Source organism: Salmo salar, chromosome ssa25, assembly GCF_905237065.1.
Source record: "Salmo salar chromosome ssa25, Ssal_v3.1, whole genome shotgun sequence".
Taxonomy (NCBI): Eukaryota; Metazoa; Chordata; class Actinopteri; order Salmoniformes; family Salmonidae; genus Salmo; species Salmo salar.
In genome coordinates, this window is record NC_059466.1 from 48,128,965 (window position 1) to 48,180,216 (window position 51,252).

General features: G+C 40.5%; 2 protein-coding genes across 3 annotated transcripts; one reads left to right on the top strand and one right to left on the bottom strand.

The window, feature by feature from the left end:
• Nucleotides 1–1,515: 1,515 nt before the first annotated feature.
• Nucleotides 1,516–11,413, bottom strand: LOC106586888 (interferon-induced GTP-binding protein Mx-like). Its single transcript, XM_014174615.2, has 12 exons — nt 11,233–11,413; nt 10,695–10,832; nt 9,095–9,249; nt 8,591–8,729; nt 8,309–8,507; nt 8,050–8,128; nt 7,817–7,939; nt 7,099–7,231; nt 6,760–6,918; nt 3,839–3,915; nt 3,294–3,491; nt 1,516–2,423 (listed from the first exon to the last, which is right to left on the bottom strand). The coding sequence occupies exons 1-12, from the start codon at nt 11,411–11,413 to the stop codon at nt 2,202–2,204; spliced, it is 1,803 nt and encodes a 600-aa protein (XP_014030090.2). The 3' UTR covers nt 1,516–2,201.
• Nucleotides 11,414–28,372: 16,959 nt separating this feature from the next.
• Nucleotides 28,373–47,450, top strand: LOC106586891 (interferon-induced GTP-binding protein Mx). Of its 2 annotated transcripts, XM_045707737.1 has the most exons (15): nt 28,445–28,514; nt 30,775–30,816; nt 38,594–38,628; nt 39,020–39,201; nt 39,764–39,898; nt 41,376–41,530; nt 41,896–42,034; nt 42,118–42,316; nt 42,774–42,852; nt 42,963–43,085; nt 43,671–43,803; nt 43,985–44,143; nt 45,312–45,388; nt 45,734–45,931; nt 46,739–47,450. In XM_045707737.1, exons 3-15 carry the CDS (start codon nt 38,606–38,608, stop codon nt 46,958–46,960), a joined length of 1,824 nt encoding a protein of 607 aa, XP_045563693.1. In that variant the 5' UTR covers nt 28,445–28,514; nt 30,775–30,816; nt 38,594–38,605; the 3' UTR covers nt 46,961–47,450. The 2 variants fall into 2 exon arrangements, with proteins under 2 accessions (XP_014030093.2, XP_045563693.1); XM_014174618.2 differs by lacking the exon at nt 30,775–30,816 and having other exon boundaries at nt 28,373–28,514.
• The last annotated feature ends 3,802 nt before the right edge of the window (nt 47,451–51,252 follow it).

Here is a 51,252-nt window from a genome sequence, read left to right on the forward strand (position 1 = left end):
AGTATGTCTGTGTATGTGTGTTCTGGGTGTTGTATTTCTATGTGGGTCTGTGTGGCTCCCGATCAGGGACAGCTGGTTATCGTTGTTCCTGATTGGGAGTCATATAATTAGGAGTATGTTTGTCACTTGGGGTTGTGGGTGGTTGAGTTAACACTGCTATTCATTTTGTCCGTAAGTAGCCTGTCGTGAGTGTTTATTGTTTTCTGTGTATACTTTACTTAATTATATTAAAAGATGAGTATCCACATTCCGCATGGAGTTTGGTCTCTTCAACATGGCTTCAACAATTATGACACTAATATGCTGTGTGTTTGTAGATGGACTGAGGTGAATGAACCTACAGCAGCCAAGGCAATAATGGCTGGGGTCATTTTTAATTGTTTTTGCTGTTCTACAAATAGCATTTGAATGTGTTTTTATTGAATAGAAAGGCAGTAAAACAATGTCCTTCCAGACCTCAGTAAAACTCAAACCCGGTTTACATCCCTGGTGAAATATAAGGTTTTCCATCTCTGCAGGTGATCTATCTGGTCAAGATCATGGATACAGGTCCCCATCCCTCTGGTAATAGCTATAGAGACAGCTGGATTCAAATTAAGCCTTTATAAGAATGGCCCCAGAATACACACCATACAGCTCAGTGTAGATTTACAGCATATCTGGATTGCAGTTTTCTCTGGTATTATATCATTAGCAGACTTTTACAGTGCATTCAGAAAGTATTGAGACACTCTTGACTTTGTTACGTTACAGCCTTACTCTAAAATGGATTAAATTGTTTTTTTCCCCCTCATCAATCTTCACACAATACCCCATGATGACAAAGCAAAACTGTTTTTTAGAAACTTTTGCAAATGTGTTAATTAAAAACACAAATATCCCATTTACATTAGTATTCAGACACTTTACTCAGTACTTCGTTGAAGCACGTTTGGAAGCGATTACAGCCTCAAGTCTTCTTGGGTATGATGCTACAAGCTTGGCACACCTCTATTCTCCCAATCTTCTCTGCAGATCTCCTCTGTCAGGTTGGATTGGGAGCGTTGCAGCACAGCTATTTTCAGGTCTCTCCAGAGATGTTAGATTGGGAACAATCTTAAAATGATCTACTTCGGTTTACAGATAAGCATCATGAAACCTCGAACACAATACATTAATTTGACTTCATTAAAAACATGTTTGGGGACAAATGTACACACTTTCACTCCAATGTCACAATGAAGACGTTGGGCAGTGTAGTGTAAGGGGCTGCTACGGTCTTCTCTGATTAATATATCTTTTGATGAGGTCTTGATCTCATTAATTTAATAAAAGTACTAAACAAATCACCTTAAACATCATGTATAACTAATCATTCCAGTTTTAAAGAGGAACCTGACATCACCACACATTGTGCCTTCAAAACAAATCACTAAGCTAAGGACCATGGAACTAAATACCTCCTTCTGCAACTTGGATCCTGGACATCCTGAAGGGCCGTCCCCAGGTGGTAAGGGTAGGTAACAACACATCCTCGACGCTGATCCTCAGCACGTTTAATAAAACAGGCATCACGTTTTTATAATGCCATTGTAAAATTATTCTCTACATTGATGCACTCTGACCAATCAGAAAATGGGTACAACCTTCATTTCATTTGTCACTTTCAGTAATATTATCAACCATCTTCACATATTTCCTCAGAACATTTTGAGATGAAAACATAACACACCACATTGCAGATATGTGATGATACAACAATCACATTTTATTTGAATCCCAATTTTGACTAAATGTAAAGATGCCCATCATATAAAATGTTCTGTATGCTGATCAAATGTAGATATAATTATTGCAGGCTTTGTTGGCTACATCTCAGAATTTCTGCATTGACAAATTGTCAACCACAGTCTACTAATCTTGTCATTGGCCAGTTAAAGGCGATCCTCTTGGTCCAGCAACCTTTTACGTTTATGGCCGACTTCTGGTTCTTCCTGTAGGATTTCACTGGGGTCGTCTGTACAGCATCTCACTGATCTTAGCCGATCTTATACATTTGTTGAATAAAAATATACAAAATATTGCTTATTTTACACATTATTTAAAATATATAGCATTTGGAAAAATTATTGCCCTTCCCAAAAATCTGGTTATACTTCTATAAACCTGTTTCTTTTTTTGCCAACATCTCAGAATTTTGTAACTGACAAGACATCACCCTCTCAGACGCTGCTGATTTTGTCATTGGCCAGTATAAGGCGATCCGCTTGGGCCAGTAACTTTGCACGATACTGTCCGATCTCTGAATCCTCCTGTAGGATGTTATCAGTGTCATCTCTGTGTAGCAGATCCAGCATTTCACTGCACACAATCTTAGCTGACTGCTTCAGGATGAAGTAACAGATCATCATGGGCACCTGGTCAGCCAGTCTTTGCACCACAATCTGTGAGAGAGGTGAGGTGGGATGGAGAGTAAGGGCCCAAAGTGAAAATGGCCACAAGGCAACCAAAGTGCAATATACCACAAAGCAACCCTGCCACAACAATGTATGTTTGAAACATTTGTCAAAAAGCATTAATGAGAAATCTGATCATCCCACTGATAATGTCATGGATTCATTGTACAGGCTGGAGCAGAGCTATATCATGTATATAGAATAGGACCAACTTTTAGAACGGACGCCATGTTACCGCCTTTAAGCATTCCATTTATCCAGTCATGACAAGTATGTAGATTCTAATTCTAGACTTTAAGTTACACAGCATTGTTTAAAAAAAAATGCCATGAACTGCTATTGGTCAATATTGCCAAAATGGCTGCCATATGGACATTGTTGATTATACTGTGTAATGTAAATCCATCATAATGTTATTATATATTATACCATGGCATTGTTGAATACTCGTTACTGATTGGCTTGAAGGGCATTCTAGAGCGTGCACTATTTCCCTATAACGCAAGATACATCAGCACGGTACTGCATTGTTGAGAGAGCTAGCACATTAGCATTTTGATTCACCTTTTATACCAGCTGTGAACTTTGTGATGAATACATGTGATTTGATTTGATGCAGCAACCTCATTGTCCAATCTCTAATATGTCTCTGGGGTGGAGTACCAGGCTAGCTGTAGTCCATACATACACGTTGAGATCTACACAAATTTGTGGAAGGCCCTGATGAGAAAGTGTGTGAGTTTGTCGATAAGCATGCTATATAACATGCCAGTTTTATGTGAGCTGCAGGTTAAGTTAATTAGATTTTATTTCTGGAACACTCTATACATACTGCACAGTAGATGTGTTGTGTTGTACCTCATAGTATGCCTTGAGCAGCCCAGGGTACTTGCCCCTGGTGTCCTTATCTTTGTCTTCTGCTATTTCCCCCTCCTCCAGAATAATTTTGTTGAAGATTTCATCCTGTGTGTAGACCTGCATCTCCATCTCAAACTGCTCCACGATCCTCTCCTTCACTATGTTTGACTGCTGTTCCTGGATTGTTTCAATGTTTCTCTGAGTTTAAACAAAGATTAAGATTCCATGAGGACATAAAGAATCTTGGATGCAGGGAGGCAGTGAAATACTGTTACTGTTTCAGATAAAAGTTCAGTTCGATATGCTCTAAGTATCTTAAGGTGTTTTATTTTGAACATTTCAGGGTACAATCCTACAATGGACAACCTGTAAATTGGAATTCTTCATAAAAATATATTGTGATTTTTAAGTGCTACTTTGCCTCATGTATTCCTGCCTTCTTGTTAGTGCCTCTAACTAAGATTTCAATTTCAGCCTAAAATCACAGAATAGAGAATTGAATGATTATCATGTCAGAGCGCTTAACAGTTTACAATTGTCATTACCTTTGAGACCTGATGAAGATAAGGATAATTCTTAAAGCACTCTTTGGACAAATGATCAAATTGCTTCTGCACCATGTCTGAAAAACCAAAACAAATGTATTTGGTAAGAGATGTTAAAAGAGACAAATGTATTTGGTAAATAGATATTCCACAAAATGTTTTTATTTAAAGGACTATTACAGCCAAATTACAAGTCAATGGTCCAAATATTATAATTTGTTTATGCTTCATGTCCAAACAATCATTGAGTAACTTCATTGATCTACACCATCAATTTGAGATACATTAGGATCATTTTGACATGAAGCGTGAAAAATGGAAACAGTGTCCAGGTAAATTAAACCAAAGCATGGATTGATGTCACCTTGTCCATAGACTGCTTACAGGGTAAGGAAACCAATATGTCATTTTGTAATTTGAGTGAACTATCACTTCAACATGTCCTATTTTGTTAATTAAAGTCAATGTCACATGCACAAGTACAATGAAATACCATTCTTGCAACCTCTAAACCCAACAATGAAGCCCTAAAAATAACGTAAGGTAGAACAAAAAAACTAGAGAAATAAGAACACAAATAAGTAAGTAAGTTATATACATGGACAGTTCCAGGGTCAGTAGCTATATACAGGGACAGTTCCAGGGTCAGTAGCTATATACAGGGACAGTTCCAGGGTCAGTAGCTATATACAGGGACAGTTCCAGGGTCAGTAGCTATATACAGGGACAGTTCCAGGGTCAGTAGCTATATACAGGGACAGTTCCAGGGTCAGTAGCTATATACAGGGACAGTTCCAGGGTCAGTCCCAGGGTCAGTCCCAGGGTCAGTAGCTATATATAGGGTCAGTTCCAGGGACAGTAGCTATATACATGAACAGTTCCAGGGTCAGTAGCTATATACAGGGACAGTTCCAGGGTCAGTCCCAGGGTCAGTCCCAGGGTCAGTAGCTATATATAGGGACAGTTCCAGGGTCAGTAGCTATATATAGGGACAGTTCCAGGGTCAGTAGCTATATGCAGGGTCAGTTCCAGGGACAGTAGCTATATACATGAACAGTTCCAGGGTCAGTAGCTATATATAGGGACAGTTCCAGGGCCAGTAGCTATATACATGAACAGTTCCAGGGTCAGTAGCTATATACAGGGACAGTTCCAGGGACAGTAGCTATATACAGGGACAGTTCCAGGGTCAGTAGCTATATACATGAACAGTTCCAGGGTCAGTTCCAGTACCATATGTACTATGTGGAGGGATACTGAAGTGGTATGGTTAGATACTGTATGTATAGGGGTAAGTTGACTAGGTATCAGGATATATGATAAACAGAGTAGCATCTCAGTATATGATGATTGCAAGTGCTTGTGTGTTTAGAGTCAGTATACGTGTGTAGATGTTGTGTGGTTGACCAAATTGAGTGAGTGCGTGTGCGTGTGCGTGTGTGCGTGTGTTGGAGTGACAGTGAGTGTGTGTAGAGTTCTGACAGTGTGCATAGAGACAGTGCAAAGATACAAATGAATAAAGGGGTCAACTTAGATAACAAAATGGTTACCTGACTATCTAGTTAGTAGTCTCATGGATTGGGGATAGAAGCTGTTCTGGAGCCTGTTCAGGAGCTGTTTGTCATGCTGATAAGATAATTATCTAATAAAGGTAAATGAATCAATGAACCATTATGAATTATAAGTCATGTAGTATGCTTAATGAATAATCAATGTAATGATCAATTAGTCCCAGAAAGTCCAGGAACCACTGGAGAGGGAGAGAAATGTGTGTGTGTGTTAATTGGTGTAGAGAGCAGGGGACAGATGATCAAGGGAGTTAAAACTTCAAGGGGTTCCTAACCTTGAGGGAAAGGAACAGGCTGACCTGGATGGTGATAAACAGTCAAAGGGGAGATGCAGTTCACCAACAGTTTGTGTGTAAATGCGTGTGCGTAAGTAAAGAAGAAACTATATAATGACTGTTTTGTTATCTTGACCTCAGAACGTTCTCTGAATAAAGCTGAATGAACCTTTTGCAGAAAGCTGAGTCCTTGCCTAATTATTTAACCCATTGTCTTACAAACCTTGGGAATTAGTCAAGGCTTATTGATTATTGATTGTTATCATTAAGATATAAAATTATTTTAACACATGCAGAAGCAGAAAGAACAATCTATGGTTTGGGTGTCTGGGGTCTAACAGTTTTCCGGGCCTTCCTTTCACACCGCCTGATATAGATGTCCTGGATGGCACAGTGCTCTGCCCCAGCGATGTACTGGGCTGTCCGATCCACCCTCTGTAAAGCCATCTAATCGAGGGTGGTGATTTTCCCATACCAAGCAGTGATGCAGCTAGTCAAGATGCTCTCAATGGTGCAGCTGTAGAACTCTGAGGATTTGAGGGCCCATGCCAAAGCTTTTCAACCTCCTGAGGGGGAAGAGGCGCTGTCTCTCCTTCTTCATAACTGTGCGCATGTGTGGACCATTTTAACTCATTAGCGATTTGGACACCGAGGATCTTAATGCTGTCGACCCGCTCCACTTCAGCCCTGATGATGTGGATGGGGGTGTGATTCAACAATACCTGCTTTCTTGGGTGCTTACTGCTTAATATAATAGGCATGTTTGTCTTGTCATTACTACCATAGAGACTCATGCATGATGTTCAATAAAGGGGCTTTTGGAAAATCACATTGATCCTAGGGCTTTAACGTGTACGCTAATAAATCGAGAAGCAAGAACAGGGAGTGAATTTAATGAATTAACTAAAATGAAACAAAACAAGATACACGAGTAGAATACAGACATGAAACACAGAACAGAAACAATAAGGTGTGTAACGATGGTGACAGGTGTGCGTAATAATGATTAAATGGCAACAACAAGCACCAGAGAGTGGGAGAGAAGGAGTAGACGACACAAGGGCTTTTGGTCACTTACCTCTGATTATCTGTAGTGTCGTCATAGCTGGTCTCTTAAGTTCAGCCACTAGTTTCTGAACAACACGTTGAAATACCCTGTAGTTACTGAATCCTGGCAGCTCACTTCCCCTGTGCTTCTGATCATATTCATCCACCACTTGTTGCACTACTTTGTGGTCTAAATTCAGGAAAACAATGTTAATAATTCATTGAAGATTATAATCACTGTTGTATGACTAAACTATTAGTAATATATTAATTATATCAGTAAGTATTAGAGATATTTGGAAACAAATATTTATTGGTTAGACATGGTATTGAGATGAGCAATACCCGGGCTATTCAAAATTGTACCTACAATTAGATTTGTCATTTTGCAGACATTTCATCCACTCTGCAAATTCCTTTCGCATGAGCACAAATAGATTTTCCTCAACGATAATATCCCCTTTGGACAGTTGGGTAATCTGATCATTGAAATCTGTTATGACCTGAAGAAGGAAACATAACACAATAAAACATACCTGTTTCAATGTTTATTAATATTTAGTCCTTTTAGATTACTGTTTAATGAAATGGCTCCACAAGACCCATCTATCCTTATGTCCTCTACAGATAATAAACAAGAACTATCTTACAGTGGCTTGTCCAAGTGTTTTTGTAAAATCAGCTGTCAAGATTAAGTATTGTTTAACCTGGTGACAAACATAATCAGCTGGATTTTAAGGAAGGAGAGTGGAGGAAGTGGGAGTGTTAAGTGGGATTGTGGAGAAAATGTTAATGCTGTTTAATTTATCTTTCTGGACAGTGTGTCTACTCTTACACCCGTGTTGCAAATCTGACCAATCCAAAAGGTAGAGGATTTGCAACAGAGTTGATGCCTTTACACCAAGTACCATTGCCCAAATACTCTATAGGACATTCTCCTGACAATTTAGCAAACCATGACAATAACACACCTGGACTACTGTGCAGCAGTATGGCTTCCAACCCTACATCATACATGTTTATAGAAATGTTGTACAAAAGAAGAAGTTTACGAAGCTGAAAGATGGAAAGGTGAAAGATGTTCTCACCTGAATGAGGTACTTCCTCTTCTCTTCAGGTTCCAGGGGAGGCCCGCTCTCTATTTGACTCAATAAATGCTTTACCTCCCCCAGCTGCTCCTTTATCTTCTTTGACATCTGGGGCAAGGATTTCTGACCAGGAGCAAACACACAACAAGTTAATAGGTACCAGACCACATGTTTTCCAGTGTGCACTGGGTGTAGGGAGAACAGATAAACATTGGGTATGTGGTTGGACTAACTTTGATGTGATTGACCAGGGCATTGCTGAGCTTGTTGGCTAGGCACTTGGTAGATGCCTTCTCCTCACGCAAGAGGGATCTATACATTGAAAAGGAGAGAAAATGTCAGTTAACCCTTGGCCTCCAATGGTCACTCCCCCACGGATATCTAATTAACATAATACAAACAAAAAAACATCAAAATCCCTCTGTTTAAGCTAGAGATATGTGTATAACAAAGATGCACGTTTACTTAACACATGACAAGAACACATTTTACCTGAAGTGCTCGTGATTTTGGAAGAATTCCAACTCCTCCTCAATCGCACGAGTTATTGACATGTTTTCATCAATTTGCTTCTGACCACGACATTTCACAATGACATAGCCCATATTGAGAATGATGACTTTGTTGTGGACAATTTCCAACACATTCTTCTCTGCTCCCGGGTCTATCAGGTCTGGCTTTGTCAGAATGGCTTGAAGACAAATGAAAAGCATTATGATAACTGCTAATATAAAAACCCTATAAAAAATACATTCATCTATATCATTTCTTTACCCAGAGTTCTTGTGCCTTCAGGATCCATTTCTTGTGCCATTTTCAGGGCCTCTGTTGTTGCTATGTCAACATTACATGGTACCACCACTAAAATAATGGTTCTCTTATTCTTTATGAATTTCGAAATGAGATTCTTGATCTAGTAAAAAAGGAAGAGGAATGTGACAAAGCAGTCAGGATGCAAGCCTTTGACCGAGTTATTTGATTAATCTACGAGATGGTATCAGACTGCTTGTTCCCGTGATATCGCCCTGTGTGGGGAACTCTGTTCTTTATGGTTCTGAAGCTCAACCTTCCTCAAAGTCAACACATTTCAAGTACCTTTCACCAGAATCAACCATCATAGCTATGTGTACCTTGCTAGCAATTATGGTAACAAGTCTGTACACCTGGCTAAAACAATTCATCATTAGTGAATCATAAGCTGAGAGACAAGAGTCATGAGATAACCAAGCAGTGTACTGGACAAAGTACAAAAGCTATACACACTGACGTTAGACTTACTTGGGCTCCAATGTCATCTGGTTGTCCTTTCACAGCCACCCTGGTGATCCCTGGTAAGTCAATCAGACTGAGGTCACACACCGTGGAGGATGTGATCTTTAGAGTGATCAGATCTTCACATATCCCCACTCCCTTTCCAGCTAACGTGTTCTGAGCTGTTAAATCAATGGGAAAATATTGATGAAATAACAGATGTGGTTGTTAATTGCTTGTTTGTCTGTCTCATACCCCGACAGAAATCTTCTTATAATATAATATATATTCTGTAGTTCTCTATGGTAAATACCATACAAACTTTTCCACAATAAATTATAATGGATATGTCAATGGTGGTCGGTATCGTTTAAGATAAGGGAGAACAACATATTTCTTATGAGCATGGCCTTATTTCTATTACAGCATATAGGATGACTATCATTCATATGCCATTCACCCAGCTCAATGAAACATCAATAGGTTTAGGCTACTACATCATACTAAAATGTTTCCTATACCCATCATCAGGTTGCTACGACCTAGCCTATGAATGAAAGTTTACAATGCAGGTGCAAAAGTTGAGAGAATTTTTAGTAATCAAGGTGACAGACACTGACACATTCAATACATTCAATTAGTCCGTTTTAAACGAGAGTTTCTATTGGACAAATTCAGGTATGTTTATCCCTGTTTCGTTCCGTTTGCTTCCCTTTGAGAAAAAAAAAATCTACAGAATTGGTGGAATGAATACAGCCCTGTTCACACGCAATCACAGTTCAATTTCATAGCAGTCAAATACAAACAGCATGATCCCTTTGATCATTGTATAGCTAATTCCTTCTCCCACCTACGCACTCCCCTCCTTTCACGTTTTCCCTTAAGGACTTCAGTGCACAACACATCAGCTGTCTGTGACCAGATGAAAAAACCTTTCCAAGTCAAACCTTCATATCTGCGCTACACACAGGCTACATCATTGTCACCATATTATATCATCATAGTCAATATAGCTACTAGAACTAACACGTTAGTAAACCTGCTACAATCATGTAGTACAGTGTTCAGTCAGCAGCAAGCAGTTTAGCAGTTACGCCGGCAGGCCCCAGTGGCTAACAACTTATAAAACCTAAATGTTACCTTGACTTGGAAGAGTTACTTTGTTTGATAGCCATAGCCAGCTAGCTAACATAGCATCCCTCTCTGTTTGAACCTGGTGTCTGAGTAGGCTAAACTAGCTAGCTAACTTCGCTAGCTCAGTAACTGAAAGTGTCTTTAATTGTCTTTTTTTTGTTGCTTTTTTTGTCTTTCTCTCTATTTTGGTAACCTACTCACCAAATGTTATGTATTGCAGTTCTAGCTAGCTGTAGCTTATGCTTTCTGTAATAGATTCGTTCTCTGATCCTTTGATTGGGTGGCTAACATCTCAGTTCATGTTGCAAGAGCTCTGATAGGTTGGAGGATGTCCTCCAGAAGTTGTCATACTTTCTGTGTAAGTCTATGGAAGGCAGGGAGATTCACTGAGGAGGATGGTCCTCCCGTCCTCCTCTGAGGAGCCTCCACAGGTTAATGTACAGTGTAGAATAATATGTCTGTGTGTTTGTGTCTGTGTTCGTTCCCATCTGACCTTGTTCAACATGTCTCACGACTTCTGAAGGTTCGTCAAATTCATTTCTGAATTTCCCTCCGTATGAAATGACAGCCTCCCATTTCACTGTCCTGTCGTTACAGAGTTGAAGTAGCAGTGGGCACCTGGTGACAATACCTGGAAGTACCAATGACAGATCATTATACTGTATTACAGAACAATCAATACAACAATCAATATGACAGTACAGTCAACAACGGACCGGGACATGAATTTCATGATAAATATTTAACTTCTGCAGGCTACAGACAACAAGGTAGCTCTAATGTTCTGAAAGCATGTCAAACATTTACAGTGCCTGACTAAATGGTTAGAAAACTCATGTACAGTTAACATTTTCTGTAAAGTTTTTCTGTGGTTACCAGGTTAATTTGAAGGTTCTAAACTTTTCAGTAATGTCCGTGTCTCTGTGGTTCTATTGTACTGTCTGTTTCCTGACCTCGTCTATGGACTTTGGGTGATTTGGGCATGACATTTAAAACATTTAAAATATTCAGGAAACAATACAGAATCTCACCAGTCCCTCTGGGCAGCGCCACCCCAGAAAGGGTCTCAAGCACAGAGCTCTTTCCTGAACTCTGGTCTCCCACCACAGCAATGGTTGGCAGTGGCAGCTCCTTATCTATCCCTATGGATCTCATGTAATCTATTAAGTCTATGAAGGGCCGGACCTTCTCCGCCAGCTGGTCTTGGAACATCCTAGTCAGGGGTACAAAACGATGCAATTCTTAATTGTTAGTTTGTTGGTAGGCTTATCCATTGCTAAATTGATTATTTTACAGTTTTTCTAGTAAGTAACTCACTATGGCCAATGCATGTTAAAGTAACTAACTAGTAAATAACTTTGGCGTACATGGGACAAGAAAATACTGCACCATGCAAAACAAAATGTCCCACTATTTACTGCATAAATAATCACCATCAACAAACAATTCTGAATATTAGGATTATAGTATTGTGGTACAGCGTAGTACAGAGTAGTACTGCAAGTGTGCAATAACAACTGGAAAATGGAGGCCTTTTACTGAAGTAATGCTGTCCCACCTCGGTCCATCTTCATAAGACATGTCTCTCTTCCGCTGAAATAAAAGAGAATGAAAGCTAAACCATTTAGATGAAAATACAGAATAACAGCAATGCATCTGTATTTTGAACTGAAGTTATTATAATCTAAATCATCACATCACTATAACATAAGAGGAGATACAGTCTCACATGTCCAGTTCAGAACTTAGAATTTGCCAACTGTAATACACTGGGTATACCAATCATTAAGAACAACTTCCTACTGTTGAGTTGCTAGAGCTGGCTAACATTGAACAAGGTTGGTTAGCTCCCAGCACTGTGGCATTGTTGGCACGTTGTTCATTGTTGTTTAGCTAGCTAATGTTAGCTGGCTGGCTCCCTAGCGGACGTTATAATTCATTTCCCAGAGCTGTTTGCTTTTCTAGTTAGAACCTAACCTTAGGCATTGTTGGCACTTTGTTCATTGTTGGCACTTTGTTCATTGTTGTATAACTAGCTAACGTTATCTGGTTGGCTCGTTAGCTAACATTACGTGTGTACAACACCAATTGAGTATGGCTGGTGTCAGTAAACGTCTGCAAAAAAAGAGTAATGAAATTGTTGACAGGAGAGCTGGTTAGGCTGTTTTCATGTTATCCAGAGGTAAACAAATCATCGGACAGTGTCAAGTGTGCCACCGAGAACGAAATGAGATGTGTGTGGCTAAAGCTTAAGAGGGTGTGAACGATGCTGAATGGGTGTAGACAAAGAAGAGCTGTTCACAAGATACCAAAACATTCAAAGGAGATTTTTCTCAAAAGTGAGTTTAAAAGTTGATCAACTTTCAAAGCAGAATTAATTTCCCATTGTTCCTCAAATGCAGTGTATGATATATCATTTTGTAGCTCTAAGTCTCTACTTTTATCCAATGTAAAAAACACCATTTCTCATTTTGCTACATAAAACCGAATCCAGGTGGTGAGTCACAATTTTTTCGGCTTTAGGCCTATGTTACTTAGTTGATGATGCAAGTTCTAGGCCTACTGTTGCTCTGGCCTATAGGCTTTCTCTGAGTTCTATGCTTCAATTTCTTCAGCCGCCAATGGATCACAGTGTATCAATGTGTCCATATGCCAGAGGCTGGTGCTCATGCCGTAGTTCAATTTAAACTTTTAGATTTTATCATTTTACTTCAGATTTGTATGATTAACCACCTAACAATGATTTTGAGAAAGGGAAATGTTCAGTTTGAAATGAAACTGCTCCACGAAAATGAGAATATAAAAGGAATCATCACTGGCACGCAGATCGGCACAAATAGTAGGATAAATTGTAAGCTTCCCCAAACTTGAAACTCACAAGTTGCTTATTACACCTGTAAAAAATATTGTGAACGTGCAAGTGCGTGCACACATAGGAAATCCAGTGAAAAACAGTCCGCCTATGGAAATCAAAGGCCGTCCAACCGATTGGTTCTGGCGCCGACCCTGGAGGTTAATTCTATCAATACACGAGGAACACATATGACTATGACAGCTAGAGCGTACCTGATTGGTTGGGCTAAGCACGAATAGTCATTGAAAATAGTAAAAACATCATATTCATACATTTTTAACCTATAGCATTAATTGACATGAACTGATGGCCGACAGTACATTTGTTGAAAGTAAGTAGTGTTACAAACCAGAAAATTGAGGTAAGACAGATATTCTGCACTTCTTACCAGCTGTTAGTTCTGTCCTAAGTCTGTGTTACTCCCTCCCTGCTGACAGATACAAAAGTAACGGTAGTTCTGTTCCTGGTCTATTTAATTTGACTCATTTACCCTAGAAATGAAATTACAGTTGCTAATGGTAGAAGACATATATAAGTTGGTTGTCATAAAATATGGTGTCTCTAGCTCTATCGATCTGTTGAGTAAATAGGAAAAAAGCTATGTGTTACTTTTGTCCCGGTTCTCCCCTAGCTCCTTTTCCAACTTATTGAGTGTAGTAAATACAACCTTTAAGTGAATCTTTTGTTCTCTTGAAGTCCTGAAACAAGTATTTGCATTCTTGAAGTCTAAGAGCTCAACGACCTTTCAGAATGAGAATACAGTAACTGAATGTTGACTGAGACTACTGTTGATACAAGTATTAAAGGTAAAACTACTTAATGACAACTATGGTAGAGTTAATTCAAGGTTAAACAATTTAATGATTACTATGGTAGAGCTAATTCAAGGTTAAACTATTTTATGATTACTATGGTAGAGTCAATTCAAGGTTAAACTATTTAATGATTACTATGGTAGAGATAATAAAGGTTAAACTATTTAATGATTACTATGGTAGAGATAGTAAAGGTTAAACAATTTAATGATTACTATGGTAGAGTTAATTCAAGGTTGAACTATTTAATGATTACTATGGTAGAGATAATAAAGGTTAAACTATTTAATGTTAACTATGGTAGAGATAGTAAAGGTTAAACTATTGAATGATTACTATGGTAGAGTTATTTCAAGGTTAAACTATTTAATGATAACTATGGTAGAGATAGTAAAGGTTAAACTATTGAATGATTACTATGGTAGAGTTAATTCAAGGTTAAACTATTTAATGATTACTATGGTAGAGATAATAAAGGTTAAACTATTTAATGATAACTGTGGTAGAGTTAATTCAAGGGTCCTCTAAAAAAACGGTGCCCCTACTTCATTAATTTGGATAGGATAACCAAATGAATTACGATAAATTAGATACATTAATTATTCCACTAATTACTTCATAAATTGTCTTGAATAGCCAGGGGCACAACTTTGTTTTATGTTTTTTTATCGATTCGGATAAACACTCCAAACAGCCTACCGACCGGTCGAAGGAGTCCGCATTTTCCTGAAGCACACCGTTGCCTAGTTTTGTATCACATTCCAATGATGGGCTCCCGAGTAGTGCAGCGGTACAAGGCACTGCATCGCAGTGCAAGAGGAGTCACTGCAGTCCCTGGTTCGAATACAGGCTACATAACATCCGGCCGTGATCAAGAGTCCAATAGGGTGGCGCACAATTGGCCCAGCGTCGTCCGGGGTAGGCCGTCATTGTAAATACGAGTTTGTTCATAACTGACTTGCCTAGTTAATTGAAGGTTAAATAAAAAAACTTTTAAAAACTCGGGCGGAACCAAAATGCTATTTCAGAATGTGGGTTGCGACATGTTCCCCTATCACCTGTGACAGTTCTGCCCGTCCATTGCCAAAGACCCACAACACAGCCAAGGTCCCAAATGTTGTTCAGGAATATGGAGTATTGATTGAGAAAAGTGGGTAAGACTCACTATAACATGCATTGACCGATCAAAACCTAATATAGACGTGACTATAATAACAAGGCTTATAAAAGGTCAATGGGATTCACTGAATTTCAGACAGACATAAAATGTTCTGCATCGTATCACTGTAATAACATCGTTATTAAAAAGCTGTTTTTTGATATAAATATGAACTTGATTGAACAAAACATGCATGTATTGTATAACATAATGTCCTAGGGTTGTCATCTGATGAAGATCATCAAAGGTTAGTGCTGCATTTAGCTGTCTTCTGGGTTTTTGTGACATTATATGCTAGCTTGAAAAATGGGTGTCTGATTATTTCTGGCTGGGTACTCTGCTGACATAATCTAATGTTTTGCTTTCGTTGTAAAGCCTTTTTGAAATCGGACAGTGTGGTTAGATTAACGAGAGTCTTGTCTTTAAATAGCTGTAAAATAGTCATATGTTTGAGAAATTGAAGTAATAGGATTTTTAAGGTATTTGAAAATCGCGCCACTGGATTACACTGGCTGTTGTGTAGGTGGGACGAATTCGTCCCGCCTAGCCCAGAGAGGTTAAGAATCCACCACTTATTGCATATCCTCTATGGGCTATGGGGGATGCTTGCGTCCCACCTACTCAACAGCCAGTGTAATCCCGTGGCGCAATATTCAAATACCTCAAAAATGCAAAAACTTCCATTTTTCAAACATATGACTATTTTACACCATTTTAAAGACAAGACTCTCGTTAATCTAACCACACTGTCCGATTTCAAAAAGGCTTTACAACGAAAGCAAAACATTAGATTATGTCAGCAGAGTACCCAGCCAGAAATAATCAGACACCCATTTTTCAAGCTAGCATATAATGTCACATAAACCCAAACCACAGCTAAATGCAGCACTAACCTTTGATGATCTTCATCAGATGACAACCCTAGGACATTATGTTATACAATACATGCATGTTTTGTTCAATCAAGTTCATATTTATATCAAAAACCAGCTTTTTACATTAGCATGTGACTAGCATGTGACTAGCATTCCCACCGAACACTGCCGGTGAATTTACTAAATTACTCACGATAAACGTTCACAAAAAGCATAACAATTATTTTAAGAATTATAGATACAGAACTCCTCTATGCACTCGATATGACCGATTTTAAAATAGCTTTTCGGTGAAAGCACATTTTGCAATATTCTCAGTAGATAGCCCGGCATCACAGGGCTAGCTATTTAGACACCCAGCAAGTTTAGCACTCACCAAAGTCAGATTTACTATAAGAAAAATGTTATTACCTTTGCTGTTCTTCGTCAGAATGCACTCCCAGGACTTCTACTTCAATAACAAATGTTGGTTTGGTCCCAAATAATCCATTGTTATATGCAAATAGCGGCGTTTTGTTCGTGCGTTCAAGACACTATCCGAAATGGTAAATAAGGGTGACGAGCATGGCGCATTTCGTGACAAAACATTTCTAAATATTCCATTACCGTACTTCGAAGCATGTCAACCGCTGTTTAAAATCAATTTTTATGCCATTTTTCTCGTAAAAAAGCGATAATATTCCGACCGGGAATCTGCGTTTAGGTAAAAAGAGGAAAGAAAATAAAGCACGGGGTCGATTCGTACACGCGCCTAAGCCCATTGTCCTCTGATCGGCCACTTGCCAAACGCGATAATGTGTTTCAGCCAGAGGCTGCCTCGATATCATTCAGCTTTTTCCCGGGCTCTGAGAGCCTATGGGAGCCGTAGGAAGTGTCACGTTACAGCAAAGATCTTCAGTCTTCAATAAAAAGAGCCAAGATGAACAACAACTTGTCAGACAGGCCACTTCCTGTTCAGAATCTTCTCAGGTTTTTGCCTGCCATATGAGTTCTGTTATACTCACAGACACCATTCAAACAGTTTTAGAAAATGTAGGGTGTTTTCTATCCAAAGCCAATAATTATATGCATATTCTAGTTACTGGGCAGGAGTAGTAACCAGATTAAATCGGGTACGTTTTTTATCCGGCCGTGTCAATACTGCCCCCTAGCCCTAACAGGTTAAAGGAGAGGTCACAATTTACGCGATAAATTGGTCCATGCTAACTGCCAGCCACAAAAGATAGGCTCTTTTACGCCCTCTTCCGAATGGTAGCTATATATGCAGAGGTTGCGCACAGTGCAACAATATGAACAGTGAATATTTCTACCACCCACATACAGGAAAACGGTTCAAAATAAATGACATAATTACGTGCTCCACCACCATGTTATCTACATTATTAAATGTCCATGGGGGCTATGGAGGTAAAACCTCTTGTTCTCTGAAACAGAGAATATGTGAACATAAATTAAATTAGGAGAAACGACAGGGATTATCCAGTCGCAGTACATTTTAATGACCTAAACATAATTCTACCTTTAGATTTTGTGGCGTAGAGAAAGTCAAGATATCAGACAGGGGAGGTGATATTAATAATAATCTGAGCAAAAGAGAATGTTTTGGGATTTTCACCCTCCAGACATTTTTTCCTAAAGATCTTAATGATGACATGCCTATATATGTTATGTTGTAAATGTGAACATGAATTATGCGCCTATTTCCGATTACTCTGACGTTTTTCTCTTCTCTGTACCCAATGATTTATGCAAACTTGCTTGGTAGGTCGATGTCCTCATTGTGGTTTAACAGACGTGTTTAATACGTTTTATATACACACTTTATTATAATGTTGATGAAATGCATATTGTTATATTTGGTATCACTTGTTTTCCCTCGACTCCAACCCCATTCGATGCGTGGAACTGATGTGGGTGGGGCTAGGTCTATATAAGGGTGCTAATTTAAAAAACTCACAAAAGCTCTGACGAAGGCCAAACATAAAGCTTATTAAAGAGCAGTGATACTATCAAGAGCAGTGAAACTATCAAGAGCAGTGAAACTATCAAGAGCAGTGATACTATCAAGAGCAGTGATACTATCAAGAGCAGTGATACTACCAAGAGCAGTGATACTATCCAGAGCAGTGATACTATCAAGAGCAGTGATACTATCAAGAGCAGTGATACTTTCAAGAGCAGTGATACCATCAAGAGCAGTGATACTATCCAGAGCAGTGATACCATCAAGAGCAGTGATACTTTCAAGAGCAGTGAAACTATCAAGAGCAATGATACTATCAAGAGCAGTGTGCGGTTTCTTTTTTTCTCATTTTATTCAACTGTTACCATGCACCTGCAAAAAAGATAGCTCAGATGTGGAGTGCCTTTTGAATTTTGAACTACCTTTTAATGTGAAAGCTTAGAAGCAATCATGCATGATTGGCTTACAAGACCGTCATGCTTGATTGGCTTACAAGACCATCATGCTTGATTGGCTTACAAGACCGTCATACTTGATTGAGTGATTTGTCTTGTAGTAATGTGGTGCCTGTATTTCCTTAAACTTTTTTATTTAGCAATATATTTTTTGGGTCAGTAGGTGCCCAACATAACAGGTGGTGGTGTGTTGGACACAGTCACTCATATACAGACGTCTAGAGCCTGACTGCATTCCTGATTTATGTAACCGTTAGCTTACCTGTGTAATATTGACATAAGCTCAAAAACATTTACTTTGCAAACAGCTCTGGTGGACATTCCTGCACTCAGCATACCAATTGCACGCTCCCTCAAATTAAGACATCGGTGGTATTGTGTTGTGTGACAAAACTGCACATTTTAGACTGGCATTTTATTGTTCCCAGCACAAGGTGCACCTGTGTAATGATCATGCTGTTTAACCAGCTTCTTGACATGTCACACCACATCTCCACTTCGCTGATCCTCAACACTGGGGCCTCACAAGGGTGTGTGCTCAGCCCCCTCCTGTACTCCCTCTTCACCCACGCCTGAGTGGCCATGCACGCCTCCAACTCAATCATCAAGTTTGCAGACGACAACAGTAGTGGGCTTGATTACCAGCAACGACGAGACAGCCTACAGGGAGGAGGTGAGGGCACTCGGAGTGTGGTGTCAGGAAAATAACCTCACACTCAATGTCAACAAAACAAAGGAGATGATCGTGGACTTCAGGAAACAGCAGAGGAAGCACCCCCCATCCACATCGAAGGGACAGCAGTGGAGAAGGTGTAAAGTTTTAAGTTCCTTGGCGTACACATCACAGACAAACTGAAATGGTCCACCCACAAAGACAGAGTGGTGAAGAAGGTGCAACAGCGCCTCTTCAACCTCAGGAGGCTGAAGAAATGTGGCTTGTCACCTAAATCCCTCACACACTTTAACAGATGCACAATTGAGAGCATCCTGTCGGGCTGTATCACCGCCTGGTACGGCAACTGCACTGCCCATAACCGCAAGGTTCTCCAGAGGGTACGCATCACCAGGGGCAAACTACCTGCTCTCCAGGACACCTACAGCACCCAATGTCACAGGAAGGCCAAAAAGATCACCAAGGACAAGAACCACCCGAGCCACTGCCTGTTCACCCTGCTATCATCCAGAAGGCGAGGTCAGTACAGGTGCATCAAAGTTGGGACCGAGAGACTGAAAAACAGCTTTTATCTCAAGGCCATCAGACTGCTAAACAGCCATCACTAACATAGAGAGGCTGCTGCCAACATACAGACCCAAATCACTGGCCACTTTAATAAAGGTATCACTAGTCACTTTAAATAATGACGCTTTAATACAGTTTTTTACAATCACTTTGGCACTAATTTCGGAACCTTGATTTCATTTTTCAAAACTCTAGACACAAAACTCACAATCAATGATCAAAATGCAAATTCTTCAAAACTCTAACACTTTTTCCAATTGCTTGGATACAATACACATAAAGCTAAGATCATTTGTTTATTGAACTAAAATCACCAGTTCAAAATGACACAACTTAACATCAAAGTATTACCATTTCAAAATGCAATTCACACATTACATCTGAGATGACTGTCTATTAATTTCATTACAATGATCTAACTATCAATTGATACAACTGCTCAAAATAATAAGTACCTGTTGCATTACTCTTAATGCATAGTTTTATGGAAACTGACTAACAATATTCCATGTTTACATCATGAAAGTTTCAGGATAACGAGATCCATTGACACCAATTACCGTGGAACATGAAACAATTGGACTATATTATCTATGGATGTAATATTTCATCATCATTCTTTATCAGACACTGTTTCTATGGTCCCATGTACCACTTTTCCAGACCATGTTTTCAGATTTGACATTACTGTACACTCACTGGCCACTTTATTATGTACACCTCTCTAGTACTGGGTAGGACCCCCTTTTGCCTCTACAACAGCCTGAATTATTCACGGTGTTGTACGTTAAGAGATGCCCTTCTGAACACCACTGTTTTAAACAGCTGTTATTTGAGCATTTGTGGCCTTTCTGTTAGCTTGAATGAGTCTGGACATTCTCCTCTGACCTCTCTCATTAACAATGTGTTTTTGGCCACAGAACTGCTGCTCACTGAATCTGTTGTGTTTATCGCACCGTTCTCTGTAAACTCTAGAGACTGTAGTGCATAAAAATCCCAGGAAGGCAGCTGTTTCTGAGATGCTGGAATCCCCATGTGTGGCATCAACAATCATACCACGGTCAAAGTTGCTTAGATTACTCATCTTGCCTGTTCTAATGTTTGGTCGAACAACAACTAAAGCTCTCTACTCTATATACTCTATATATTGAGTTGCAGGCAGCCACATGATTCGCTGTTCGAATGTAACCTTCCTTGATGGGCTAAATCAGGTCTGTAGAGCTGATGGCATGACCTATGTCATTGTGTGGGATAATGTCAGGTTCCACCATGCTCAAATGGTGCAAGCATGGTTTCAGGCCCATCCACAATTTACCACCCTGTGCTTACCCTCATACTCTCCTTTCCTAAAACCCGATTGAGGAATTTTTCTCCACATGGAGGTGGATGGTATATGATAGGTGCCCTCACGAACAAGCCCCCCTTCTCCAGGCCATGGACGACGCATGCAATAACATCACGGCAGACCAGTGTCAGGCTGGATTCGCCATGCCCGAAGATTCTTCCCAAGATGTTTGGCTAATGAAAACATGCATTGTGATGTGGATGAGAACTTGTGACCAAATCCACAAGACAGGGTTGAGGGAAATATAGAAGTACAGTAATCAATTCTTTGTTTTGCTTTTTACAGCCAGGTGAGGACCACTGCAGTTGATGTTTTACTGTAGTTTTTTTCCTTTTTTTGTAGCTAATTATTTTTGCTTTGATTCAAAGAAACCTTTGTTGTGATTTTATTGTATTTCATCAATGCATTTCAGATTTTGTTCAATGATTCCACTGTGTCTGTAGTATTCTCTCTACTAGTCCTTTTACAGTGATGTATTTACGTGTAGTACCATAATGAAACATGTATCACATATTTTGTACTACAATATTTAATCATTGAACGAACAACTACACAGTGAAACTATCGGTATCTTGTGTGTGGGTGATCTAAATGATGGTTCCTATGGTATTTCATGATAAATGAGTTATTTGAACCAATGATTCTGTAAGGTCAAGGTTCCTTTAAAGATATGAATGCACAATGCAATGTTTTGAACATTGGACAGCCTGTGTTACAAGTGATCACCGTTTTGAGTTTTGTGTCTAGAGTTTTGAAAAATGACCACAAGGTTCTGAAATGTGTGCCAAAGGGATTGTAAAAAACTGCAACGTTTACATATCCTACATTACTCATCTCATATGTATATACTGTATTTCATACCATCTATTTGTCACGTCCTGACCAGTATAGAGGATATTTTGTTATTGTAGTTTGGTCAGGACGTGGCAGAGGGTAGTTGATTTATGTATTACGGGGTTTTTTGGTCACTGGTCTATGTTTGTATTTCTATGTGTATGTTCTAGGGTAGTTTTCTATGTGTAGGTTGGGTGCTGGACTTTCAATTGGAGGCAGGTGTTTCTAGTTGCATCTGATTGGGAGTCCTATAAATAGGTGTGTGTTTTGTTTGTCACTTGTGGGTAGTTGTTTGATAGCACTGCTTTTGTTGAGCCTGCGTCTCTGTTCCTGTCGTTAGTTTGTTTATTGTTTTTCTGTGGTGTTCTCATTGTTGTAATAAATATGTTGAGCACGCAACCCGCTGCGCCTTGGTCCCATTCTCTCTTCCACGACAGTTGTGACACTATTGCATCTTGCCTATGCCGCACGGCCATCGCTCATTAATATATTTATATGTACATATTATTTTTCCATCCCTTTACATTTGTGTGTATTAGGTAGTTGTTGTGATTTGTTAGATTACTTGTTAGATATTACTGCACTGTCAGAACTAGATTCACAAGCATTTCATTACACTCGCATTAACATCTGCTAACCATGTTTATGTGACAAAAAAGATTTGAGGTGGATGGATTATCTTGGCAAAGGAGAAATGCTCATCAACAGGGATGTACATATTTTAGAGAAAAAAGCTTTTTGTGCGTATGGAAGATTACTGAGATCTTTTATTTCAGCTATTGAAACATCGGACCAACACTTTACATGTTGGGTTTATATTTTTGTTCACTATAGATAGAGAGGTCTATAGAGCCTGTCTGCATTCCTGATTTCTTCCACCATTAGCTAATCTGTGTAATATTGACATGAACTCAAAAGCACTTTGTCCTGTTTTATGAATTGCTGTGGTGATCAATGGGCAGTTCATTACCTCTATCAGATGAACATGGAGATGAAAGTTTGTATTTGTATTTATTTTTGCAGTAAAGATGGTGATACTACTATTATACAGATTTACAATAGGACTATAGATACACAAATGCATACATCCTAATGATGTATAGATACTGTATATTAGTTTAATAGCAGGACACTGTAAAGTCCATTATTCAACTGAAGAGTATGAATTCGGCTGTTTGAGAAGCTTTGAATCCCAAGCAACCTGCCCACACATTGTTTGAAGTACAATATACCAACATAGCTGCTCTAGTAGGTCAAAGTTGTGTGCTGGAAAACCTTGGTAAAGCATTGGGTAGAGAAGGCATTCGGCTTCAGACTCTCTACTTCTAACTTAGTCATTTTTCATTTTTTCAATTTCCATGGTTTTTGGACCTGCTGATTTGTCCTTGTCTTTTGGCTTGCTCCTCAAGAAATGCTGGCGACCTTGACAGAAGCCAAACGTGAGTTGGCTTGGGGGTGTGGTTTGATTTGGGTGTTTCTTGAATCCCAAGTGCCAGGTCTCTCTCCATACAGAGACATCAGTCTCTAGCCTGTCTGTCAGAGTGCCTGGTCTCTCTCCATACAGAGACATCAGTATCAAGCCTGTCTGTCAGAGTGCCAGGTCTCTCTCCATTCAGAGACATCAGTCTCTAGCCTGTCTGTCAGAGTGCCAGGCCTCTCTCCATTCAGAGACATCAGTATCTAGATTGTCTGTCAGAGTGCCTGGTCTCTCTCCATTCAGAGACATCAGTATCTAGCCTGTCTGTCAGAGTGCCAGGTCTCTCTCCATTCAGAGACATCAGTCTCTAGCCTGTCTGTCAGAGTGCCAGGCCTCTCTCCATTCAGAGACATCAGTCTCTAGCCTGTCTGTCAGAGTGCCTGGTCTCTCTCCATTCAGAGACATCAGTATCTAGCCTGTCTGTCAGAGTGCCTGGTCTCTCTCCATTCAGAGACATCAGTATCAAGCCTGTCTGTCAGAGTGCCAGGTCTCTCTCCATTCAGAGACATCAGTCTCTAGCCTGTCTGTCAGAGTGCCTGGTCTCTCTCCATTCAGAGACATCAGTCTCTAGCCTGTCTGTCAGAGTGCCAGGTCTCTCTCCATTCAGAGACATCAGTATCTAGCCTGTCTGTCAGAGTGCCAGGTCTCTCTCCATTCAGAGACATCAGTATCAAGCCTATCTGTCAGAGTGCCAGGTCTCTCTCTGCATTTAGAGACATCAGTATCTAGCCTGTCTGTCAGAGTGCCAGGTCTCTCTCCATTCAGAGACATCAGTATCAAGCCTGTCTGTCAGAGTGCCAGGTCTCTCTCTGCATTTAGAGACATCAGTATCTAGACTGTCTGTCAGAGTGCCAGGTCTCTCTCCATTCAGAGACATCAGTATCAAGCCTGTCTGTCAGAGTGCCAGGTCTCTCTCTGCATTTAGAGACATCAGTATCTAGCCTGTCTGTCAGAGTGCCAGGTCTCTCTCCATTCAGAGACATCAGTCTCTAGCCTGTCTGTCAGAGTGCCAGGCCTCTCTCCATTCAGAGACATCAGTATCAAGCCTGTCTGTCAGAGTGCCAGGTCTCTCTCTGCATTCAGAGACATCAGTATCTAGCCTGTCTGTCAGAGTGCCAGGTCTGTCTCCATTCAGAGACATCAGTATCAAGCCTGTCTGTCAGAGTGCCTGGTCTCTCTGCATTCAGAGACATCAGTATCTAGCCTGTCTGTCAGAGTGCCAGGTCTCTCTCCATTCAGAGACATCAGTCTCTAGCCTGTCTGTCAGAGTGCCAGGTCTCTCTCTGCATTTAGAGACATCAGTATCAAGCCTGTCTGTCAGAGTGCCAGGTCTCTCTCCATTCAGAGACATCAGTATCTAGCCTGTCTGTCAGAGTGCCAGGTCTCTCTCCATTCAGAGACATCAATCTCTAGCCTGTCTGTCAGAGTGCCTGGTCTCTCTCCATTCAGAGACATCCGTATCAAGCCTGTCTGTCAGAGTGCCTGGTCTCTCTCCATTCAGAGACATCAGTATCTAGCCTGTCTGTCAGAGTGCCTGGTCTCTCTCCATTCAGAGACATCAGTATCAAGCCTGTCTGTCAGAGTGCCAGGTCTCTCTCCATTCAGAGACATCAGTCTCTAGCCTGTCTGTCAGAGTGCCAGGTCTCTCTCCATTCAGAGACATCAGTCTCTAGCCTGTCTGTCAGAGTGCCTGGTCTCTCTCCATTCAGAGACATCAGTCTCAAGCCTGTCTGTTCAGAGTGCCTGGTCTCTCTCCATTCAGAGACATCAGTATCTAGCCTGTCTGTCAGAGTGCCAGGCCTCTCTCCATTCAGAGACATCAGTCTCTAGCCTGTCTGTCAGAGTGCCAGGTCTCTCTCCATTCAGAGACATCAGTATCTAGCCTGTCTGTCAGAGTGCCAGGTCTCTCTCCATTCAGAGACATCAGTATCTAGCCTGTCTGTCAGAGTGCCTGGTCTCTCTCCATTCAGAGACATCAATCTCTAGCCTGTCTGTCAGAGTGCCTGGTCTCTCTCCATTCAGAGACATCCGTATCAAGCCTGTCTGTCAGAGTGCCTGGTCTCTCTCCATTCAGAGACATCAGTATCTAGCCTGTCTGTCAGAGTGCCTGGTCTCTCTCCATTCAGAGACATCAGTATCAAGCCTGTCTGTTCAGAGTGCCAGGTCTCTCTCCATTCAGAGACATCAGTATCTAGCCTGTCTGTCAGAGTGCCAGGCCTCTCTCCATTCAGAGACATCAGTCTCTAGCCTGTCTGTCAGAGTGCCAGGTCTCTCTCCATTCAGAGACATCAGTATCTAGCCTGTCTGTCAGAGTGCCTGGTCTCTCTCCATTCAGAGACATCAGTCTCTAGCCTGTCTGTCAGAGTGCCAGGTCTCTCTCCATTCAGAGACATCAGTATCAAGCCTGTCTGTCAGAGTGCCAGGTCTCTCTCTGCATTTAGAGACATCAGTATCAAGCCTGTCTGTCAGAGTGCCAGGTCTCTCTCCATTCAGAGACATCAGTATCTAGCCTGTCTGTCAGAGTGCCAGGTCTCTCTCTGCATTTAGAGACATCAGTATCAAGCCTGTCTGTCAGAGTGCCAGGTCTCTCTCCATTCAGAGACATCAGTCTCTAGCCTGTCTGTCAGAGTGCCAGGTCTCTCTCCATTCAGAGACATCAGTATCAAGCCTGTCTGTCAGAGTGCCTGGTCTCTCTCCATTCAGAGATATCAGTATCAAGCCTGTCTGTTCAGAGTGCCAGGTCTCTCTCGATTCAGAGACATCAGTATCTAGCCTGTCTGTCAGAGTGCCAGGTCTCTCTCCATTCAGAGACATCAATCTCTAGCCTGTCTGTCAGAGTGCCTGGTCTCTCTCCATTCAGAGATATCAGTATCAAGCCTGTCTGTTCAGAGTGCCTGGTCTCTCTCCATTCAGAGACATCAGTATCTAGCCTGTCTGTCAGAGTGCCAGGCCTCTCTCCATTCAGAGACATCAGTCTCTAGCCTGTCTGTCAGAGTGCCAGGTCGCTCTCCATTCAGAGACATCAGTATCTAGCCTGTCTGTCAGAGTGCCAGGTCTCTCTCCATTCAGAGACATCAGTATCTAGCCTGTCTGTCAGAGTGCCTGGTCTCTCTCCATTCAGAGACATCAATCTCTAGCCTGTCTGTCAGAGTGCCTGGTCTCTCTCCATTCAGAGACATCCGTATCAAGCCTGTCTGTCAGAGTGCCTGGTCTCTCTCCATTCAGAGACATCAGTATCTAGCCTGTCTGTCAGAGTGCCAGGTCTCTCTCCATTCAGAGACATCAGTCTCAAGCCTGTCTGTCAGAGTGCCAGGTCTCTCTCCATTCAGAGACATCAGTCTCTAGCCTGTCTGTCAGATTGCCAGGTCTCTCTCCATTCAGAGACATCCGTCTCAAGCCTGTCTGTCAGAGTGCCTGGTCTCTCTCCATTCAGAGACATCAGTCTCTAGCCTGTCTGTCAGAGTGCCTGGTCTCTCTCCATTCAGAGACATCAGTATCTAGCCTGTCTGTCAGAGTGCCTGGTCTCTCTCCATTCAGAGACATCAGTCTCAAGCCTGTCTGTCAGAGTGCCAGGTCTCTCTCCATTCAGAGACATCAGTCTCTAGCCTGTCTGTCAGAGTGCCTGGTCTCTCTCCATTCAGAGACATCAGTCTCTAGCCTGTCTGTCAGAGTACCAGGTCTCTCTCCATTCAGAGACATCAGTATCGAGCCTGTCTGTCAGAGTACCAGGTCTCTCTCCATTCAGAGACATCAGTATCTAGCCTGTCTGTCAGAGTGCCTGGTCTCTCTCCATTCAGAGACATCAGTCTCTAGCCTGTCTGTCAGAGTACCAGGTCCCTCTCCATTCAGAGACATCAGGTTCAAGCTCGTCAGTCAGTCTGAACTTCATCACATCATCTTGCAAGTCTCCATGTGCTGGCTACAAACATGTTTCTGTGAACACACACACAGTCACTGTTCTATTACCAATGGCAGTTACTATGTTGAAGTTTGAACAAGTCAGATAAAACCTACCCAATTATGGTCTCCCCATCGACGACCGTTGGTGAGCAGGCAAGAGGTGAGGCTGGAGGTGAGGTTTTTACCAGAGCCCCATTGATGGGCATATCAGTTTAGATCAGCTCCTGGCCCCTCATTAAAGATATCGGTTGGTCACAAACACACAAATGATGCTGATGATTGCCCCCTTGCTGGTTCTCTCTATGCTGCATGTTTGGCTGCAAACTTGACATCTCTCGAACAACTACATCAGGCAATATTATGAGGTGGTGACTGAGAGGTCCTGTGACTGGGAGGTACAATAGAAAAGTGGTTAATTGCTTTTTGTTGTAAAGAAAGAACTAAACTTTTTGCTAATGCACTTCACAACCAAAATGACGCTACTAGATGTATCTACTTGTTTGGGAATTAGCCTACTAGTTTATCAAACTGGGTATTTTTCAACACAGCCTTTCAAATATACATAACCAGATACATAAGCATCAGTCTATGGTCTAGCTACCAGTATACTAACCACCACTGCACTGGGGACCAATGAACTCCAACCACCTATTCTGCATGATAGGGTGCAAACCGTAGTTGGTCAATATGTATAGGACTTTTCAGTTGGGGGCGATGAAACAACAGAACCCCTTTCAATGAAGGGAAGTGAAGTGTGACGTAGGCACAATAAGAGCTAAGACGCTAATATGTGTAAACTGTATATAGTTCTGTGAGTGTCACTGAGTAGGCTGATACCCATTTCATTGGTGCACAATCTGTAGTTTAGCCTGTATAGTCCCAATCTGTATGTTCAATATGCACAATAGGCTGTGTAGTGAGCTGATTTCTCACAGTCAAAGTCCTGCAATGACAGCTAAAACGCTCATATTTGTGTAAACTCTACACAATTGTGTCCTGTGCATGTCACTGAGGAGATAGCCCATTTCATGGGGACACAATCCATAGGTTAGGCTGTGCAGTATAATTATTCCCCCATTGTAAAGTCAATTACATCCACAGTGGGATTTCATCAGTTTTTTTTGTATCTATCTGTAGTAGAAACAACCTTGATTTCATTTCACTTTCTGGGAAATCATGTGACCCTTAAGAACCAATGAGGTTATATCTGAACTTTAATTATGCACTGTGTAACAGATGCAGAATAATGGTATGATTTCCCAGAATGGACAATCAAAACGTTTCACTTTCATTTTGTTTCCATGAAAGGTGATAGACTCAAGCTGTAGACCTATACTGCTTTGTGACCCTGGCTCAACACGCAACCTGCTTGTCTGAAAGTGTCAACGATTTCAAAGTAAGTGTGCATTTAGAGAACATCCCTGGTCATCCCTTCTTCCTCTGATATGGGGGACTCACTCAACACAAATGCATATTTTGTAAATGATGTCTGAGTGTTGGAGTGTGCCCCTGGCTATCCATACATTTTAAAAACAAGAAACATGTACCGTCTGCTTTGTTTAAAATTAGGAATTTTTAATTATTCATACTTCTACTTTTATTTTTGAATCTTAAGTAAATTTTATCAATTACATTTACTTTTGATACTTAAGTATATTTAAAACCAAATACTTTTAGACTATTTCTCAGGTAGTATTTTACTGGGTGACTTACTTTTACTTGAGTAACTTTCTATTAAGGTATCTAAACTTTTACTCAAGTAGGACAATTGGGTACTTTTTCCACCACTGGTGGTTTCCAAACTGTGGGGCGCGGTCGGCGGAGGAGTGTATTTTGTAATAGTGGAATAATATTGGGTAGTGCATCACCAGTTTTCCTCTTGTCATGTCAGTCATTTTATACCTTAGAGAGAGATTTATAACTTGTCAGAAATGTCCAGATCAACTAGCTCATGTCAGCTAACGTTTTTGTTAGCTAGTATTTAAATCAAAGTATTGAATATTTATCTTTTTTTCTTTTAAAAAAAATGTATTTTCTGAACAAGAGAGCTGAGAGGTTAAAGGCGGGGGCTGTTTATAAATGTGTGTGTTCTTCTTTAGAATAATCACAGCTCTGTAATACATTGTGAGCTCTGACATTTGGTCCAACGCTGTACATTTGATTATTGGTCATTGGGGAAATTGTTTACCAACATTTTTGGTAACAATTTCTTTGAACATGTCATAAGGGTTCATAACACATGTCATAATCTGACATAAATATTTAATGATCGTGCTATGACAAAGATATTGCTGTATTTTCTAGCCTTATGACATCTTATGACACACCCACAGCCTGATACCATATAACGCAACATAATAGTGGACCTATTACGATGTTATGACAGTGATACGATGCAGAACATTTTATGTCTGTCTGAAATTCAGTGAATCCCATTGACCTTTTATAAGCCTTGTTATTATAGTCACGTCTATATTAGGTTTTGATCGGTCAATGCATGTTATAGTGAGTCTTACCCACTTTTCTCAATCAATACTCCATATTCCTGAACAACATTTGGGACCTTGGCTGTGTTGTGGGTCTTTGGCAATGGACGGGCAGAACTGTCACAGGTGATAGGGGAACATGTCGCAACCCACATTCTGAAATAGCATTTGTGTTCCGCCCGAGTTTTTAAAACTTTTTTTTTATTTAACCTTCAATTAACTAGGCAAGTCATTTATGAACTAAATCGTATTTACAATGACGGCCTACCCCGGACGACGCTGGGCCAATTGTGCGCCACCCAATGGGACTCCCAATCACTGACGGATGTTATGTAGCCTGTATTCGAACCAGGGACTGCAGTGACTCCTCTTGCACTGCGATGCAGTGCCTTGGACCACTGCACTACTCGGGAGCCCATCATTGGAATGTGATACAAAACTAGGCAACGGTGTGCTTCAGGAAAATGCGGACGCCTCCGAGCGGTCGGTAGGCTGTTTGGAGTGTTTATCCGAATCGATAAAAAAACATAAAACAAAGTTGTGCCCCTGGCTATTCAAGATAATTTATGAAGTAATTAGTGGAATAATTAATGTATCTAATTTATCGTAATTAATTTGGTTATCCTATCCAAATTAATGAAGTAGGGGCACCATTTATTTTTTGAGGACCCTTGAATTAACTCTACCATAGTTATCATTAAATAGTTTAACATTGAATTAGCTCTACCATAGTAATCATTAAATTGTTTAACCTTGAATTAATTCTACCATAGTTGTCATTAAGTAGTTTTACGTTCAATACTTGTATCAACAGTAGTCTCAGTCATCATTCAGTTACTGTATTCTCATTCTGAAAGGTCGTTGAGCTCTAAGTGAATCTGTTGTTGTCTTGAAGTCCTTAAACAAGTGGTTGGATTATTGAAGTCTAAAAGGTTTTATTTACTAGACTCAATACATTAGAAAAGGAGCTAGGGGAGAACCGGGACAAAAGTAACACATAGCTTTTTTCCTAATTACTCAAGAGATCGATAGAGCTAGAGACCCCATATTTTATGACAACCAACTTATATATGTTCTCTACCATTAGCAACTGGAATTTCATTTCTAGGGTAAATGAGTCAAAATTAAATAGACCGATAACAGAAGTAATGTTACTTTTGTATCTGTCAGCAGGGAGGGAGTAACACAGACTTGGGACAGAACTAACAGCTGGTAAGAAGTGCAGAATATCTGTCTTACCTCAATTTTTCTGGTTTGTAACGCTACTTACTTTTAACAAATGTACTATCGGCCATCAGTTCATGTCAATTAATGCTATAGGTTAAAAATGTATGAAAATGAACCATGCGTCAACATCGCAATGTTGCACAACCACAATATTTTGCCTTACAACATTATTCAGACTAAAATGGATTACATAATTGCTACATTAACCATCATTTTCTCTTCTCACCTTAATGGAAATCCAGCAGGAGATGTTTTTACTATTTTCAATGACTATTCATGCTTAGCCCAACCAATCAGGTACGATCTAGCTGTCATAGTCATACGTGTTCCTCGTGGCTTGATAGAATTAACCTCCAGGGTCGGCGCCAGAACCAATCGGTTGGACGGCCTTTGATTTCCATAGGCGGACTGTTTTTCACTGGATTTCCTATGTGTGCACGCACTTGCACGTTCACAATATTTTTTACAGGTGTAATAAGCAACTTGTGAGTTTCAAGTTTGGGGAAGCTTGCAATTTATCCTACTATTTGTGCCGATCTGCGTGCCAGTGATGATTCCTTTTATATTCTCATTTTCGTGGAGCAGTTTCATTTCAAACTGAACATTTCCCTTTCTCAAAATCATTGTTAGGTGGTTAATCATACAAATCTGAAGTAAAATGATAAAATCTAAAAGTTGAAATTGAACTACGGCATGAGCACCAGCCTCTGGCATATGGACACATTGATACACTGTGATCCATTGGCGGCTGAAGAAATTAAAGCATAGAACTCAGAGAGACCCTATAGGCCAGAGCAACAGTAGGCCTAGAACTTGCATCATCAACTAAGTAACATAGGCCTAAAGCCGACAAATGTGACTCACCAATGAGGAGATGGGAGAGGCAGGACTTGCAGCATGATCTGCATTATTAATAGAACTGACTTCTATTTGAGCCCTTGGCAACGCAGACACTCGTTGTCGCGCGCGAGCAGTGTGGGTGCATTAATTGAATAACATTGACTTTTAAATTTATTTTGTAACGCTCGCACACGCGACACGAGCGGTGTAGTCAGGGACTTACACGGAACCCAAACCTGCTGCGCGCGAGCGCCATCGTGCTTTATCCCCCTACACAAAACACGATCAAGACACGCAGGTTAAAATATCAAAACAAATTCTGAACCAATGACATTAATTTGGGGACAGGTCGAAAAGCATTAAACATGTATGGCAATTTAGCTAGTTAGCTTGCACTTGCTAGCTAATTTGTCATATTTAGCTAGCTTGCTGTTGCTAGCTAATTTGTCCTGGGATATAAACATTGAGTTGTTATTTTACCTGAAATGCACAAGGTCCTCTACTCCTACAATTAATCCACATGTAAAACGGTCAACCGAATCATTTCTAGTCATCTCTCCTCCTTCCAGGCTTTTTCATCTTTGAACTTATATGGTGATTGGCATCTAAACTTTCATAGTATTACCACGACGAATGGCAAAACAGTTCGTCTTTCAATCACCCACGTGGGTATAACCAATGAGAAGATGGGAGAGGCAGGACTTGCAGCGTGATTGGCGTAAGAAATAGAACTGACTTCTATTTTAGCTTGTTGGCCGTGCGAGCAGTGTGTGTGCATTAATTGAATATCACAGATTTCAAAATGTATTTTGTAACGTGACGCGAGCGGTGTGGTCAGCCTATTATGGACTCATCTGCAGATATGACACTTTAACTGGATTTTGGAAGAGTGGGAAATTCTTATTCGTGCAAACAGGAGCAATTAAAGAGAGGCTACCTTAGTAAGGTCACCAGGGGTTGCCAGTGGCTAGGCTATCTGTTCGCATACGAATGGGTACAATGCAATGACAGTATTAATCATGATATATAATTAAGACTAACAGTCTTTAACAATACTTAGTTACTTCCACCATGTTTACACAGACACAGTGTCACACAAAAGGGAAATTCATTGCAATGAGATCTTCTTTCTCAGTTCATTTCACATGAATAAAGTTTGTTCAGTTTGTTCAATATAAAGTTCGGTTCATCGTGTGTTCAGAAAAAGTTCCTCTCAGGTGATTGTTTAAGTTAGGGGTGTGCCGAGTAGCCGTTCAAAACGATTATCGTAACGGATATTGGCAATTTTCTGGATACGATATAAGATCAGAGTATTTTTTGTAATTATCCGTGATCCCCCCCCCAAACAAAATATTCAGGTGCCAGCAAGCATCTTTCTCATGCCAGTCAGTAATGTGTTAGGTGGTCTTAATAATTTAACTGCCTGTCTAAAGAGAAGGGCGGGCTGTACGTTGTTCCCGCTGCTCTGACTGGATATAGCGTGAAGCTGTAGTTCTACATCATTTCACCCAATCAATTTTCCTCGCATGCTTTCTGTCAGATCATTTAGATTGCTGCTGCCTGCTACTATGATAAATCACATGGCGAGGACGTTTGCTATCAATCTATCAATGTGCATAATATCTAACAACTGGAGCAAGGGTATGGAGAAAAAAAATATGAAACGCTGATGTGCAAAGTGAAAGCAAATTTGTCTGCCCGCTGCAAATTGAGGACACACTCCCCTGCGCACGTTGCTCCTAATCTGCAGCTTTTTTGCAGTGAGAATGTGCAGGGAGGTATTTTGCCTCTATTTAGGCATATAAACAACATCATTTTTTTCCGATCACGACTATCATCCGATCGAATCCGACTATGAACTGTCAATTTACGGATATGATTACGAGTGTGGCCATGTTGGCACACCCCTAGTTTAAATGTGATTTAAACCAGCCCAGTTAGTACAAACATCTGGCCCACATCTGGACTGATTCCGGCATGACAGATCTAAAACTGCTGTCCCAGGTCTGGCAGCCGAAATGAATGATGGTACAGACTAGGCCCGAGTCATTCGGCCCAAATTTGGCAGCTTGAACTGAGACAAAGCTGCATTTTAGTGCCAGAATCGACCGAGCAATGGCCCAAATCCACTCAATTATATCCCCTTCCCCCTCCCCCACCACCACTAAAAACATATTTATATTAAATGTAGGTAGTAATTGTAATATATGGAGCTATACACCTTTAATGATAGTCCATAATTCCCTTGTGTTTAATAGCATATCAGTATCCCCTTTAGTTGAAGGTCAAGGGCATATGTAAATGAGCGGTCTTTCAAATCCAATACAGTACAACACATTACTGAGTACCAATCATTTTTAAGTATAGTGGTGGCTGCATCATGTTATGTGTATGCTTGTAATCGTTAAGGACTGGGGAGTTTTTCAGGATAAAAAAGAAACGGAATAGAACTAAGCACAAGCAAAATCCTAGAGGAAAACCTGGTTTAGTCCCATTTCTATCTATAGAAAAGTTTGTGGTCATACGCACATCCTTAAAAACATAGGTGCTGGGCTAATAAAGAATACTAGTATTGAACAAGAAGGCCCGCACACTGTTCCCAATTCACCGATTTATTGACAACATTTCGTCGATCCGAAACAAATCTTTGTCAGGTCAAACACTTCCCAAAATAAACACATTTCATCTCACATGACCATTGAGGACATGACGCATTGGTGGGTGCAAAAAACATTTGTATATCTCTAATAATTAAATAACAATAAGTTGGGTGCATGTAATGGTTCCAGAACATAATATATATTTACAAAATGACCAAGTGGGTAACCTGGAAGGCAAGTCAAACTTAAAGTAAAGTAACATATTCTGGTAAGAAATGGTCTGATACTGTATCAAACTAGTCTAATATACACCAGACACTGGAAGATTAATTCACCTTTCAGCAGAGCAAAAACATAAAACATAAAGCCAAATCGACACTGGACTTGTTTACCAAGAAGACAATGAATGAACCCTGTGTGGACGAGTTACAGTTTTGACAAAAATCTATGGCAAGACCTGAAAATGGTTATCAAAAATGATCAACAATCAATTCGACAGAGCGTGAAGGATTTTGGAAAGAAAAATGGGCAAATGTTGCGCAATCCAGGTGTGGAAAGCTCTTAGAGACTTATCCAGAAAGACTCACAAATGTAATCGTTGCCAAAGGTGCTTCTACAAAGTATTCAAATTAAATCAAATTCAGTCACATGTCACATGTGCCGAATACAACAGGTTACAGTGAAATGTGTACTTACGAGCGCCTAACCAACAATGCAGTTAGAAAAAATACAGATAAGAATAAGAAATAAAAGTAACAAGTAATTAAAGAGCAGCAGTAAAATAACAATAGTGAGACTATATACAGGGGGGGTGTGCCGGTACCGAGTCAATGTGTAGTGGCACCGGTTAGTTGAGGTAAAATGTACATGTAGGTAGAGTTATTAAAGTGACTATGCATAGATGATAACAACAGAGAGTAGCAGCGTTGTAAAAGAGTGGGGTGGGGGGCAATGCAAATAGTCAGGGTAGCTATTTGATTAGATGTTCAGGAGTCTTATGGCTTGGGGGTATAAGCTGTTTAGAAGCCTCTTGGACCTCGAATTGGCGCTCCGGTACCGCTTGCCGTGCGGTAGCAGAGAGAACAGTCTATGACTAGGGTGGCTGCAGTCTTTGACAATTGTTAGGGCCTTCCTCTGACACCGCCTGGTTTAGAGGTCCTGGATTTCAGGAAGCTTGGCCCCAGTGATGTACTGGACCGTTCGCACTAACCTCTGTAGTGCCTTACGGTCGAAGGCCAAACATTTGGCATACCAGGCTGTGATGCAACCAGTCAGGTGGCTCTCGATTGTGCAGCTGTAGAACCATTTGAGGATCTGAGGACCCATGCCAAATATTTTCAGTGTCCTGAGGGGGAATAGGTTATGTCGTGCCCTCTTCACGACTGTCTTGGTATGCTTGGACCATATTAGTTTGTTGGTGATGTGGACACCAAGGATCTTGAAGCTCTCAACCTGCTCCACTACAGCCCCGTCGATAAGAATGGGGGCGTGCTCGGTCATCTTTTTCCTGTTGTCCACAATCATCTCCTTTGTCTTGATCACGTTGAGGGAGAGTTTGTTTGCCTGGCACCACACGGCCAGGTATCTGACCTCCTCCCTATAGGCTGTCTCGTCGTTGTCGGTGATCAGGCCTACCACTGTTGTGTCATCAGCAATCTTAACGTTGGTTTTGGAGTTGTGCCTGGCCATGCAGTCATTTACATTTACATTTTAGTCATTTAGCAGACGCTCTTATCCAGAGCGACTTACAGTAGTGAATGCATACATTTCATTTTTCATACATTCATACATTCATTTTTTTTTTTCTTCTTCTTCGTACTTGGCCCCCCGTGGGAATCGAACCCACAACCCTGGCGTTGCAAACACCATGCTCTACCAACTGAGCTACGGGGAAGGCTGTAATACCAACAGTCATGACTGAACAGGGAGTACAGGAGAGGACTGGGCACGCACCCCTGAGGGACCCCTGTGTTGAGGATCAGCGTGGCGGACGTGTTGTTACCTACACTTACCACCTGGGGGCGGCCCGTCAGAAAGTGCAGGATCCAGTTGCAGAGGGAGGTGTTTAGTCCCAGGGTCCTTAGCTTATTGATTAGCTTTGAGGGCACTATGGTATTGAACGCTGAGCTGTAGTCAATCAATAGCGTTCTCAGATAGCTGTTCCTTTTGTCCAGGTGGGAAAGGGCAATGTGGAGTGAAATATAGATTGCATCATCTGTGGATCTGTTGGGGTGGTATGCAAATTGGCGTGGGTCTAGGGTTTCTGGGAAGTGGTGTTGATGTGAGCCATGACCAACCTTTCAAAGCACTTCATGGCTACAGACGTGAGTGCTACAGGTCGGTAGTCATTTAGACAGGTTACCTTAGTGTTCTTGGGCACAGGGACTATGGTGGTCTGCTTAAGACATGTTGGTATTACAGACTCAGACAGGGAGAGGTTGAAAATGTCAGTGAAGACAGTTGATCAGTTGGTCAGCGCATGCTCGGAGTACATGTCCTGGTAATCCGCCTGGCCCTGCGGCCTTGTGAATGTTGACCTGTTTAAAGGTCTTACTCACATCGGCTGCGGAGAGCATGATCACACAGTCTTCCGGAACAGCTGGTGCTCTCATGCATGTTTCAGTGTTATTTGCCTCGAAGCGAGCATAGAAGTAGTTTAGCTCATCTGGTAGCCTCGTGTCACTGGGCAAATCTTGTCTGTGCTTCCCTTTGTAGTCGGTAATGGTTTGGAAGCCCTACCTCATCCGACGAGCGTCAGAGCCGGTGTAGTACGATTCAGTCTTGGTCCTGTAATGACACTTTGCCTGTTTGATGGTTCGTCGGAGGGCATAGCGGGATTTCTTATAAGCTTCCAGGTTAGAGTCCCGCTCCTTGAAAGCAGCAGCTCTAACGTTTAGCTCAGTGCGGATGTTGCCTGTTAATCTATGGCTTCTGATTGGAGTATGTACGGTCACTGTGGGGATGACGTCATTGATGCAGACAATAACTTATGTGGTGTACTCCTCAATGCCATCGGAGGAATTCCAGAACATATTCCAGTCTGTGCTAGCAAAACAGTCCTGTAGCTTAGCATCTACTTCATCTGTCCACTTTTTTATTGATTGAGCAGGAATCAGGAGGAATTGAATTACAGTCAGATTTGCCAAATGGAGGGTGAGGGAGAGCTTTGTATGCTTCTCTGTGTGTGGAGTAATGGTGGTCCAGAGGTTTTTCCCTCTGGTTGCACATTTAACATGCTGATAGAAATTTGGTAAAACGGATTTAAGTTTCCCTGCGTTAAAGTCCCCGGCTACCAGGAGCGCAGCCTCTGGGTGAGCATTTTCTTGTTTCCTTATGGCAGAATACAGCTCATTCAATGCGGTCTTAGTGCCAGCCTCTGTCTATGGTGGTATGTAAACAGCTACGAAAAATACAGATGAAATCTCTCTAGGTAGATAGTGTGGTCTACAGCTTATCATGAGATACTCTACCTCAGGCGAGCAATAGCTCGAGACATCCTTAGATATCGTGAACCAGCTGTTATTTACAAAAATACATAGTCCGCCACCCCTTGTCTTACCAGACACCGCTGTTCTATCCTGCCGGTACAGCGTATAACCAGCCAGCTGTATGTTGATAGTGTCGTCGTTCAGCCACGACTCGTGAAGCATAAGATATTGCAGTTTTGAATGTCCCATTGGTAATTTAATCTTCCACGTAGGTCATCTATTTTATTTTCAAAAAGATTGCACGTTTGCTAGCAGAATGGAAGGAAGTGGGGGTTTATTCGATCGCCTTCGAATTCTCAGAAGGCAGCCCCGCTCTTTGGCCCCTTTTTCTCCACCTTCTCTTCCCACAAATCACAGGGATCTGGGCCTGTTCCTGGGAGAGCAGTATATCATTCAGTCAAATCACAGGGATCTGGGCCAGTTCCTGGGAGAGCAGTATATCATTCAGTGAAAATCACAGTGATCTGGGCCTGTTCCTGGGAGAGCAGTATATCATTCAGTAAAATCACAGGGATCTGGGCCGGTTCCTGGGAAAGCAGTATATCATTCAGTATATCAATTCAGTATATCATTCAGTAAATCATTCAGAAAGGTGTTCTTAATGTTTCTATCAACTTAATATTAGAAAGGTGTTCCTAATGATTGGTATACTCAGTGTATTACAGTTGGCAAATTCTAAGCTTTCGAACTGGGCATGTGAGACTGTATCTCCTCTTATGTTATAGTTATGTTATGTTATTTAGCTTATAATAACTTTCGCTCAAAATACTGATGCATTGCTGTTATTGTGTATTTTCATCGAAATGGTTTAGGTTTCATTCTCTTTTATTTCAGGGGGAGAAAGAAATGTCTCATGATGATGGACCGAGGTGGGACAACATTACTTCTGTTTTCGGTTTTGAAATGAGAAAGGCCTCCATTTTACACTTGTTATTGCACACTTGCAGTACTACTTTGTACTACGCTGTACCACAATACTAAAATCCTAATATTCAGAATTTTATGGTGATGGTGTTTATTTATACAGTGGTGATTATTTATGCAGTGGTGATTATTTATGCAGTAAATAGTGTGACATTTTGTTACACATGGTGAAGTGTTAACATTTTTGGGGGATACATTTTCTCATCCCATGTAGTTCAAATGATAGTTTGCTACTAACTATGAAAACTGTGTAAAATAATGAATTTAGCCATGCATGTCTATCAACAAATTAACCATTCATAATGGCATTGTTTTTTACCCCTGACATACCCTCAGGATGTTCCAAGACCAGCTGGCGGAGAAGGTCCGGCCCTTCATAGACTTAGTAGACGACATGAGATCCATAGGGATAGATAAGGAGCTGCCACTGCCAACCATTGTTGTGGTGGGAGACCAGAGTTCAGGAAAAAGCTCTGTGCTTGAGACCCTTTCTGGGGTGGCGCTGCCCAGAGGGACTGGTGAGATTCTGTATTGTTTCCTGAACATACAAAAAAACAATTAAAATCAATATTAGCATTTTAAATGTCATTCCTAAATCACCCAAAGTCTCTGAAAGTGGTTGTGTAACTTAGACATGATATGGGCATTGACTCGTTTTTGGTTTGAAAATGCTGAAGTTGGCGATTGATGCCAGTGGCTAGGTAAACAACCCTGAAGCAGGTTTTCAAACTATCTGTGTCCATAGACGAGGTCAGGAAACAGACAGTACAATAGCACCACAGAGACACGGACATTACTGAAATGTTTAGAACCTTCAAATTAACTTTATAACCACAGAAAAACCTTTCACAAAATGTTAACTGTACATGAGTTTTCTAACCATTTATTCAGACACTGTAAATGTTTGACATGCTTTCAGAACATTAGAGCTACCTTGTTGTCTGTAGCCTGCAGAAGTTATATATTTACCATGAAATCCATGTCCCGGTCCGTTGTTGACTCTACTGTCATATTGATTGTTGTATTGATTGTTCTGTAATACAGTATTATGATCTGTCATTGGTACTTCCTTGTTTCCAGGTATTGTCACCAGGTGCCCACTGCTACTTCAACTCTGTAATGACAGGACAGTGAAATGGGAGGCTGTCATCTCATACGGAGGGAAATTCAATGAATTTGACGACCCCTCAGAAGTCGTGAGATACGTTGAACAAGGTCAGATGGGAACGAACACAGACACAAACACACAGACATATTATTCTACACTGTACATTAACCTGTGGAGGCTCCTCAGAGGAGGAAGGGGAGGACCATCCTCCTCAGTGAATTTCATAAACATTTAAATAGCGAAACATTTAAAAAGTTATATTTTAAATAAAACTATGCTAAATATAGCCCTATGTCCACCCAATCAAAGGATCAGAGAACGAATCTATTACAGAAAGCATAAGCTACAGCTAGCTAGCACCACAATACATAACATGTGGTGAGTAGGTTACCCAAATAGAGAGGTTACCCAAATAAAAAATATATATTATTAAGGAGAAGCAGGAGAGAGAGAGAGCTAGCTATATTTCATATTTCTTTAACTTTCACTTACTTAGCTAGTGAAATTAGCTAGCTAGTTTAGTCTACTCAAACACCAGGCTCAAACAGAGAGGGATGCTATGTTAGCTAGCTGGCTATGGCTATCCAACGAAGGAACTCTTCCAAGTCAAGGTAAGTTTTTAGGTTTTATAAATTGTTAGCCACTGGGGCCCGCCGGTGTAACTGCTAAACTGCTTGCTGCTGACTGAACACTGTAGCTATGTTGACTATGATGATATAATATGGTGACAATGATGTCGGCTGTGTGTAGCGCTGATATGAAGGTTTGGCTTGAAAGGTTTTTTCGTCTGGTCACAGACAGCTGATGTGTTGTGCACTGAAGTCCTTAAGGGAAAACGTGAAAGGAGGGGAGTGCGTAGGTGGGAGAAGGAATTAGCTATACAATGATCAAAGGGATCATGCTGTTTGTATGTGGCTGCTATGAAAGTGAACTGTGATTGCATGTGATCGGGGGTGTATTCATTCCACCAAATTCTGTTGAAAAGTTTCTTAAACGGACGCAAACGGAAACAAAACAATGATAAACATACCTGAATTTGTCCAATAGAAACTCTCGTTTGCAACTGTTGGACTAATGATTACACCCTAGATCAACTAGATGCAGGCAAGAGTGTTCAAGGTGGTATTGAATGTGTCAATGTCTTTCACCTTGGTCACTAAAAATTATCTTAACTTTTGCACCTGCATTGTAAACTTTCATTCATAGGCTAGGTCATAGCAACCTCATGATGGGTATAGGAAACATTTTAGTATGATGTAGTAGCCTAAACCTATCGATGTTACATTGAGCTGGGTGAATGGAATATGAATGACAGTCATTCTATACGCTGTAATAGAAATAAGGCCATGCTCATAAATTAATATACTGTCCTCCCTTATCTTAAATGGCACATACTGCTACTGCTACTGACATTGACATATCTATTACAATTTAATGTGGAAAAGTATGTATGGTATTTACCATAAACAACTACAGAATATATATATTATAAGAAGAAGAGTTCTGTCGGGGTATAAGACAGACAAACAAACAAATAATAGACACATCTGTTATTTCATCAATATTTTCCCATTGATTTAACAGCTCAGAACGCATTAGCTGGAAAGGGAGTGGGGATATGTGAAGACCTGATCACTCTAAAGATCACATCCTCCACGGTGTGTGACCTCAGTCTGATTGACTTACCAGGGATCACCAGGGTGGCTGTGAAAGGACAACCAGATGACATTGGAGCCCAAGTAAGTCTGACGTCAGTGTGTATAGCTTTTGTACTTTGTCCAGTACACTGCTTGGTTATCTCATGACTCTTGTCTCTCAGCTTATGATTCACTAATGATGAATTGTTTTAGCCAGTTGTACAGACTTGTTACCATAATTGCTAGCAAGGTACACATAGCTATGATGGTTGATTCTGGTGAAAGGTACTTTGAATGTGTTGACTTTGAGGAAGGTTGAGCTTCAGAACCATAAAGAACAGAGTGCCCCACACAGGGCGATATCACGGGAACAAGCGGTCTGATACCATCTCATAGATTAATCAAATAACTCGGTCAAAGGCTTGCATCCTGACTGCTTCGTCACATTCCTCTTCCTTTTTTACTAGATCAAGAATCTAATTTCGAAATTCATAAAGAATAAGAGAACCATTATTTTAGTGGTGGTACCATGTAATGTTGACATAGCAACAACAGAGGCCCTGAAAATGGCACAAGAAGTGGATCCTGAAGGCACAAGAACTCTGGGTAAAGAAATGATATAGATGAATGTATTTTTTATAGGGTTTTTATATTAGCAGTTATCATAATGCTTTTCATTTGTCTTCAAGCAATTCTGACAAAGCCAGATCTGATAGACCCGGGAGCAGAGAAGAATGTGTTGGAAATTGTCCACAACAAAGTCATCATTCTCAATATGGGCTATGTCATTGTGAAATGTCGTGGTCAGAAGCAAATTGATGAAAACATGTCAATAACTCATGCGATTGAGGAGGAGTTGGAATTCTTCCGAAATCACGAGCACTTCAGGTAAAATGTGTTCTTGTCATGTGTTAAATGAACTTTGTTTTTGATGGCTTCACATCTGAAAATGTTCAGGGTCCCAAACTATTGATTTCAGGATTTTATGAAAAAAGTATATTTTTCCAGATATCCTTTGAGAGTAGTTCCAAAGAGTGTTGATGAATGAGAGTCCCTCTCCTCCCTTCTCTTACATTTCTGCGTATTGTACTTTTTAACATTCAAAATGAAATAGCTAAATGATCCTCGGTATGATCATAAAACAATTCCATACGTTAGCTTAGCACATATCTCTAGCTTAAACAGATTGATTTTGATGTTATTGTTTTATTATGTTAATTAGATATCTGTGGGGGCGTGACCATTGTAGGCCAACGGTTATACCATTTTTAGGTGTAAAATCTGTTGGCCAATTTTTGGGATGAAATACTGTGTTTGTTATATTTCTCTCCCTTTCAATGTATAGATCCCTCTTGCATGAGGAGAAGGCAACCACCAAGTGCCTAGCCAACAAGCTCAGCAATGCCCTGGTCAAACATATCAAAGTTAGTCCAACCACATACCCTACAGTTATCTGTTCTCCCTACACCCAGGGCACACTGGAAAACATGTGGTCTGGTACCTATTAGCTTGTTGTGTGTTTGCTCCTGGTCAGAAATCCTTGCCCAAGATGTCAAAGAAGATAAAGGAGCAGCTGGGGGAGGTAAAGCATTTATTGAGTCAAATAGAGAGCGGGCCTCCCCTGGAACCTGCAGAGAAGAGGAAGTACCTCATTCAGGTGAGAACATCTTTCACCTTTCCATCTTTCAGCTTCGTAAACTTCTTATTTTGTACAACATTTCTATAAACATGTATGATGTAGGGTTGGAAGCCATACTGTTGCACAGAAGTCCAGGTGTGTTATGGTAATGGTTTGCTAAATTGTCAGGAGAATGTCCTATAGAGTATTTGGGCAATGGTACCTGGTGTAAAGGCATCAACTCTGTTGCAAATCCTCTACCTTTTGAATTGGTCAGATTTGCAGCACGGGTGTAAGAGTAGACACACTGTCCAGAAAGATAAATTAAACAGCATTAACATTTTCTCCATACTCCCACTTAACACTCCCACTTCCTCCACTCTCCTTCCTTAATTTCCAGCTGATTATGTTTGTCACCAGGTTAAACAATACTTAACCTTGACAGCTGATTTTACAAAAACACTTGGACAAGCCCCTGTAAGATAGTTCTTGTTTAATATCTGTAGAGGACATAAGGATAGATGGGTCTTGTGGAGCCATTTCATTAAACAGTAATCTAAAAGGACTAAATATTAATAAACATTGAAACAGGTATGTTTTATTGTGTTACGTTTCCTTCTTCAGGTCATAACAGATTTCAATGATCAGATTACCCAACTGTCCAAAGGGGATATTATCGTTGAGGAAAATCTATTTGAGCTCATGCGAAAGGAATTTACAGAGTGGATGGAATGTCTGAAAAATGCCAAATCACATTGTAGGTACAATCTGAATAGCCCGGGTATTGCTCATCATAATTCCATGTATAACCAATAAATATTTATGTTTCTAAATATCCCTAATATTTACTGATATAGTTATTATACTACTAATACTTATGTCAGACAACAGTGATTATAATCTTCCATTAATTATTAACATTGTTTTCCTGAATTTAGACCATGAAGTAGTGCAACAAGTGGTGGATGAATATGATCAGAAGCACAGGGGAAGTGAGCTGCCAGGATTCACTAACTACAGGGTATTTCAACATGTTGTTCAGAAACTAGTGGCTGAACTTAAGAATCCAGCTATGATGACACTACAGAAAATCAGAGGTAAGTGACCAATACCCCTTCTCATGTCTACTCCCTCTCTCCTCCTCTGGTACTTGTTGTCACCAGTTTATTCATTACCACGCACACCTGCCACCATCGTTACGCACACCTGCGCCTTATGAGACTCACCTGGACTCCATCACCTTCCTGATTACCTCCCCTATATCTGTCACTCCCTTTGGTTCTTTCCTCAGGCGTTATTGTTTCTGTTCCTGTGTTTCTGTACTCTACTCATGTTTCTTGTTTGTTTATTTATTAAATTCACTCCCTGTACTTGCTTCCTGATTATTAGTGTACATGTTATAGAAATACACCTCACCAAAGTGAAGGAACAGGGTTTTCTGGGGCATAGCTACTGACCCTGGAACTGCCCCTATGTATAGCTACTGACCCTGGAACTGTCCCTGTATATAGCTAATGACCCTGGAACTGTCCCTATATATAGCTACTGACCCTGGAACTGCCCCTATGTATAGCTACTGACCCTGGAACTGTCCCTGTATATAGCTACTGACCCTGGAACTGTCCCTGTATATAGCTACTGACCCTGGAACTGTCCCTGTATATAACTACTGACCCTGGAACTGTCCCTGTATATAGCTACTGACCCTGGAACTGTCCATGTACATAGCTACTGACCCTGGAACTGTCCATGTGCTTAGCTTACTTACTTGAGCACTTATTTCTCTAGTGTTTTTCTTTCTATCTTATGTTATTTTTAATTCTTCATCGTTGGGTTTGCAAGAACGTCATTTCATTGTTCTTGTACATGTGACATTTGAACTTTAATTGACTAAATAGGACAAGCTGAAGGAATGTTTCACTCAAATTACAAAATGACATATTGGTTTCCTTACCCTGTAAGCAGTCTATGGACAAGGTGACATCAATCCATGCTTTGGTTTAATTTACCTGGACACTGTTTCCATTTTTCACGCTTCATGTCAAAATGATCCTAATGTATCTCAAATTGATGGTGTAGATCAATGAAGTTACTCAATGATTGTTTGGACATGAAGCATAAACAAATTATAATATTTGGACCATTGACTTGTAATTTGGCTGTAATAGTCCTTTAAATGAAAACATTTTGTGGAATATCTATTTACCAAATACATTTGTCTCTTTTAACATCTCTTTACCAAATACATTTGTTTTGGTTTTTCAGACATGGTGCAGAAGCAATTTAATCATTTGTCCAGAGAGAGCTTTAAGAATTATCCTTATCTTCATCAGGTCTCAAAGGTAATGACAATTGTAAACTGTTAAGCGCTCTGACATGATAATCATTCAATTCTCTATTCTGTGATTTTAGGCTGAAATGGAAATCTTAGTTAGTGGCACGAGCAAGAAGGCAGGAAAATGAGGCAAAGTAGCACTTAAAAATCACAATATATTTTTATGAAGAATTCCAATTTGCAGGTTGTCCATTGTAGGATTGTACCCTGAAATGTTCAAAATAAAACATCATATGATACTTAGAGCATGTAAAACTGAACTTTTATCTGAAACAGTAACAGTATTTTACTGCCTCCCTGCATCCAAGATTCTTTATGTCCTCATGGAATCTTAATCTTTGTTTAAACTCAGAAAAAAATTGAAACAATCCAGGAAAATCAGTCAACCATAGTGAAGGAGAGGATCGTGGAGCAGTTTCAGATGGAGATGCAGGTCTACACACAGGATGAAATCTTCAACAAACATATTCCGAAGGAGGGGGAAACAGCAGCAGGCTCAGATAAGGACACCAGGAGCAAGTACCCTGGGCTGCTTAAGGCATACTATGAGGTACTATGCAACACATCTACTGTGCAGTATGTATAGAGTGTTCCAGAAATAAAATAAAATAAACTAAACCTGCAGCTCACATAAAACTGGCATGTTATGTAGTGTGCTTATCAACAAAGTCACACACTTTCTCATCAGGGCCTTCCACAAATTTGTGGACTCAAACCCACAAATGCTGAAGCTCCAGATGCTCAACTAGTCTAAAGAAGGCCAGTTTTATTGCTTCTTTAATCAGGACAACAGTTTTCAGCTGTGCTAACATAATTGCAAAAGGGTTTTCTAATGATCAATTAGCCTTTTAAATTATAAATTTGGATTAGCTAAAACAACGTGCCATTGGAACACAGGAGTGATGGTTGCTGATAATGGGCCTCTGTACACCTATGTAGATATATCCAGCTACAATAGTCATTTACAACATTAACAATGTCTACACTGTATTTCTGATCACCTTGATGTTATTTTAATGGACAAAAAAAATCAAAAACAAGGACATTTCTAGTGACCCCAAACTTTTGAACGGTAGCGTACATTATATAGCTCTGCTCCAGCCTGTACAATGAATCCATGATATCATCAATGGGATGATCAGATCTCTAATTAATGCTTTTTGACACATTTTTCAAACATACATTGTTGTGGCAGGGTTGCATTATGGTATATTGCATTTTGCAGACCAATCCAACTCTGAAGTCTATATGTTCACCTTGCTGAGCCTTTGTTGTCATTTGGTAATCTTTTGGTTGCCTTGTGGCCATCTCATCACTTCTAGCCCTCACTCTCCATCCCACCTCACCTCTCTCACAGATTGTGGTGCAAAGACTGGCTGACCAGGTGCCCATGCTGATCCGTTACTTCATCCTGAAGCAGTCAGCCAAGATTGTGTGCAGTGAAATGCTGGATCTGCTACACAGAGATGACACTGATAACATCCTACAGGAGGATTCAGAGATCGGACAGTATCGTGCAAAGTTGCTGGCCCAAGCGGATCGCCTTATACTGGCCAATGACAAAATCAGCAGCCTCTGAGAGTGTGATGTCTTGTCAGTTACAAAATTCTGAGATGTTGGCAAAAAAAAGAAACCGGTTAAAAAGAAGTAAAACCAGATTTTTGGAAAGGGCAGTAATGGCCAATTGCAATTTATTTTAGATACTAAGTAAAATAAGCTATATTTTGTATATTTATATTCAACAAATGTATAAGATCGGCTAAGATCAGTGAGATGCTTTACAGACGACCCCAGTGAAATCCTACTGTAAACGTAAAAGGTTGCGAGCGGATCACCTTGATTAGTAGACTGTTTATACATTTGATCAGCATACAGAACATTTTATATGATGGGCATCTCTACATTTAGTCAAATTTGTGATTCAAATAAAATGTGATTGTTGTATCATCACATATCTGCAATGTGGTGTGTTTTTATGTTTTCATCTCAAAATGTCCTGAGGAAATATGTGAAGATTGTTGCTAATATTATTTAAAGTGACAAATGAAATAAAGGTTGTATCCACTTTCTGATTGGTCAGAGCGCATCAATGTAGAGAATGATTATATGATGGCATTTTAATAACTTGATGCCTGTTTTATTAAACGTGTTGAGGATCAGCGTGGCTGATGTGTTGTTACCTACCCTTACCACCCGTCAGGATGTCCAGGATTCAAGTTGCAGAGGGAGGTGTTTAGTCCCAGGGTCCTTAGCTTAGTGATGTGTTTTGAAGGCACAATGTGTGGTGATGATGTCAGGTTCCTCTTCAATAAGTCCAGGTCCAAGTTGCAGAAGGAGGTGTTTAGTTTAGTCCCAGGGTCCTTAGCTTAGTGAGGTGTTTTGAAGGCACAATGTGTGGTGATGATGTCAGGTTCCTCTTCCATAAGTCCAGGTCCAAGTTGCAGAAGGAGGTGTTTAGTTTTGTCCCAGGGTCCTTAGCTTAGTGATGCATTTTGTGGGCACAATGTGTGGTGATGATGTCAGGTTCCTCTTCAATAAGTCCAGGTCCAAGTTGCAGAAGGAGGTGTTAAGTTTAGTCCCAGGGTCCTTAGCTTAGTGAGGTGTTTTGAAGGCACAATGTGTGGTGATGATGTCAGGTTCCACTTCAATAAGTCCAGGTCCAAGTTGCAGAAGGAGGTGTTTAGTTCCATGGTCCTTAGCTTAGTGATTTGTTTTGAAGGCACAATGTGTGGTGATGATGTCAGGTTCCTCTTTAAAACTGGAATGATTAGTTATACATGATGTTTAAGGTGATTTGTTTAGTACTTTTATTAAATTAATGAGATCAAGACCTCATCAAAAGATATATTAATCAGAGAAGACCGTAGCAGCCCCTTACACTACACTGCCCAACGTCTTCATTGTGACATTGGAGTGAAAGTGTGTACATTTGGCCCCAAACATGTTTTTAATGAAGTCAAATTAATGTATTGTGTTCGAGGTTTCATGATGCTTATCTGTAAACCGAAGTAGATCATTTTAAGATTGTTCCCAATCGAACATCTCTGGAGAGACCTGAAAATAGCTTTACAACAACGCTCCCAATCCAACCTGACAGAGGGGATCTGCAAAGAATGGGAGAAAGTCCCTAAATAGAGGTGTGCAAAGCTTGTAGCGTCATACCAAGAAGACTTCAGGCTGTAATCGCTTCCAAACGTGCTTCAACAAAGTACTGAGTAAAGTGTCTGAATACTAATGTAAATGGGATATTTGTGTTTTAATTTTTAACACATTTGCAAAAGTCTCTAAAAAACAGTTTTGCTTTGTCATCATGGGGTATTGTGTGAAGATTGATGAGGTGGAAAAAAACAATTTCATCCATTTTAGAATAAGGCTGTAACGTAACAAAGTCAAGAGTGTCTCAATACTTTCTGAATGCACTGTAAAAGTCTGCTAATGATATAAATAAAAGAGAAAACTGCAATCCAGATATGCTGTAAATCTACACTGAGCTGTATGGTGTGTATTCTGGGGCCATTCTTATAAAGGCTTAATTTGAATCCAGCTATCTCTATAGCTATTACCAAAGGGAGGGGGACCTGAAACCATGATCTTGACCAGATAGATCACCTGCAGAGATGGAAAACCTTATATTTCACCAGGGATGTAAACAGGGTTTGAGTTTTACTGAGGTCTGGAAGGACATAGTTTTACTGCCTTTCTATTCAATAAAAAACACATTCAAATGCTATTTGTAGAACAGCAAAAACAATAAAAAATTACCCCAGCCATTATCGCCTTGGCTGCTGTATTCACCTCAGTCCATCTACAAACACACAGCATATTAGCTATACAATTGTAATGTTATACTCCTGAAAGGGGTAATCTGATGAATTATTCACACTGACATGTAGGATCAGCGACAAAATAAAAATGTAGGACATTTTTAGAACTGTATTGTTTGCATGTTGATAGCATTTAATTTCGGCCTATATGGAAGATAGGTCCTGTTGAGATGTTCATTTTGAAACATTCAGTCGTTGTATTTTAATGTTGGCCTATATGGAAGATACGTCCTGTGGAGATGTTCATATTCAAACATTCAGTCGTTGTATTTTAATGTTGGCCTATAGGGAAGATACGTCCTGTGGAGATGTTCATATTGAAACATATCTTCTTTTTAAGAAGTTTGATAAGATTAGTACAGATTTTCTCAGGGGACCATACATGGTCACCTACCCCAAGTCTGGGATCCACGGTACTAACCACTCTCTCTGCTTGCTTACTTTCTCTTTCCGTCTCCTCTGCTTCCTCCTGCATGCATTGCAGCCTGCCTCAGCCTCACAACTGAGTGCCACATGACTGTCTGTCTCAGTAGCCTACGCTCTGTAAAAAAACGTTACTATGAGAACTTAGTGTCATATTTTTTGCTCCTGCTGAGGTAGGCTCTGTTTAACATTAGCTTCTTATTCATCCTTCTAGCTGGCTAAGTTATACTATCCAGAGCCCTTCAATGTTACTGCAATAGAAGTCTCTGCCGCCAGCTAGTCATCTGACTGACTGGCATATCTATATGCGTCTATTTATCAGTTGTCTGCTCATTCTTCAAGAGTCGTTTTTTGTTTGTTTTGGGGATGTCTGTAGACATGGCAGGAGACGCAGACAGTTTTAAATGGCCTTTTGTCCGGCATCTCGCAAATACGCTGTCAGCAGAGCCGACTGAGCTGTGACAGTTCGTTTCACGTTTCAACCGTTTGAGAGAGTGGTGAATGTGCTGTTAAAAAGCAAATCCAGCAGCCAATCCAGGATGCAGGCAAACATAACGCAAAAACCACTGTTCATGATTCCACTCTTTCCCAAAGAGGCAGGCAGTAATAGAACTCAGTCAGATCTATAATATATGCGTTCTGAGTTTTGATCAATGCTGGGAGAAATAGCATATTTAGCCAGTGAAAAATCAGACCGCCAAATTCAAAACAACAACAAAAATCTCATAATTCAAATTTCTCACACATACAAGTATTATACACTATTTTAAAGATAAGATTCTCCTTAATCCAACCACAGTGTCCGATTTCAAAAAGGCTTTACGGCGAAAGCAAAAGATTAGATTATGTTATGTTAGGACACCGCCTAAACAAGAAAAGCCACACAGCCATTTTCCAAGCAAGGAGAGGCGTCACAAAAACCAGAAATTACAGCTAAAATTAAGCACTAAGCTTTGATGATCTTCATCAGATGGCACTCATAAGACTTCATGTTACACAATACATCTATGTTTTGCTCGATAAAGTTCATATTTATATCCAAAAACAGCATTTTACATTCGCGCGTATTGTTCAGAAATGTTTTCCCTCAAAAACGTCCGGTGAATGAGCACAATGAGCACACATATTACGGAAATACTCATCATACACTTTGATAAGATACAAGTGTTATGTACAGAATTATAGATACACTTCTCCTTAATGCAACCGCTGTGTCCGATTTCAAAAAAGCTTCACGGCGAAAGCACACTTTGCAATAATCTGAGTACTGCGCTCAGACACCAACAACAAGCCAAACAGAAACCCGCCATCTTGGAGTCAATAAAAGTAAGAAATAGTGTTATAAATATTCACTTACCTTTGATGATATTCATCAGAATGCACTCAAACTGTTTGAATGGTGTCTGTGAGTATAACAGAACTCATATGGCAGTCAAAACCCCGAGACAGATCGTAACAGGATGTGGAATTCTGAATTGCGGACTCAACTTCATCACTTTGCCTATAAATCACACTGTGAGCTATGGTTCATTGAGCACTTCCTATTGCTTCCACTAGATGTCCCCAGTCTTTACAAAGTGGTTTGAGTCTTCTACTGTGAAAACTGACAGAATGAGAGGCTGTT

Bases quoted from the DNA above. Each gene is read 5' to 3' on its own strand.
- LOC106586888 (XM_014174615.2), bottom strand. From the start codon at position 11,413: ATGTTCCAAGACCAGCTGGCGGAGAAGGTCCGGCCCTTCATAGACTTA. The intron at 3,916-6,759 runs GTAAGTGACCAA...TTGGTTTTTCAG, and splicing joins GACACTACAGATAATCAGAG to ACATGGTGCAGAAGCAATTT. The intron at 3,492-3,838 runs GTAATGACAATT...GTTTAAACTCAG, and splicing joins ATCTTCATCAGGTCTCAAAG to AGAAACATTGAAACAATCCA.
- LOC106586891 (XM_014174618.2), top strand. From the start codon at position 38,606: ATGTCTCATGATGATGGACCGAG. The intron at 39,202-39,763 runs GTGAGATTCTGT...CCTTGTTTCCAG, and splicing joins GGCGCTGCCCAGAGGGACTG to GTATTGTCACCAGGTGCCCA. The intron at 44,144-45,311 runs GTAAGTGACCAA...TTGGTTTTTCAG, and splicing joins GACACTACAGAAAATCAGAG to ACATGGTGCAGAAGCAATTT.